At 41.6% G+C, this 71,438-nt stretch overlaps 1 long non-coding RNA gene across 1 annotated transcript; it reads right to left on the reverse strand.

The window, feature by feature from the left end:
• Positions 1 to 18,687: 18,687 nt before the first annotated feature.
• On the reverse strand, positions 18,688 to 60,396 carry LOC124556523. Its single transcript, XR_006968616.1, has 3 exons — positions 60,052 to 60,396; positions 54,866 to 54,925; positions 18,688 to 18,768 (listed from the first exon to the last, which is right to left on the reverse strand). It is a non-coding gene; the product is annotated as an uncharacterized LOC124556523 (long non-coding RNA).
• Positions 60,397 to 71,438: the final 11,042 nt, after the last annotated feature.

A 71,438-nucleotide genomic window follows, 5' to 3' on the forward strand; every position in this document is an offset into this window, starting at 1 on the left:
CTGTAATACTCTAGCTCACCTGAATTACTTCACACTCTTACATTCCGATCTCTCTCTCTCTCTCTCTCTCTCTCTCTCTCTCTCTCTCTCTCTCTCTCTCAACCAAAATAATCAAATTATTCCCGACTTCAGCCTGGTTTAACCATTCTATCATTTCCCTTTGTATTGCCTTCCTCTTGTTTGAACCTAATAATGAAACAACAATTGACAGTCAGTCACTGTTCACCTAACACATCCTCTCCAACACTGTTTTCTATGCCAACAGTCTACAGACTGAACTTTTTAAATAAATTCAACTCATGCTGAAATAATCCAAATAGTTAAGAGTTTCACAGTACTTGATGTTTTTCAGTTTTTTGGCTGATTTAATGCAAAACACGCACTTAGAAACAGGCATATGCAAGGTCTGCTTGCGAAAAACCAAAGGCAGCTTAAAATATGAACTATGTGTTTTTCTTTTTGCACAGCATCCACATGTCTCTCATGGGGAAAAAAGAATTGAAAACAACTGTTATACAGGCAGTTCCATCTCTATTTTTGTTCACCATGAGCTGTAGTGAAACCATATTGCAAAATTATTAAATGTAATCATTTTGCATATGGCTGTTAAGAATACACTGGTGTGCAAAACTTAAGAGACAAATGCAGCTTTCGCATGATATGTCACTGCTCAATGAAATTTGGACCGCACGCAGAAGGAACTGCTACAGGTGGAAACTGAATGAAATACACAATGAGATGAAAAGAAATAACACTTATTCACAGACAACAATTACTCTGAAGTCACCGTAATTTACAGGTGGGACAGTGTTCTTAATATGGTGTGTGAAAACCATGGATGGCAATGCATGGTCTGCAATGTGCTCCCAGCTGGCCACCATGTTGCAGTTCTTGTGGTACGGCATTTCACTCCACCACCAGTATGGTTGACAAATGCCTCCACCAGTATGGTTGACAACTGTTGGATGGTCGTTGGTGCATATAATGTCTACCCAACACATCCTACACATGCTCAATGGGAATTACCCCAGGGAAATGGGCATACAAGTTGATTTGCTGAATATCCTCTTGTTCGAAGACCACCTCCATCTGCACTGTTCAATGCAGTCAGGCTTTGTCATCCATAAAAATGAAGTCAGGACTGAGTGAAACCATAAAATGGTGTACATGGGGAAGGAGTACAGTGTCACAATAATGTTGATGGGTGACTGTAGCATGTTCAAAGATTTGGAGGTCAATAGGCTCATGAAAAATTATGCTCTCCACACCATAACAGTTAGACCTCCAAAATGATTTTCGACAATGTTCCTGGGAGCATTATATATCCTTGGTGTATTACATATTCTCATATAGTGAGAGGTGGGAACACACAATAAATTCAAGAAAAAAAATCCTGTAGCAGAGGAGCAACAAATATACACAATTTATCAAATTTATTTGGTAAAGACCAAACAATCCAGTGGCAAAGCAGATAGGAAGAACAATCTGGTAGTGTTCTGGCTGTAATATCTTTACTTGCCAGAATGCTTCAGACCGTTTTGTACGTGGAACACACATGAAGTTGTTCACATACAAAATTCTCTGGACTGATGACAAAAAGTCTTAAGTGACTGATTTTTCAGAACTGAAAATTTCCGAGTGTTTGGGTGGCAAATTGTTAATAGTGAATTTTTCATATAGTGTCGACATTTAGCAGTGAATTTGAACAGTTCTGGTTTCACCAGTTTATTTTACATGCACTACAATTCACCATGGCTCCATGGTAAAAGTGTGGAGTGAAACAAACGAAAGTGGGCTTTGTAAATGGTACCAACCAAGTTTTGCAATATGATACAACTAATGGTGATAAACTGTGCAAAATTATTGTAAATTCAGATAGATGTAAATATAAACTTTTAATGGTTGGACAAGCACAACATACACTTATAATTGCAGTCAAAAGCTTTACAATGTTGTCCACCTACAACTATGACACACTTTTGTTTAATATGACTTTTACAAACAGTGTAATCACAAATACCTGCTCTACCACAGTAGCAGACTTACAGAAATAAATGGAAGGTGGGTAGATGACAATTTAATGTCTGTTGATGATGTGGACATTAGAGATGGAGTACAAACTCGAATCTGAGAAGGATATCTGCCTGTCCTTTCCAAAGGAACCATCCCAGCATTATTCTTAAATGATTTAAGGAAATATGAGAAGACTTAGCAACCAATGGAATTTAACGTATAAGTATACAGAAATTATGGCACAAGCAGACTGCATTTACTTAAGTGACCAATTGCCTGCTTGAACCAAAGTTTGTAGTGGTAAATATTTTGTCAAATCATGTTGAAAACTTGAGGACAAGAAGGCTCTAACCTCAGCTTCCATGGATGAACAGTCCATTCACATGACTACTCCATCAATAGTTCTGTGTTAAATGGATTCCTGTGATTACAGAACAGGAAAGCAACAATAAAAGCACACAGGAACACTACACAACTTCTCCTCATTAGAAACTGTGTACAAAACAGCTTCCTGAAGTTGGGTTACAAGGTGTCAGTGTAGTCAAGCACACACGTAATTCGTCTCCTCAGTCACACACATACAACGTTTGATAAAAGGAAAAAGGGTTAATTTATTGGGAGCATTTAACCCAAATGACATAAATATAAAAATCTTTATTTCTGAGAATTTATGAAATAAAAATACAGTAACAAATATACCACATACCTCAGATCTGTATACATTATAAATATTTTGTACATATCAACAAAATTGACATTATCTTGATGTAAGACTGCAGTGAATTATAATATATACACATTAATGTCTTAAATGTCCAATTATTCACTGCAGTCCAAATGGTGGAATTGTGTTGTCCATCAGCCAACGTTCCACTGAAAGAGGAAGTGTAATTAATACCATTGAAACAAAAACACAAAAATGCAATCAGTATAATTTTTCAGTGTTGCAAAGTATCTTCTGGTATTGTGAAAATTAATACTGCCCTATGAGACTTAAAAGGGAAAGGTAAATTAGCATTTAAACATCCCAACAACAAGGTCATTGCAAATGTCACAAGCACAGACTAAACAAGAATGTGGAAAAAAATCAGTGTCCTTTTCAAAACAAGCAGTCTCCCCCCCCCCCTCCCCCCCCCCCCCAGTTTATTTATGGACCTAACGGAAACCTACAATAAAATGACTGGAGATGGGTTTTTCACCACATTCCTCTTAAAAGAGTTAAGAGTTCAGTACCCTAATACCAGTGTCACATCACACAGTGACTGACCGGGTGGCGGCTGTAAATCCTACTGTGTCCTGCTCTCTTCAAATACAACATATCTGTAAATCAATTACAGATTCTAGCAGTCAGATAAGATACACATTATTTCTACACAGTGTGGCTGACAGAGGAAATGTACTTCTGTACACACAGAAGCTTGCACCAGTATCACGCACATAGTGGCAATGCTACCATTACCGTGTATTTTGTTCACACACAGTGACAAATATCAAGACAAATAAGAAAGGACACTGCAGCGTCAAAATACAGATGAAAACAATTTAAAGCATTCCTTTAATATGGAAGAGAGAAAAACACACAGCACACAGCATTATGAGAAAAAAACGCAAGATTAATTGGGTCACTGACAACAAATTAGAAGTTGGACCAGAGAATTTTAGAATTTCTGTATGTGTCACTATTACACCTAAACAATAATGACCAGGATGTATGTAATAATAAGGGCAATAATGTAATAAGCATGTAAAATATGTAGATGTATAGTTTATGGGGCGTTTGTATATACTAAACATGTCATTAGCAAAAAAGATAATGCAAATTAATATCACAAGGGGTAGGATTATTTCAACAGCTCACAAAATTCATTATCACACTACATAAATTATTATAGCAAGGAAAAAGTAAAGGTGAACAGTAAATCATGAAAACAATGTAGTGGTTTGAACAAAAACTTGTTCTGTTATTGCAGTAGCGGTATCTAGAATACACAGTATAGAAAACCTCAAAACCACTTAACTACCAGAGGGTGGAATATATGCACTACACACAGAAGGCCATGAACAACAGCACACAAAATAATACATGAAACATGTTCTTGGAAAATATCAACGAGCAAAATGAGTTTCATAGATAAGCTACTTAACATCCCATGGCAGAATATACAGAGTAACAAATGGCTTCTTTGGCACATGCAGTACACAGTTGCTTGGAGACACTAGGCGGTTGTAATGTACTCTAGTAGGTTGTTGCACTACGTGTGTGCCAAATTTGACGGAACAGTAAAATTATACTTTTGATGTGCCAACTAACCGAAATAAGGCCCTGCTTTGTTTAACTGAATCTACTGTTCAGAGGATGCACAAAAACTGTTGGCCTTTACTGTTGCTGTCATCATTGGCTTCTTCGCATTCTTCTTCATTCCCAAGACTGGTTTGATGCCACTCTCCATGCTACTCTACCCTGTGCAAGTCTCACTATCTCCAAATAACTACTCCAAGCCACGTCCATTTCAATCTGATTACTGTATTCATCTCCTGGGTTCCCTCTACACCCCCCCCCCCCCACACACACACACACACACACAAACAAACATTCTTCCAGCATTAAACTTATGATCCATTGATGTCACACAATGAACATAGTGAGTGCAAGGTCGCACAAGGCCCATTACATTTATGGTATTCGACACCCCACATATTTTCTACCATGCAACTTCAACTTCAATGCTGGCACAGCTCATGGCAACAGGAGGAGGGACTGGAGGTATCCAATGGTGAGCACAGCATTAGGCTACAGAGCGTCATTGAACCGTTTAGTCGACATGTAGTTCACAACAGCGCTAGAGTGTTAGTGGTATCGATACAAAGCAACAATGATAATCAAAGCAAACATTGCATTATACCTACAACAACAGTTGCGAAAGGTGAAATTTCGTCAGAAAGGAACCCTAGGAGTCTCGCAGAGTCAGAAAGAAGTGACAGATGAGACATTAGCGTTTCTGCAAGATGAGTCAGTGGAATGTGTGGTGTCGTATATGCTCAACTGTGCAGACAACGTACACGAGTGCAATGATCATCATACATGCTTAACAAGTGAGAGCGATATTGAAACAGGTGTTGAGTCATTTAGTTCATCATCCTCATTTCTACAGGGAGCCATAAACCCAGTCTCCAACGAAACGTAGTCAAGCACAATCATTATACAAGGAGCTGGTACTAAACACAATTATGTACATGGAAATCATTCATTCACAGCATAGCAAAACTAACCTTCATGAACAGATTTCAAGCAAGTCCACAACAATATGACTGTGTAGCGAGTAATAAAAACTACGGTTATTCAACAGAGGACAAGGCATACTTATTATAGAAACTACTGTTTCTGCGTTTAAAGGGTGCCTGATACAATTTACAGGATGTGCATGGTAGTGACCTACTACATTATGCACATCAAATTATGTGCGACATACATTACGGTGATTTCAATGGCAGCAGTGGATGGTTGCATTACTTCAAACAGTGCTACAGAGTTGGAAGATGTACGACAACAAAATTTCAAACAAAGCATCAATTTTACAATGCATGGCAAACTGCAGAATCGGCCCAACAATTTGTAGATGACAAACTTATCGTTCAGTAAGGCATTTGTTTTCAACTCAGACCAATTTGGATTTGACGAGGTAATACATATGAAAGGAACCCTGGAAATCAGAGATACCAAGAGAGTTGTATGGAGATTAACTAACATAAATGCCTTAATGCATTCATATACAATTATGCCGACTATTAACTGGATGGTAAATTCAGTGGAAAATCATTTATTGTGCTGCAAGAAATTGGAAGTACTCTGCCCCCTGCAATTCTCTCTTGTGTGTGGTCTTCCAAGGGCAGTAGGAAATATTTATGTCACAACAAGCAATAGTGGGTTGGGGTTGTTTTGAGGGAGGAGACCAGACAGTGAGGTCATCAGTGTCATCTGATTAGGGAAGGACGGGGAAGGAAGTCAGCCGTGACCTTTCAAAGGAACCATCCCGGCATTTGCCTGGAGCGACTTAGGGAAATCACAGAAAACCTAAATCAGGATAGCCAGACATGGGCTTGAACAGTCTTCCTCCCAAATGAGAGTACAGTGTGCCAATCACTGCGCCACCTCGTTTGGCGCAACAGTGGGAAAATGGGTGTATGAACTACAATTATGGTATGAACATTGCTTTGGGCCAACAGCTGATCAACATAACTTGCTTCTACTTGGTCTGCATATAAAAATCACACACTTTTAGAGCAAACTATCCTCCTGAAACTTGTGTGACATTGCAATTCATACAACCCAGAATCACTGCACAAATTTAGCCTCTGGATGTTTGTTTTTTCTATGCCTATAAAACCTATGATCACACTATATGCAGCTATGCCTTAAAGGACAGCCAGTTTCACGATACCCTCTACAGCAGACTTTTTTGCATTCAGTTGTGTACCATACATTCGATCATTTCTCATTATCATATGCATCTATATGCATTCTGTAAGAGTGGATACCTGGCTGAATGTCCTGCATGGCTTGTAGCTGCAAAGGAGTTCGCCTTCGGTCTTGATGGTGGAAACCTTTGTGATCACCATGGTATGCCATTTTTCATGGTGCAAGTTAATGGTTTGTTTTGAAGATTCCTTGAATGCTGGCAATATCTATTTTGTGATCTATACATCTCCTGGACACTGATTTTCTGTTGCCCTCATGATGCACATGATGTGTAATTAGCAGCTAATATTGTTCCTGTTGTAATTGTGAACACAACAGTTTCAAATAATCTTTACTAAAATTGAACTTGTGACTTACACTCAAGGAGTTCCTTGTCAGAATGTGCTCTACCAACTGGTTCCTCCTTTTAGTCGAGCTGTTCCACAAATTTCTTTTCTCCCCATTTCTATTCAGTACCTTCTTGTTAGAATAGCTTAGGTTAGAATAATACTTGTTCCATAGATCTTGAACATAACAGTTTAACAAAAGTTTCTTTGTATGTGATAATTCAACATGGTTTCGGTTTTTCTTAATAATTATCTGATTACCAATTTATATCTAAAAATTCATCTTTTGACTAGAAGGAGCTGCTGTTTAGAAATTCCTTCAATTTGTATTTAAATGCTGGGTGGCTATCTGTCACACTTTGGTTCCGTTCGTAAATGACCAAAGACTTTTGTGGAGCAGACTTCATTCCTTTCTGTGCCGAAGTTGGATTTAACCCAGAGTAGTGAAGATCAGCTTTTCTTCTAGTGTTGTAGCTATGCACACTGCTATTGCTTTAGCATTGGGATGCATTATTAGTAACAAATTTCATGAAGCTACTGTGAATATCCCTAGTTCCTTAAATACAGTCTGCAAGTGGGCTCGAGCTGTTATTCTGATTACTTGTTTCTGTGCAATGCATCTTTGTTTCCTTGATGATGAATTACCACAGAGTATAACACCACACAAAAGCACTGAATGAAAATGGCCTAGTAAACTAATTTACTAATACATTATTCACGAAAATTAGCAATAGCCCCAACAGCAGAAGTAGCTGAACTCCAAACTTTCAGGATATCATCAATGTGTTTCTTCCAATACAATACAATCAATGCACATACCCAAGAATTTGGCATATTCTGTCTTAGCTACACTCTTCTGTTCAAACTTTATATTTATTAATGGTATTATGTCATTTACTGTGCAGATCTGTATAGGCTGTGTTTTATTAAAATTTAATGCGAGTTCATTTGCAGAGAACCAATAAATAATTTTCTGAAAAATATTATTTACAATTCCCTCAGTTAATTCTTGTTGGTGGGTGTGATTACTATAATTGTATCATCAGCACAAAAAAGTGGGACCTCATTCTTGATACCTTCCGAGTCTGAGGAATCTGCAGATTTTTCCCCATTATGTGAACTGTTTATTTCAATGTTCCACACTATTTCAGTTAAATATGAATTACATCATTTGTGCACTGTCCCACTCATACCACATCTCTTTAAAGAGATCACAAAAAATCTCAATGGGTGATGTTACGTTATTTAGAGCATTTAATATTTGATCAGTGAAAGCTTATGTAGCATTTTCTGTTGAAAAGCCTTTCTGAAAACCATTCTGGCATTTTGTTGGTGCTTTATTTTTACAAATACGTGAAGCTACCCTTGAATTCATTACTTTTTCACGAATTTTGGTTAAAGCTATCAGAAGAGAGATTGGGCAGTAGTTGCTGGCATCAAACCTAATCGGCTTTTTATGCGTTGGTTTAACAATAGTATATTTCAGTCTACCAGAAAAAAAGCCATGTTTCAGTGAGCTATTAAGTGGTTGAGGATTCTACTTATCTGTTGGCAACAAGATTGTAGTATCTGCTGGAAATGCCATCAATTCCATGCCAGATTTTAGTTTTGAGTGAGTTTATTATTTTCCTGATTCCAAAATGACAGGTGGGTAGAATTTCAGTTTTATCAAATTTCATAGGTACTGCATCTTCCGTATATGACTTTTGCCTTTTCTAATGAACGTCATGATCTTATTTTCTCCAAAACATCTAAAAAAAGATTATTAACAATATTTCTAACTACTAATTTTTTGTTAATAAACTTTTTATTCAGTTTGATGATAATTCAGTCTTCCTGTACACACTGGTTGCCCTGTTTCTCTTTCAACAATATTCCAAATAGTTTCACTTTTATCATCAGATGTGCTAAGCTCAGACATAATAAACATGCTTCTGGACTTTTTAATAACTTCCATTAATACAGTACAGTAGTTTTTATAATATTTGACTGTTTCCAGGTCATCACTCTTTCTTGCTATAAAATAGGTTTTCCTTTTCCAGTGAAAGATATTTTTATCCTGTTAGTAAGTCACTGTTTTTTTACTTGGTTCTTTTATAATTACATTTCACTCTTTCCTTAGAGAAACTATTTTCAAATATGTTTGTGAGTATATCATGAAATAAGTTATATTTTAAATTAGCGCCAGATACCAACTAAACCTCATTCCAATCTACCTGCTGCAAGCTTTCCCTAAAATATGCATTTGTTAAATCGTTAACTGAAAATACCATTCTGGAGGACTTTTTTGCTTTATTGTATGAAGCTATGTCATACTGTAACTAGCTGTGCATCATAATTAGAAACACCATTCTTAACACCATGAAATGAGCACATTTTCCTTATTTGAATGTAGTTGCACTTACTGGTGTCTGATGCTGATGAAACTTGGCAGACATGATTTTATGATATTCTAATATTCTTGAAGGATGTGACATCTCTCTTAACACATACCTTCATGTAACAGTACTTCACAAAACTGGCAGTAACATCTCGTTTCACTTCTTTTACGATGCACTGCACAAACTCTGCAAGGCTGTGCTGGACATTTCTCTTTTCCACTTCCCATGACAATCGACCAGGTGGATCCTTATTAGGTGCTCATTCTGTAGATCAGACTGCTTCAGTTTCCTCCACAATTGCTGCGCCATCTTGTTGATCACTTGTCCAGGCTCTTGCAACTTCTTTTAGGAACATTTTATACTTTTTTGTATATCTGGATTTAAGTTTCTGTACATCTTGTATGCATTAAACAAAGCACAATTCACTAGAAACAAAACTACTTTGTCAATTTATTGGTTTTTCTGATTATTCCACAATATGAAAGATATTGATCAGCTCTGTCCACACCTTTCATAAATTTACTGTATGTCACAACACATTTTAGGTTCTGTATAATTTCCCCTTGTGTTTTTTACCTGTCACAACCATGGACTCATCATGAACTGTTATTCTCACCTCCCTTTTGTCTTTCCATACCTGCAGCAAAATGTCACCTTTCTTTACAGGTTTGGCTTTTGTTTGTAGACACTGAGCGAGACCTCTATTGATTCATGTTGTACCACAAAGCATTTTTTTTTTCCTTTCCAGAAGTGCTTTGGCAACAGCTGTACTATTGTCACAATTGTCTTGATAAATGTAGTGCCATATTCCAAACTGAGGTGAAAGCACAGACAGAATAGTGTCGTGAAGCTTTTTTTCCTTCCCTAGTGTATATTTGTAGGTAAGAGATATACCCACTTATGCTTTCACAAACCATACGAACATGCAAACTCCAGGATGACCTGTCTGGAAATGAAGATGCCCTCCTCTCCATGGTATCATTGCTTCATGAAGTGAAAGCTCCTGTTCAGATTTGTATATGGTCTGAAATTCATCTAGGAGGTACTTTAGCACAGGTTCATATCTGCTGAAATTAATATCTGCTCATTAGCTTGCCAAAAATCTGTTGACCAATAGTCCATCAAATAATCATGGCCAGAATTTTTTTTCAGTTCAGCAGCAGTGATTTTACAAATTAAGGAGACCTGGGAGATTCTTTATAAAGGTTTTTGCTTTGTTTGTAATAAAAGTTAGTTTGTGTCACCATCTGACCAAACAATTCATCCTCTAGAAATAATTCCGCAGTGCTTATAATGCTATTGATATAACTCAGAAGAGTTTTTACATCTGGAATTCCTCTAAATGTTTCTAAAACAATTATCTTGACCCCCTTCAGCCAACTTTCACTGTCAAAAGCTTAGTCATCTAAATTGTTCACAATTATCTCACTTGGCTGATTATAGACATGTTGATTTCTTCTTCACTTCCACTACCAGTATCAGTATCATCTCAAATCACTTGGAACACAGAACAATTGTCTACAAACAGTTCAGCAAGAATCTCTGTTTCTGTCAACTGTTTCCGCACCATACTGCACAAGGCAATAACTAACGTACCGACTATTTTGCAGTACTGATTGTTGGCAGAATAACGAAATATAAAAATATGTTCATACTGTTGTTCACTGCACTCAGCCCTCAAATTTGTATATAACCTTTTGTTAAATTGAAATTGTTACTGGCATGAGCAACAGGTCTCAGAAAACGTGTGGAACGAAAAACGTAAATTTATGTGAGCCGTACACAATGTGTTAACAGGATAAATGTTTATTTGCTTAAATTTATCTTGGCCTATGAAAATAATAGCTATCAGTGTGCTGCTTTCCTATACTACCCAAGTAGGTACATCAAAAACTGATGACAAACTAGAAGAACCGATAATACTTAAAGGTCATTCTTCCTAACAGACTCTTTCAAAAATCTACACTGAAATTCCCACAAATAATAATTTGCTTCCCTCTGTCCGACAGATAGCAGAACAAAGAATCCAAGTTTTTTTAGTAACAGCTGAAAATTTCCCAATGGGGACCTATATGCAGTTACAATTACAGAAGTACCACAACTTATTTTAAGCTCACAGGAACATGGTTCTATACTTTGCTCTTCGCAAAAAATTTTTGATTTTAAATTTTTCACACTATGATGTCTCTACTTAAATGTGCTGAAAGGTTATATCTGCTTACATTTTCTTTTATCAAATCTATGATTATATTACGTTCAGACAGGCATGGCACTTCTATTATATCCTGAGTTTCCAAATCTTCCAAACAAGAAGCTCATCTAGTTTGTTTTTAATCTACTGATATTCTGATACAATATAGTAACAATATTTTCAACTTTACTTTTATGAGAATCTTGTGATATTTTGACATTTTTAGTACCTGCCTCTCTCAGCTTCTAATTAAGCTTAATTCCTTTTAATGCTGAATCAATGGACACTGAACTTAGCCTATAAAAAAATGTACCCCTTGAGTTTCAGTGCCATCCCCCTTGAAGGATTTTGCTATCAACCCAGCCAACATATCTTTCTCTTTCCTACTGACATGCAGGCCATGCCTCGTGACATCCCTCCTTCCAACAGCATCAACAGGAACCAAATCCATGTCTCACCCAGTAGCCACCCAAAGCAGCCAATCTATGTCGATCCTCCTTACAGAGCTGTTCAACTGGGCCAATCATATTGCATGAAAGCGGTCACCAATCCTACATTTGTATGGTTCAATGTATAAGATATTTTTACTGGGTCACTCTCAATATTGTGGCCTTAGTCCCTATCAATACTGTTTCATGCTCCGCACACTATCACAACATGATCCTGCTTTGTAAAGCCCTTTCACAAGGCTCTTAACATCATCTACCACATACACTGGGCTGTGATCTAGTATGTGTCACCTAACTTTTCCAGCAAAACCTGGCCCACACCTCTTCCACAATTACTTCCTAGCAACAAAACTATCCTCCTACTTCCTACCTCTTTTAACTGCTGGTTTCCTGATCGAAGTTTGTTGGGTATTAACTACACGTACATCTACTTGAGCCTCTCCCTTGCTTAACTGAGGTAGCAAAGCAAATTGATTTTTTCTGCCAATGATGAAACTGATACTGTTCTCTTTCTGTGGCCCCTGTGTTCCTTGCTACCACTTCCCACTTATCTTTACCCATCTCCCTCTTAGCCTCATCAGTTCCTTCCTAGCACTATCCAGCTCAGCCTTACGGGCTCTGATCTCTCCTTGTTTAGGTATTTTCCTGTCTCTTGAACATACTTTGCAATACCATAGAAAAGTCTTATTTACTTCCTCAATTCCCATGCCACTACATCTCCCCTCTAAAAGAAATAAAACACGGAATATCAAATCTTTAGTTCTCCAATTAGATAACACTCTGCTACATATATGTGAAATGAAAACAAACAAAATTCTGCAAGTAACAGTTATACAGACTCGTTCAGTTTGTGTAAACCTACATCTGGAACATGCAAAAACTGATCCTTAAGAAATTTTTTCTTTTCTTGAAAAACATGTTTGAAATAATGAAATCTTCAACAATTAAGTTAGAACAGATGCTAATTAACTTCTTTACAATATAATCTTAAATTAATTAACAGCTATTAACAGTTAACAACTTATCTTTATGAGCTCAATATTCCAGTCTCTGCCATTTGGGTCAGGGCTGCCCACCTTACACGAGCTACTGTCTAATCTTTAGAATTCTTCTGTAGCACCACATTTCATTTCAAAAGCTTGTATTCTCTTCCTGTCTGACCTGTTTACGATCTACATTTCACTTCTGTACAAGGCTGCACTCTAGACAAATACCTTCATAAAAGACTTCCTAGGACTTAAATCTTTATTTGATGTTAACAAGTGTGTCTTATTTAGAAATGCTTTTTTTGCCATTATCAGCCTCCATTTTATATTCTCCCTTCCTAAGCTATCATCAGTTAGTTTACTGCCCAAATAGTGAAAGTCATCTACTACTTCTAATGTCTCATTTCCTAATATATGAGGGTTGCCCAGAAAGTAATACAAAGCATTTTTTTCCAACAATTCTATATTGAACATACTGAGAATTACACACACGAAAGAATGGTGTTTTATCTACACATTCTATTTTTCTATGATCTCCATCCCGTCATTTGGCCTTCCCACAGTGCGAAACAAGGACATGTATGCCCTGTAGGTACCAATCCTTGTCCTGGTAGTGGAGCCAGTGCTTCACAATCTGAATCACCTCCTCATCGTCCTCAAAATGTATCCCATGAATGTCATCCTTTAATGGCACAAACAAGTGGAAGCCCGAAGTGGGTAGGTCAGGGCTGTCAAGTGTGACAGTCGTGGATGATCTCCCTGAGCACCGCAAATTGTGGAACTCTACCGAATCTTCTTTTGATGACCTCACCCTTCCTGGCCAGGGACTAACTGTACTTCTGTCAACAGCAGATACTCCACAGACTTTGCACAAGCTTCTGTGAATATTCCCACGGTTTCTTTCTCTGCAGTGAGAAATTCAATGATGACAGGTTGCTTGTAAAGTACATCCCCTACAGACACCATTTTGAAACTGTCCTCCAGCTACGCTACCTGTCAGGAGTGACGGAAACTTGGCACGCTTTCTCAGATTTCAAATAATACATATGTAACATTTTGCATTTGTAGCATTGTTTTTGACTGAGAAAAAAAAGTGGTGAATTACTTTCAGGGCAACCCTTGCAATTCCCTCAATGTTCCCTGATTTAGCTCACACCTATGTTCTATTATCCTTGTTCTGCTTTGCTGATGTTCATCTTATATCTTACTTTCAGGACTCTTGCCTATTCTGTTCAATTGCTCTTTGAAGTCCTTTGCTGTCTCTGGCACAGTTACAATGTCATCCATAACCTCCAAGTATTTGTTTCTTCTCCCTGATCTGTAATTCCTTCTGCAAATTTTTCTCTGGTTTCCTTTACTGCTTGCTCAATGCACACACTGAATAACATTGTTGATAAGCTACAACCATGTCACTCACACTCCTCAACCAGTGTCACCCTTTCATGTACCTCTACTCTTACAACTGCCATCTGGCTTCTGCAGAAGTTGTAAATAACCTGTTGCTCCCTGTATTTTACTCCTGCTACCTTTAGAATTTCAAAAAGAGTATTCAATTCATCTTGTATCAAGTCAAAAGATTTCTGTAAGTCTACAATTGCTATAAATGCAGGTTTGTCTTTCCTTAACCTATGTTATAAGACAGGGCCGTTCATGGTACCATTTTACGGAGCAGCATGATTCTGTTCTTTGCTCTGGCTCTGTCAGTACACTGCAAGTGGGAGCACAGAGCACTTGACTGTTCATTTGGCAGTGGCAGCCAAGTGGCACTGCACAAAGCTGGCTTATTATTCTTTTGTTCAATACTGTTGTGTCGTAAACAGAAGATAGCAATTGGAATTATTTAGTCACGAGTAAATCAATACTCTGGTGAGCAATTGGGGATATGCTTACTAAAGGAACTGTAAAACGAAACGGCAATTCTGACTAAACATTTTGAACATTTCATGAAGACACGAATTACAATAGTCTTAATGCCAAACAGATTGCCAGTAAATAATGAAGGGCAAAAATGAATGTAATTACATAGTAAGTACAACATTTAATGGATGATGGCAAACTGTAAGGCAAAACTAGGAAACTAAATAACAAAGAAAATACAAAAAATTAATCCACCTCAGTTTTCTATTGCTGATTTCTACATTTATTTATGTTTCTTTGTGTATGAGCTTCAATGCTGGGACTGATTCAGCACAGTTCAGTCTCAAAAGACATTTCAGATGATAATCTGATATGGAACAGCTCAGTCATGTTTTACACAGTTTCATTAGTGAAAAGAACTTTTCACAATTGTGCATTGATCTGGACAGACTAAGCATCCATGCTGCATGTCTATGAAGTTTCGGGTAATGCTTCTGTGACAAATGTTTGTAAAAGTCACTTGAAGTCCACAAAGTATGGAGTATCAAAGGTTCCTAAATCTGTTTACAAGTTCGAAATACCAGTTAATCTTGTTTCAAATAAAGTACGTAATTTTCTTAAAAGATCTGCATACTCTTCAAAATCTGCAGCAATGGTAACATTTGTTAATGCTGACCATTTTGGACAGTAACAGATGTTTATAGCCACCAGCTGCCAGCTGCCTTGCCCAGAGTAGTAGTTTCATCTTGAATGCCTTTATTTCGGCACAGAAATGGACAATGAGAATATCCTTCCCTTGAAGCAACAAAAACAAGACACGAAGACGTTCTGTAGCAACAGTTAAAAAGGTTAAATTACATTATCCAGCAATCATCCGACGGTTCAGGTACACTTTCTCCCTTCAATTCCATGAACAACAATATTTATTCGTGCCACTACATGAAGCATTCCAGAACTTTAGCATGACTGTGCCAGCAAACCTAACAGTGATGGGATAAATCTCCATATTCACAGTCAACATCATACAGAAACGCTCTGCACAAGAGATTATTGAATCCTTTTGCTTCAAGAGACTTAGTGATTTTCACAACCAAGCTCATTAGATTATTCAGTTTTATGCTGTTGCAATACAAATGATGTTGATGAATCAAGCAATGTTTGGGGATAACCGGAAGATCATGAATCCTGATTTTTCTCTGGAAGCAGCCTTCTAAACCACTGATTTTGCCAGCCATAGCTGAACCAACGTCTGTTGATACGGAAGTTAGTAATTCCCACAGCAGACCAAACTTCTACATAATCTTTTAAGTGCATTGGACATGTCTTTATCTGTTGTTGTGTCCTTCAATGGGATGAGATCTAACATCTCCTCATGAACTTCCTGCATTTTGTTTATGGTCCTGATGAAAATTACCAGCTACGCTGTGTCTGACAAGTCATGAGAGTCATAAAGAAAACAACACTGTCATTAATATTCATTTTCAGGTGAGCCTCCACATCTTCTGCTAATTCTTCAATTCGGCCTGTATTACAGTGCCTCACTATTACAAAGCATTCTTAATAAATTCACCTTCAGCAAATGGCTTCAAGTTCACAGCTATCTGATGAGAAATTCTGTAGCTTATTTTCACAGAAGAGTCTCTTCCAAGATGATCAACACCCTACAAATAATACAAAATATTTTTATCAAATAATATCTGTAGCATGAGCTCTCAAAACTGGCAGGGTGATTGTTGAAACAAAGCAATTTTGTTTTATTTCTTCCACTGTCACCATATTACAACAGAAATTTATTAAGAGGTGACTTACTTTGTTTGAAAACCTGGCTTTCAGTCCAAGGATTATTGTGTTTCGTTTGCTGTCGATATATTTGTCATATCTGCCACATGATGTACTGCATAATGACATCACAAATTGAATTTCCTGATGTGGTTTAATACTGTGTGACACACTACATTTTACACAGTCATCATATCCAGTAAAAAGATATAGATCATCTCATGCAGGATTAAAAGAAGGTGGTTCTGAGGGCCTGCTGTTGGGAGCTGCTTCCTGCTTCTGCCACATCTAACTGTTCACAACTCGAACTGGCGGCCAACGAGGCTCACACTCTTTCAGTTGCTCTTGCCTGTTGCTCTGTTTATTTCCAGAGGCTACATGATCCTGACCAGCACTGCTGAATGGTCTTGTTCTAAGCGATGATTTAAGGTCAGTATTGCCTCATGTGTTCCTACATTTCTCGGAAGTCCACACTAATCTCGCCAAGGTAGGCTCTTACCAATTTCTCCTTTTTCTGGAAATAATTCATGTCAATATTTTTCAATTACGACTTATTAGACTCATAGTTCAGTGATATCCACACCTGTCTGCAACTGCTTTCTTTGGAATTGGTATTATTACATTCTTCTTGAAGCATGAGATTATTTCACCTATCTCATACATCTTACACACCAGATGGAAAAGTTTTGTCATGGCTGGCTCTCCCAATCAGTAGTTCTAACTGAATGTTGTCTTCTCCAGGGGCCTTGTTTCCAGTCAGATCTTTGAGTGTTCTATCAAATTATTCTTGCAGTGTCATGTCTCCCATCTTGCCTTCTTGTATGTCATCTCCCCTATCAATAATAGTGCCTCCTAGTTCATTTCCCTTGCACAGCCTCTCTATACACTCCCACCTGTGAGCTTTCTCTTGTTTGAACCCTTTATAATTCATACAGCTGCTTCTATTTTCCCCAAAGAATGCTTTAATTTTTCTATAGGCTGTGTCTATCCTTCCACTAGTTGTATATGCTTTTATAGCCTTGCATCTGCCCTCTAAGCCATTTCTCCTTAACCATTCTGCACTTACAGTCAATCTCATTTCTGGGGAGTCTATATTCCTTCTTGCCTGCTTCATATGCTCTACTTCCCCCCCCCCCCCCCCCCCCCCTCTCCTTTCATCAATAAAATTCAGTATTGTCTGTGATATCCAAGGATTTCTGAAAGGCTTTGTTTGTTTACCTATTTGATCATTTGCTGCCTTCACTATTTCATCTTTCAGGTTACCCATTAATTATCTTCTGTATTTTTGTGGTAAGTTCCTATGGGACCAAGCCTTCTGTATTACTTTCTTGTTTCTACCCATTCATTATCTTCTGTATTCCTTTCTTGTTTCTACCCATTCACTGTCTTCTGTATTGCCTAACGCTGCCTCCTGAACTCTCAAACAATTTCTGGTTTGTTCAACTTACCTGGGTCCCATATACTTAATTTTCTATCTTTTTGCAATTTTTTCAGTTTTACTCTACAGCTTGTAACTCATAAATTATGGTCAGAGTGAACATCTGCACCTGGAGGAGGAGGAGGAGGAGGAGGAGGAGGAGGAGGAGGAGTAGATGATTAGTGTTTGACGTCCCTTTCGACAATGGGGTCATTAGAAATGGAGCACAAGCTCCGATTGTGGAAGAATGGGCACGAAAGTCGGCTGTGCCTTTTCAAAGGACCCATCCCAGCAGTTGCCTGAAGTGATTTAGGGAAATCACAAAGGACCTAAATCTGGATAGCTGTACACGGGTTTGAACCGTCGGCCTCCCGAAGATCTGTCCCTGGAAATGTCTTACAGATTAAAATCTGCTTCCTAAATCTGTATCTTACCATTATATATAAGCAATCTGAAACCACCCTGTGTCTCTGAGCATCTTCCATGTATACAACCTTCTTTCACGATTCTTATGTTCTGTGTAAAATTCTACCAGGCAGCTTCCTCTTTTATTCTATTTCCCAAGTCCACAGCCTACTATTTTTACTTCTCTTCCTTGTCCTACTATTTAATTCCAGTCCCTCATCACAATTAAATTTTCCCCTTTCTTCACTACCTGAATATCTGTCCCTTACCATAAAATCTGAAGTTGGAATAACCACAGTGCAACAAAACCATTAAAATATTAGTAATATGACTTTATTCTCTTTACCTTCAGAACTGCATTAGAATTTTCAGGTAATTCTGCTGCTGGCATTTTTTTCCGTGGCTGTTGAGGATTTTTCACTCCCCTTGACTCCTGCTCCTTTTGTCGCCTTTCTGCTGCCTCAGCCATCTGTTTCCGTTTTGTTTCCTGAAATTAAAAACAAAGAAAGGTTCGATGGTTGCTATACATTATCACCAATGTACAAAGTGTGTTAAAAAAATAGGATTTTTGTAATATCATGAGCTGTATTAGTGCAGTTGGCACAATTTTGATTTGTTGTGTTGGTAAACATGTCTGAAACATGTCTGCACACTGGTAGCCACATTGGACATTTGGTTTATCATCAGTTGTCATGAAGGTTACGTCTCTCGGCTTACAACTGAAGATTACTGATTTGTTTTAAAAATGCATCGGAGAATTTGCAATAATTTTGCTATAAATATGGAATAAAATTTAAGAGAGTTTTAGAAATGTTTACTACTGCTTTTGGTGAAACGTCTATGAGTAAAACTGGGATTTATGAGAGGTATAAGCATTTCCAGGATGGCTGTGAAGAGGCTGAAGATGACCAACATTCTTGATGCCCCAGAACAATAACCACCAAAGAAAAGTCGGTAAAAGTTAGAGAAATGATTATGAACCATCACTGACTCACTATCAGAGAAGTTGCTGATGGTGTTGGTATATCAATCAGCTCCTGCCTTGAAATTCTTTCTGATGTTTTGGGTATGACACACGTAACAGTAAAATCTGTGCTGGAGGTGTCAAATTGCGAGCAAATCCAGTTGTGAATGGAAATTGCTAGGGAGTTACCAAATGACGTCAACAACGCAAAACTACTGAAACGTGTCTCAAAAGGTAACGAAACATGAGTGTATGGGTATGACATCAAAACTAAGGCTCAATGGTCTGAGTGGAGGCATCTGGCAAGTGTGGTCGAATGTCAAGACTATGCTCACCGTTTTCTTCAATTTTAACAGCATAGTGCATCACAAGTTGTTGCCAAAAGGTTAAATCATCGACAACAAGTACTATCTACAAGGTCAGTGGCATTTGTGGGAAGCAATCGGAAAAAAAGGAACCCAGATTTTTGGCAAAAAAAATTGTGGCTTTTGCACCACAATAATGCATTTGCTCACACTTCATTGCTTGTTCACGAATTTTTTGTGGAAACCGACACCATAATGATGCCCTAGCCTCCCTATTTGCCAGATATTTTTCTGTATCCAAAAACAAAGAGAACTTTCCAAGATTAGACAAGATTAAAAGCACATCGCTGAACGAGCTAAGTGCTAACCCAAAGATCAAATTCCAGAAGTGTTTTGGGGATTGGAAGAAATGCTGGCCCAAGTATATAATATCTAACTGAGTCTACTTTGGAGGAGATAGCATTAATATAAATAAAAAAATATACTTATTTCTGGAAAACGAAAATTCCCAAGATTTTTTTAACATTCCTCGTATAAACTGAATTTTGCAGGAAAGTCTGCACAGTGCAACTTGCAAACCATAAAAAGGATTAATAGTCAATCAGCACAATGTAGCTGTACACATGAAAGAAGGGGGGGTGGGGGGCACTGGGGCAACCGGGGGGGAGGGAGGGGGGGCGAGAACTGGGTGGCGGGGTCTGTGGGGCAAGACCAGGTGGAGGGTGGGTGGGGGGGACAGTGGGTTAGGCTGGTGAGGAGGTGGTAGGGAGAGAGGGGGACAGAGAAGGGGAAGAGAGGTGTTGGTTGGTTGGATTAAAAGAGGGGGAAACGGACCAAATTATACAGTCATCAGTCCATTGTTCCAAATAAAACAATGCAACAAGTGTGAGAATAAAACAAACGAGACTGACAACACAAAACAGAATGAAAGGAAAAATCCCAAGAGCGATGAAGGGCAACAAACATGTAAGTGGACAAAATGGAACAAGAAAAACACAGGAACGCAAGAAATGGGATGAAGAGATTAAAATAACAAAGCAGATTACCATGGCTGGCTGACCATGAGAATAAAAAAGTAGAAGCCAGCCACTCTGCAACACATTAAAACATCCACCCTAGAAGCACTAGGGTGACGGACAAAGAACACGTGCTAAAACTTAGGTCAAATGACAAAACTCACCCTCACGAATAAAACGTAAAACTATATCAGCCAATGAGGCGTTGTCAGATAAAATCAGCGGCAATGAGTCCGGTAACACAAGAATTTGTCGTTGGGCAGTAAAAGTGGGACAGAGCACCAGAATATGGGCCACTGTCAACCAGGCACTGTACCAACACTCAGGTGGGTCTTCACAGCGCAGGAGGTAAACGTGGGTCACCCAAGTGTGGCCAATGCGGGGCCAGTAGATGACAACTGATTCCCTCCGAGAGGCCCTCATGGAAGTCCTCCACACATTCATAGTCTCCTTAATGACACATAGTTTGTTGTGTGTACTGTTATGCCATTCCATCTCCCAAAGCCGAAAAACCCTGCAGGGTAAGACAGAACGCAGGTCAGGCTCAGAGATGCCTATCTCCAGAAGCGATTTCCACATAGTCTGTTTCGCCAGCCTGTCGGCAAGTTCATTGCCTGGGATGCCGACGTTTCCTGGGGTCCACACAAACACCACTGAACGACGGGACCGATCCAGGACATAGATGGACTCTTGGAGGGACACTACCAAAGGATGGCAAGGGTAGCACTGGTCAATAGCTTGTAGGCTGCTCAAGGAGTCAGTACACAGAAGAAACAATTCCCCGGGGCATGAACGGATATACTGAAGTGCATGAGAGAGGGTCACCAGCTCTGCAGCGAATACACTGCAGCCATCAGGCAAGGAATGCTGTCCAAAAAGTCCTCTGGGGATGTAGGTGAAGCCAACATGACCATCAGCCATTCAGCCGACAGTGTAAACCACTTCAGAGGCCCAGAAAACGTCAAGAATCGAGAGGAAGTGGCAGTGGAGAGTGGCAGGAGTAACCGAGTTCTTAGGGTCATGCGAAAGATCCAGATGAATCTGTGACCCAGGTGTACACCATGGAGGTGTATGCGGACAGACCCTTTAGGGGAGGATCCCAGTTCAGACAGAAGGGATCACAAACGAACCACAATCATTAGCCCTGACCTGGGACGCCGATGCGGGAGATGAACTGCCATGGTTGGGAAAAGAAGATGGTAATTCAGATGTGCAGGAGAACTACGAATGAATGCAACATATCTGGCAAGCAGTTGTGCACCTCGGATCTGCAACTTAGGGACTCCAGCCTCCACCACGAACTGGTCACTGGATTTGTTCTAAAAGCTCCTGTCACTAGGCGAACACCACAGTGGTGCACTGGGTCAAGTACATGCAATGCTGAGGGTGCTGCCAAACCGTAAACCAGACTCCCATAGTCAAGGCGGGATTGAACGAGGTCTTTGTAAAGCTGCAGCAGAGTAGAGCGATCAGCACTCCAGTTGGTGCTGCTCAGGCAGCGGAGGGCATTGAGGTGCTGCCAGCACTTCTGCTTAAGCTGACGAAAGTGATGTAGCCAAGTCAACGGGGCGTTGAAAACCAGTCATAAGAATCGATATGTCTCCACTATAGTGAGTGGATCGTCATTAAGGTAAAGTTCTGGTTCTGGATTAATGTTGCGACGCCGACAGAAATGCATGACACACGACTTTGCGGCTGAAAACTGGAAGCCGTGGGCTAGAGCCCATGACTGCGCCTAGGGAATGGCTCCCTGTAGGTGCCACTCAGCAACACCAGTACTGGAGGAGCAGTACATAATACAGAATTCGTCTGCATACAGATAGGGTGAGACAGACAGCCCTACAGCTGCTGCTAGACCATTAAAGGCCCCTAAAAATAGAGAGAGACTCAATACGAATGACATTCTCATTAGTAGGGGGGAGAGGGGGTGGGGTGGAGACTATGGGAGGCACGGATTTGGCCACGGAAAGTATGGAGAAACATGAAGATTTGGATAAAAATCGGGAGCAGGCCTTGGAGACCCCACTCGTACAATGTGGCGAGGATATGATGTCGCCAGGTCATGTCGTATGCTTTATGCAAGTCAAGAAAGACGGCAACCAGATGTTGGCGTCTGGAGAACACTATTCGGATGGCAGATTCGAGAGACACAAGATTATTAGTGGTAGAGTGCCCCTGGCGGATGCTGCCCTGACATGCAGGCAGTAAACCACATGACTCCAGGACTCAACCCAACCGCTGACACACCATATATTCCAGCAGCTTACAAACAACATTGGCAAGGCTGATGGGCCGATAGCTATCCACATCAAGCAGGTTTTTACCTTGTTTGAGCACCAGAATGATTTTGCTCTCCTGCCATTGCAATCTAAAGACACCATTGCACCAGATCCAGTTGAAGATGACGAGGAGATGTCACTTGTGGTCAGAGGAGAGATGTTTAATCATCTGGCTGTGCATCCGATCTGGCCCAGGAGCTGTGTTGCAGCAATGTGCAGGTGCACTGAGGAGCCCCCACTCCGTAAATGGGGCGATACTGGGTTCACTGTGGTGTGTAGTGAACGAGAGGACTTTACATCTGCCATTTGAGGGTGCGAAAGGCTGGGGGTAGTTCTCCGATGCAGAGGCTCGAGCATAGTGCTCAAGCCAAGTGCTCAGCAATCGTGTTTGCATCGGTACATAGCACGCCATTGATGGTAACACCAGGGACACCTGTAGGGGTCTGGTACCCAAAAAGACGTCTGATCTTCATCTAGACATGGGAAGGTGATGTATGGCACCCATTGGTCAAGACGTTTCTCGACCAACACTCCTGCTTCCGTCGTTTGATAAGTTGGCGAATGTGGGCACAGAGCAACTTAAAAGCTATCAGTTGCTCTAGGGAAGGGTGCTGTTTATGTCACTGTAGAGCTCACCGACACTCTGCAATTGCTTCAGCGACTTCCAGCAACCACCAACAGACTGTCTTTCGCCGGGGGCACCCTAAAGAGCAAGGGATCGCATTATCTGCTGCAGAAACAATTGTGGTAGTGACCTGCTCAACCATCAAATCGATGTTGCCATGTGGGGGAGAGTCAAAGGTGACATCAGAGGTGGAAGTTTCCCAGTCTGCCTTGTTTAAAGCCTATCTGGGCAGGCATCTGTGGGCCTGACACCAGGGCAGTGACAGGAAGAGGGGGGGAAGTGGTCACCACCACACAGGTCATCATGCTCTGTCCAGTGGATTGATGGGAGAAGTTCTGGGCTGCAAATTGATGAATCAACGGCTAAGTAACTCCCTCAAGCCACACAGAAATATGTGGTGGCCCCAGTATTTAAGAGGCATTAGTCGAACTAATACAGTAAAGTTTTGACATCTCAGCCTCGGTCATTAAGCATGGTGTCACCCCACAAGAGGTTATGCACATTAATATCTCCCCACAGTAGGAACAGTTTAGGGAGTTGATCAATCAGTCCAGCTAATACATTCAGGGGTACTGCACCATCTGGAGGAAGATATACATTGCAGACAGTTATTTCTTGCGTTGTCCGTATTCGACAGCCACAGCTTCAAGAGGGGTTGAAGGGGCACAGTTTCACTACAGACTGAGTTTAGGACATGAACGCAAACTCCACCTGACACTCGATTATAGTCACTACGTTTCCTGTAATATCCCTTACAGCCATGGAGGGCAGGGGTCCGCATTGCCAGGAACCAGGTTTCCTGGAGAGCAATGCAGAGAGCAGGTGTAAAGCTTAACAGTTGCTACAGCTCAGCCAGACAGTGGAAAAAACCGCCGCAATTCCACTGGAGGATGACATCATGGTGAGACTGGTAAGGCATGGAGCATTCAATGAGGCAGTTTACGCCGCAGTGTCACTTGCTGCCACCGACTTTTTGCCTGAGCAACCTATATCCATGGTGTCTAAGGGTCCAGCGAGATCCAGGTCCTCAGTGGACAGCAGAATCTCCACCCCATCTTCAGACACAGAGCTTGTAGGTATGTGGTGGGTATGTGTGGGTACCAACACAAGTTCCTTGTTCTTGAGGGTCTTCTTTTTCAATTTCTCACACTGTTCTTTGGGTTTCCCTGGCGGAGAGGACTTCACTGAAGCAGTCTCCAGGACTGAAGATGAGCATGAAGCCCTACAACCAGCTGCTTTTGGGCTCTTCAGCCACTGGCTGGTGTCATCTTTCCCACTGGCAGAAACCTGGGAAGGGAGTGACCCAAGGGATCCCTTCCTAGCGAGAAGAGCCAAAGAAGCCTTATGTTTCTCTGGCTCAGAAGTGGGGACTGAAATCCCCAATGGGTGGGAGGGGGGAGGGGACGGAGGTGTTGCTCCCGAAGTAGGTGGTGCAGGAGCAACAGGGAGCAAAGTGACCCCCACCATCAAGCCATCAAGGGGGCAGGTGTAGTCTCCCGGTTCTGAGAGGCGACAAGAATTTGAGGAACTGATGGAGCGACAACTGTTCTCACAGCAGCGGCATGTGAGGAAGTCATACCCACAGGATGTAGGCACTCAAATTTCCTCTTAGCCTCAGTGTAGGTCAGTCAGTCCAAGGTCTTATATTCTATGATTTTCCTCTCTTTCTGTAAAGTCTGGCAAGCAAGGTGAGTGATGCTACCCGCAGTTGACACAGATGGGAGGTGGGGCACATGGGGTATTGGGATGCGATGGATGTCCAGAATCAAGAGGTGGGGCTTGAAGTACAGTGGGAAGACATATGGCCGAACTTCGAACACTTAAAGCACCGCAGGGGGAGGGATATATGGCTTGACATCACAGTGGTAGACCATCACCTTGACCTTCTCAGGCAATGCGTCACCCTCGAAGGCCAAGATGTAGGCACTGGTGGCAACTTGGTTATCCCTCGGACCCCGATGAATGCACCCGACAAAATGAACACCTCGCTGTTCTAAATTGGCACGCAGCACATTGTCAGACTGCAAAAGAAGGTCCCTGTGTAATATAATACCCTGGACCATATAAGGCGTGATGGTAACAGCAATATCCCCCAACTTGCCCCAAGCTCATGACTGGGCAGAGGATGCTGTTTTTATCAAAACTGATCCAGAGTGCATTTTGGACAAACCCTCCACCTCCCCAAACTTGTACTCCAAATGTTCCACAAAAAACTGAGGCTTGATGGACATGAAAGATCCCCATCAACTCTCGTACATATGAGGTACTGGGGCGATTAAGCTTTACTGCCATCCTTAGCCTGGTGTTCCTCCCATGGTGTGGACAGGGAGGGGAATGACTTGGCGTCATATTTCTTAGCACTGAAATTAGACTTTGCCCGCTTAGAGACTGCTGGTGTTTGACCACCAGCAAGAGATGACGTACTACACTTCATGGTTCGTCATCCACCCTGATGCCACCCACTCCGACCAGGGGCCCTCCCCATGGGCACCACCCAGCCGCAGAAAAGGCCACCTAGCAAGATGGCCATTGCCGGGAGTCCCGATGCCCCAGGGTGACGGGCATCTACTCCTTGGCATACATGGGGATTCAAAGGCGCAGGCATCAGCAGGGCGATCCCTGTGTTGTCAGGGGGCTACAACCAACAGGGTACATGGTGGCCCCACCACAACAGACTAGCTACCATACTGGATATGAGGTGCAAAGAAGTCCATGGTCATCGTCAGCACAGAAAGTGACACTGCATAGTGCATGGCGGAAAATTTGTGCAGGAAGGTGTCTTCGCCCAAGAGATGGAGAACGAGCAGGACTGCAATGCAACGACGAGAAAGTGGGCTAAAGATCTCAATGCACAATAGACACGATGCACCATGTAAGGCGTCCTTCCCCAATTGGCTCTGCCTTTAGGAAAATTGACTTCAAACCCTACAGGGGACCACCAGATAAAGGCCGAAATGTGAGAGACTCCTTTTAGTCACCTCTTATGACAGGCAGGCATACCTCGGGCCTATTCTAACCCCCGGACCCGCAGGGGGGTGGTGGGGGGGGGGGGGAGACAAGCGCGCAGAAAACTGTGCGAGCACAAGCGTGCTTGTGTGAGTGTGCCCATGCACACACTAGTTCAAAGAAGTGTGTGTTCACCTTCACTCGTAAAAATGTTCAATCTACTGAACTTCACATTACCATAGGTATAATAGCAAACTTAAATACATTGAAATAATGATGATCAAGTCTATTTTCCACATTAGAAACACATTCACTGTAGTTGCTGTTTAGGAGCTGTTTACGTATCTTCATACTGACTTTTTAAATTAATCCTCATCTCCGATGGATTTCAGCATGAAAATACAGGCACTCTTCCGCACAACATAAAAGCAGCAATTTCTTAGTCTTGTATCAATGCCCATAAGGAACACATACTATGAAAGGGTGAGAGAAATCTAGAACCAAATGCTGAAAGAGAAGATTTAAAAATCTGAGAACTTAGAAGAGCAGAGGGGGATGATCACTACCCAGAGGAACGAGAAGCAATGAGAATGTGTGCAGATCTGCAGTGAGAATGTTTAGCAATAGATAAAATCAAACAAGATACAAACAAAGAGCAAGACAGAAACTAGGAAAGAAAATACACCTGAGGCCACAAAACAAATTCAAAAACCATAGCATCAGTGGAGAAGAGAGGAGTAGTAAAAACCGATAGGGGCAATACAGGTGTAAGAGATGAGTGGTGGGACAAGAGCACCTGTAGTTGAGTGACTTACCCTACTAAGTTCTGAGCAGTAAATGTGATGAAGAGGTCAGGGTTACTTTGTCACAGACCATGCTCTACAGAAGGTATTTCATGACACCACAAACCTAATCTGTGTCCACACATCTTCACTGACAGCTTTGTGTTCACATGTTGATATGAAAGGACAAATAAAAGTTGTACATAATGTGATGTATACCACAGGTTGTCTTTAAAATGGGTATCTTTATGATTGAGCAATTCTTACCAGCGACATAGCAGAAGAAGAATTTAAAGAAGAATTTAGTAAGAGAGTGCACTAGCCCCAGTCTCGTAGCTGAAAACTATGGGACACTCAGAACAGAGCCCTGCAGGACTCCATTCTCTTGGACAGGGGGGGGGGGGGGGGGAGGGAGACTGTGAGAGGCACCAACTAGAACTCTGAGGGAGCAGAGCGACAAAAAGTTGTGTGTAACGGGCCCCAGAGATCCCACTCATGCAATGTAGCAAGGATGTGGTGTTGCCAAGTGATGTCATAGGCTTTTGTCAGGTCTAAGAAGACAGCAATAAGGTGTTGACAGCAGCAGAAGGCTGTTCAGATGGCAGACTCTGGGTATACCAAGTTGTCAGTGGTGGAGCATCCATGGCAAAAACTGCCATGGGACGGAGCCAGAAAGCCCCAAGACTCAAACAGCCAACACAACTGCTGGCTCACCATCCAGTTGAGTAGCTTGCACAGAACATTGGTGAGGCTGATAGGATGATAGCTACCCACATCTAGCAGGTCCTTACCAGGTTTTAGCACTGGAATGACAACACTTTCCCACCACTGCAATGGAAATTCGCCACCGCTCCAGATGCAGTTGAAGACCGCAAGAAGATGGCACTGGTAATCCACCGATAGATGTTTAATCGTTTCCTGATGGATATGGTCTGGTTGAGGGGATGTGTCATGACAATTGACAAGGGCACTGAGAAATTCCCACTCACTGAAGGGAGCATTATATGGCTCAGGGTGATGTGTGGCAGCAGAGGTGCAAGCATAATGCTCAGCAAGACACTCTGCAATTGTGTCTGGGTTGGTATGTACAGCTCAATTTGTGGAAATTCCAGGTATAACGGCAGGGGGCCTGAAATCCGTAAAGGTGTCTGAACTTTTCCACACCTGGGAAGGAGAGCTTCAGGTTCCAATGGTGGAGACATACTGTTCCCAACACTCCTGTTTCTGTCACTTGAAGAGTTGATGAACCCGGGCACAGAGCTATTTTAAGGCAACAAGGTGCCCCAGGTACGAGTGCCGCTTATGACGCTGGAGGGCTTGCCTACCATCTCTATTGGCATCTACAATTTCCGGTGACCATCAAGACACAGTCTTCCGTTGGGGGCAACTTGAGGAACATGGGATTGCCAATTCAGCTTCAGTAACAACGGTAGTAGAAATGGTCTGGATCACCTCACTGATGTCACCACGCAACAGAGATGAAGGTGAAACTCCCTGGCAGATTAAAACTGCATGCCGGACCGAGATTCAAACTCACGACTTTTGCCTTTTGTGGGCAAATACTCTACCATCTGAGCTACCCAAGCATGACTCACGACCCATCCTCACAGCTTCAATTCTGCCAGTACCTGATCTCCTACCTTCCAAGCTTCACAGAAGCTCGGCAAGGGGGGGGGGGGGGGGGGGGGGGGAGAATAGGGAGACTGGAAAATGGTCACTACCACACAAGTCACCATGAGCTCTCCATTGGACAGGCGAGAGAAGGCCAAGACTGAAAATCGAGAGATCAATGGCCAAGAATGTTCCATGTGCAACACTGAAATGAGTGGGGCCACCTACATTTAGGAGGCAAAGGTCGAGTTGAGTTAGTAGATCCTCGACATCTTTACCATGGCCAGTAATCTTTATTCCACCCTAAAGATGGTTATGGGTGTTAAAATCACCCAGAAGTAGAAGAGTTAGGGGGGGGGGGGGGGAGTTCAGAAATAAGGGCAGCCAACACTTGGTGCAGCACTTCACCATCTGAAGGAAGGTAGATGTTACAGATGGTAATTTCCTGCTTTGTCCTCACTGATGACCACAGCTCCTAAAGGTATTTGAATGGGCACAGGCAAGGACATAGGTACAGACTCCACCTGACATCCTGTTACAGTTATTACAGATTTTGTAGTACCTCCAATAGCCACAAAGGGCAAGGGTCCTCATTGCAGGAAACCAGGTTTCTTGAAAGGCAACACAAAAAGGAGGTGTAATGAAACTTTCTGGCAGGTTAGAACTATGTGCTTGACTAAGGCTCGAACTTGGGACCTTTGCCTTTCGTGGGCAACAACTGCTCCACCCACCGAGCTAACCAAGCATGACACACAACCCATCCTCACAGCTCCAATCCTGACAGTACCCCATCTCCTATCTTCCAAGCTCTCCTGCGAAACTAGCACTCCTGGAAGAAAGGATATAGCAAAGACATGGCTTAGCCGCAGCCTGGGGCATGTTTCCAGAATGAAATTTCCACTCTGCAGACAAGTATGCACTGATATGAAACTTCCTGGCAGATTAAAACTGTGTGCCGGACCGAGACTCAAACTCAGAACCTTTGCCTTTCACGGACAAGTGTCCGACCACCATTCTTGAAGCAGGTGTACCGCTAAAGAGTTGACTTAATTCAGCCAGGTGGGAGAAAAAACCGCCCAATTCCACTGGAGGATGACGCTGTCTGTAGTCTGGGATGGCACAAAGGGACCAAGGAGGCAGTTTATGCTTTAGGGCCACCTGCTGCCACAGGTTGAGTGCTGGTATCCAGTATCATTGTGTCTGAAGTGTTGGTGAGACCCAGGTCCTCAGGGGATGCTAGAATCTCCACTTCATCCTTAGATGTGGAACTGTTAAGGAGTGATGGGCACTGGAGTCTCATGTTTCTTAGCCAATTTCTTCTTCATCGGTTTGTCCTCTCGCTGCTCTTTAGGGGCTTGCTGGGAGGACTTAACTGAAGTAGCGACAGTAGAAAAGCACGAATCCCTTTGATCAGCATCACACGACTCCTTCAGCCACTGGCTAGTGTCCATTTTTGCACTTGTGGAGACTTTGTAAGGGAGAGTTCTGAGGGGCTGGTTCCGTGCGAGAGGAGCCAGATAAGCCTGTTGCTTCTGGCTGAGATGTGGGGATCGATGTCCTCGGCATTTGGGGAGACGTTGCCCCCCAAAGTAGAAGCTCTGGGAGCAATGGAAGAAGTGCCCCCAACCACCAAGGAGAGGGGAGGGGTGTAATCGGGAGGCCCTGATGGCCTACTCTACGAGGCAGAGACGAGGAGACTACCATCGTCAGTGAGAGTGATGTCAACACAGCTTCAGCATACAACGATGTCAAGCGAATGGGGTACAACCATTCATATTTCCATTTAAGCACTCAGTACGCCAGCCGATCCAGGATCTTGTACTGGATGCAGTGGGCGTCAACAGTCTCGACATGTGGCACTGCAATTGCACCAGGAGGATATGTGCCCAAATTTTCAGCACTTAAAGCACCACATAGTGGGAAGAATGTATGGTTTTACGTCACATTGGTATACCATCACGTTGACCTTTTCAGATAATGAGTCACCCTCAAAGGCAGAGATGAAGGCACCAGTAGTGACCCTATTCCCTTTTGGATCTCTATAGGTGCACCAGATGAACTGAACATCCCACCATTCTAAACTGCTCATTGTCACCAGAGCCGCTAAAATTTTCTAAGTCAGTTATCGGTGCAGCATTGCAACTGAGTGAGTTACCATTTGACTGACCGTTCACAAGCAGCGCTGCTGCGTTCATGATGCCGTTTCATAGTTACTATAGGCATCGTAGGCATGAGCCTCCTGTTCATAAAGTTCTTGATAGTGACTGCATCATCCGAAGTTGGAGCACAAGTTACTTTGCAGGGACCATCATCGTTTGTCGGCTGTGTGTTTAATTTTACTGTGACAAGGCAGGCAACATGGTAATGGTTGGATAACTGCTGCTATAATGCACTGCTCTGATGCTAATACAGTTCCTGGTCTTGAGTGTTTCAACAGTCATGATGTAATAGCTTATTGGACATTTAAGACTGGAGAGGTATATAACAGATATAGGTCATTCTTATTTTGTTTCTAGAATGCCTTTGGTTTTGAGGACTAGGAATTGTCATAAGCTAAACAAGTCTGAGGAAGTTTCCATTTGGTTTAAAGTCAATTTACATTGTAAAAGCATTAAGATTATTAGTGAGGTAACATTTTATTGCTGTAATTGAATAGTAAAGATCAATAAAATTACACACTGATCTTTCCAAAAGCCGAGAAGCTATTTGTTTTCTTTTGTAGCACCTCTGGGCCCCTGCGTTCTCTGGGTCATAGGATTCTCAATACAGTATCCTGATGAGTGTATCCTTGCCATCGGACTGCAAGAGAAGGTTGTGATGGAGAATAATCCCCTCAACCATGTTGGGGCATTTATGGGGGGTGATGGAAACGGAATATTACCCAGCTGGTGACAGGTGATCAACGCCCGGGACTGGTCTGGGAATGCTGTCTGAATCAGGACTGCCCCATTTCTCATTTTGGACAGTGCAGCCAGTTCCACAAACATATCCTCCAGGTTTTCAACAAAAAAAATAGAGGCTTTGTAGTCAGAAAGAAGTCCCCATCTGTTCTGCTGCACACTAACCACTGAGACAAATAAGGCTCTCTTTTTTCCACCGCCCTACATTCCTCCCATAGTTTAACTAGCAAGTGGAACCATTTGGGATCATACATTGCTGCATTATAGTCCACCTTGCTCTTCTTAGAGACTGCTGGCAACAGTCAGTCACCAACAATAGATGACTTGGTACGCTTCATTGCGGGTCAACTGCCCTGATGCCACACACTCTCATCAGGGGACTCCCTATGGGCACCACCCAGCCACAGGAAAGACTACCTGGCACGATGGCCATTACCGGGAGTCCTGACGCCCAAAGATGACTGGTATCTACTCTTTAGCATACACTGGAGTTAGCTGCTCAGGCATCAGCAATGCGTTTCCTGTGTTGTCAGAGACTACGACCAAGAGGGTACATAACAGCTCCACCACGTTGGACTGGCTACTGGGCTGGATATTGGGTGAAGAGAAATCCAATATTGTCATGGAGGCAAAAAGGCACAATGGACAATGGAAGTAGATGATGTACCCCATAAGGTGTCCTCACCCAAATAGCTTGATTGCTGGTAGCGTTGCAGAGCCATGGCAATAAGAGGTGCAGAAGGTCTAATTGTTTGATGGAAATATGGTGCACCACATAAGGCATCCTTCCCCAAATGGCCCGCACTTTGGAAAATTTGGAAAGATGGAGGTCAAACCCTGAAAGGGGACCATAACTCAGTAAACCGAAAGGTTGGACACTCCTTATAGTTGCCTCTTACGACAGGCAGGAATACCTTGGGCCTAGTCTAACCCCTGAACCCGGTAAGTTATTGAGACTGGTGCTAGACTGTTGCCATTACGTAGCAACACACATTTTAAACTTCTCTTACTTGAGTCAGTGAAGACCATTACGGCTGAAGCTTTGTAGATCACCAAATTCTGCTACCACCTTTGCAAATTAAATTGGGACTAACAAAACAATTTACAAAGACACTGAATAAAAACTGCAATTGTTTTAAACACCTAATGAACATGTTTTCTGTGCTGTCAGAGGCAAAAGCCAAAGAGGATATAGTTGTAGAACCACATATAAGGGAACTAAGTAAAAATATAAGTTTTGAAGCAAGGAAGCATAGATTGGTTTCAAAGAAGTGGTTCAGAAGTTTTTGGGTAATGAGAAAGATTCAAATTAAGTGGAATGCGTGAAAAACATGCTGGAAAAATATAGAGTATTAGGTACACTTCCTTTGTTCGCATTTAGACATGTTTTCAGAAAAAGTTTGGGCAGTGACTGAATATGTGAAAAGTTTCACCAAGACATTAAACAAATGGAAAGGAGGTATCACTAGCAATGGACTGCATCCATGATGGCTGGCTATTGTTGATTGTTGCAACATGATAGTCCTGCACAACAGAAGAGAAAATGTGGCACAAGAAGTGTTTCATCCAAACAATATTTGTACTATTAATTGTTTGCATAAGTGAACAAAAGGATTGAATTTGATGTTTCTCCTTTGAATCTGATATGTTACAGTAAGTCTTAAATTAGTGTGTTTTTACTTTTGTGTACTAAATTTTCTCTTCTATGAAAATAGTGCAACACAATATGAATTTAAATCATGTTTAGTACATTATATTTGTCTGACAGCTCATAAGAAATGCTGAATTGCTGCTTTAAAACACATCTACATCTACATTGATACTCCGCAAGCCACCCAACGGTGTGTGGCGGAGGGCACTTTACGTGCCACTGTCATTACCTCCCTTTCCTGTTCCAGTCGCGTATGGTTCGCGGGAAGAACGACTGTCTGAAAGCCTCCGTGCGCGCTCTAATCTCTCTAATTTTACATTCGTGATCTCCTCGGGAAGTATAAGTAGGGGGAAGCAATATATTCGATACCTCATCCAGAAACGCACCCTCTCGAAACCTGGCGAGCAAGCTACACCGCGATGCAGAGCGCCTCTCTTGCAGAGTCTGCCACTTGAGTTTATTAAACATCTCCGTAACGCTATCACGGTTACCAAATAACCCAGTGACGAAACGCGCCGCTCTTCTTTGGATCTTCTCTATCTCCTCCGTCAACCCGACCTGGTACGGATCCCACACTGATGAGCAATACTCAAGTATAGGTCGAACGAGTGTTTTGTAAGCCACCTCCTTTGTTGATGGACTACATTTTCTAAGCACTCTCCCAATGAATCTCAACCTGGTACCCGCCTTACCAACAATTAATTTTATATGATCATTCCACTTCAAATCGTTCCGTACGCATACTCCCAGATATTTTACAGAAGTAACTGCTACCAGTGTTTGTTCCGCTATCATATAATCATACAATAAAGGATCCTTCTTTCTATGTATTCGCAATACATTACATTTGTCTATGTTAAGGGTCAGTTGCCACTCCCTGCACCAAGTGCCTATCCGCTGCAGATCTTCCTGCATTTCGCTACAATTTTCTAATGCTGCAACTTCTCTGTATACTACAGCATCATCCGCGAAAAGCCGCATGGAACTTCCGACACTATCTACTAAGTCATTTATATATATATTGTGAAAAGCAATGGTCCCATAACATTCCCCTGTGGCACGCCAGAGGTTACTTTAACGTCTGTAGACGTCTCTCCATTGATAACAACATGCTGTGTTCTGTTTGCTAAAAACTCTTCAATCCAGCCACACAGCTGGTCTGATATTCCGTAGGCTCTTACTTTGTTTATCAGGCGACAGTGCGGAACTGTATCGAACGCCTTCCGGAAGTCAAGAAAAATAGCATCTACCTGGGAGCCTGTATCTAATATTTTCTGGGTCTCATGAACAAATAAGGCAAGTTGGGTCTCACACGATCGCTGTTTCCGGAATCCATGTTGATTCCTACATAGTAGATTCTGGGTTTCCAGAAATGACATGATACGCGAGCAAAAAACATGTTCTAAAATTCTACAAGAGATCGACGTAAGAGATATAGGTCTATAGTTTTGCGCATCTGCTCGACGACCCTTCTTGAAGACTGGGACTATCTGTGCTCTTTTCCAATCATTTGGAACCCTCCGTTCCTCTAGAGACTTGCGGTACACGGCTGTTAGAAGGGGGGCAAGTTCTTTCGCGTACTCTGTGTAGAATCGAATTGGTATCCCGTCAGGTCCAGTGGACTTTCCTCTATTGAGTGATTCCAGTTGCTTTTCTATTCCTTGGACACTTATTTCGATTTGTAAGCCTTTGTATTAAGTACAATTTTTGAATCCTGATGCAATACATGAAAACTGATTATGTAAATTGTTCATCTAAAACATATGAAGTAAGTACTTGGATTTCAAAAAGGTCACCAAATTTTTTTGTTGGTTTGTGTTCTTGGCAAGCCAATGCAGGTGCAGCTATTGCCAATGGGCTCCGGATCATGGCTATAATAAGGTGGACATAATTTTGTTGTCAATATGGAAAGGATTTACAAATGACAATAGTGTGGGTTCCATTTAAAATACAAATCATCACAGTAGTAGTGGAACACAACCCACAGCTGGCAAGAGAGATTACAGATTCAATGGCCTGAGAACATACCAAATGAACACTTAATATGCACCTTTCTCCCTCCACTGCAAATATTATTAAGACATTACAGTAAGTACTCTGATGAACGAACACTGAATATTAGTTCCAAATCTGTCACCACAAGCACTGCACAGACACAAGAGACAAAGAGACATAGGAGAATAACAATGATGAAAAAGCTACCTTGTCACCATGCATAATAGTCACTCTTATACGGCAATACTAAAAAGTTAAACACCCTCGCCAGTTTTGAGCTGAAAACCATTCGGGTACACAGTCAATCTTCCTCTCACAGCTAACACCACATTGTGTAGACTGTCAACACAGCCCTAAAGTATTATTTCATCACTTTTGACACATCATTCCATTTTCTTTACGTTATCAATATGATATGAAGCACTACTACAGAAGCAAGCATGACAATATTCTCCACAGGAATACTACAGTTGTTTCAGATAATGGACCCTTATTTACCTCTAGCTACATTTGAACATTTTATAAAGAGAAATGAATCTCTCACCTTAAACCTTAAAGGGAGGAAGGGTATTTGCTTCGGTATCAAGATGTCAGAATGGTCCACTCAGACAACTGTAGACATGAGGGTACTTGCCGCCCCACTTGAAATTGACAGTGTCAGTCCATTTTAGTACACCTGGGACTCTGCCATGCTGACTGCAAACACTTTTGAGCCAGGCTCTTACAAACCTGTGCCTTGTATGATGATACATAGTCACTAGTCGCCAAGGAATTGTGACTGTAATTGTCATTATCATTGTTCCATTCACAAGCTAGTTATTACGCACAGCTATAAAAGTGACAACTCTTCTGTAATTAATAAATTTACCACACAATTCATTGTTTTTGGGGAGGTAGTAGCTTAAGTATACAATTATACCTTGTACTTCAATTTAAAAAAAAACTATTTTTGAGAGAAACTTGATTTCTAAAATTGGAATTTATTCTGCTGGTGCCTGATGACACATGCACTTCATCATTGGAATTTAAAAACATATATTTTGACTTTACAAAAATAAAATGAAGGGTCCATTACACAAAAGAAGTGCACCCAACACTAAATGTTGGAGCATATTCATAGTGATTCCTTAGGCAAAAATCACAAACTTTAAACATATTACATATTCAGGAAACAAGTTACCTGTTTAACCTTTGAAAATCTTTAAATACATCACAGAAAACTCTGACTGGTGATACATCATTTAAATATTTTCTTATTTAATTGTAAGTACTGTGTTCTGTTCAGAATCTCCTGGAATCCAAATTGTGATTTACTCATAATTGTATTTTTGCTGGAATGCTGAGCCATTAAAGTGTATATTTCCTTTAATGTTGTGTTAAAGGAAATTATCAGTAAAGAAGTTTGTCAATAAAATGGCTATGCAAATAGGAGTTAATAATCTCATTGCACTTTATTCACTCCACCTCATGAATGGCTACATCTACACATGGTAGTATAACCAAGTCAATGATACACTAATAGAACAACATGGCTTGGATTCCATGTTACACTGCAAGTCCCCTTTCTGTCATTGGATAACTAGTTGGGACATGCAAGACGCCTAAGAGATATCCAATTAATCGAAATCATTTCAGAAAACCGCACAGCAAAGATACATATAAATTCAAAACTGGTGGTTTTCTATTCTTTATGAGTAAAATAAAACTTTTCCGAAAATCTACTTCAGCATGGGATACAGCGTTGCTTCATTTATTTGAAGAAAGTTTTGCAGCAGCATGGCAAATGACTCAACTTTAAGCTTTCTGCTTTCCTTGAGTCAAACACAGATGTGAACTAATCATCTTGTGGTGTTGCAGTTCTTTCTGTGTCCATGCTTTCTACGAAATAGGTAGAGAAATTCCGCGTTATGCACGACACCTTTTTTCTGTTTTCTTTCACCCAGACATGTTTCAGTACTTTTTGTGCTATCTTCAGTGGGTTACTTTTTAATTTTCTAACTGTAAAATTGTTGTTACATATTAATATTTTTGCAAAACTTTTGGTACATAATATTGACAACTATGAATGAATAATTATTGTAAAATATTATACATCATATGCTAACAGCTGAGATGTGTGTTAACGACCTGATGCACTGTGTGTTGTTTATAACATTATGTCAAAGTTCTTAATTGGCAAAAAGATTGGATGTATGAACAGTGAAAGTACTGTACTGTGAAACGCAAATGTGCACTTGTCAGCTACATCATTTAAAGTAGTCAGTGTTGTACTTGCACAACCATTTTTCAGCCAGTGTAACAACGCACTACATTGACACCAAGGACAATCAACAAAGAAACCAAAGGTGCACCATCACACCATGAGCATCATTTCTAAGGTATTCTCCTCAGAATATGCTAAAATGGCTTATTTTGGTAACTTCAAGTCCATTCAAACTTCGGAATAGTTTCTCTAACATACAGAATAGTCCTTTAGGGTACAAATATAGTCAATTAAATGGGTTTTTTTACACTGCACGAAAGGGATATTTTAATCTTGTCACATAGCTCCACAAGGGCTCTTGCGAGTCCCTATTTAAAAAGTTTGTGTATTTACTGTACCCTCTCTATAATATACAAATGTGTGTTGATGAGCTAATCCTGCAGATCTAAAAACTAATAGTTATTACCATAGCTATTAACACAACTGTGGGTCCCTCTACGTAGAGTTAAACATAACTCACACACAAATATCTGTGAGCCACTTTAGTGTCATCCTTTATAATATACTGCCACCTTACATAAAGAAGATGAAGAAGGAAGCAGCTTTCAGAGCAGAGTTGAACTCATTTCTTGTTGAAAAGCATCTCTATACTGTAAATTAATGTGTTAGCTTACACATACACTAGACCTTTCTCTATTGCTGAGTGCTTTTTAATCTATTAACAGAGACACCGCCATATCTGTATAAGAATGTTTCTGCAATTGATTGTTTTCACTGTTTCAGATACAATGAAACAGATCTCCTCAGAGAAGTGATCAGTTGCAAGAATTGTTGTGATGGATACAGTGTTGACAGGTGTTTCCACGTTTTACTTTTTAATAAGTGTTATGTAATGCAGTCATGTTTTACATTTCTTGTATATGTAATATAACAAAATGCTGGGTCCTATTTAGTTATATCACTGAGTATATTTCTTGGTAATGTTGTAACATCCTTTAAAAATAGGTATATTGATTTCTCTCCAAATCATACCATGAGAGGTGCTAAGACAATGTTAATGTACTTAGTCAAGAGGAGTGCAGATCATACAGCATTCTTCAATCCTGATTTAGGAGTAAGGCAGACCACTCACCAAACAGCACAAGCATTGGGTCATGCATGCTTGCAAGTGCACACACCCCTTTAAGGCCCTACACTGTGCCATCTAGCACAATGCCAAGAATGCAGTTTGGCAAGTGGATTACGGTGGAGTGAGGGTTGTGTCGGGTGAGTTGGGGAGAGGAAGAAAGAGGCAGGAAGAGTGGTTGGGTATGGGTATGGGTATGGGGTATGGGTATGGGTATGGGTATGGGTATGGGTATGTAGCAGCTTGGAGGGAGGCAGCAAGTGCACTGGCTAGGAATGTGAGAGGGAGAAGTGGCAGGTGCATGGGCTAAACATGTGACACACAAGTGCTGGAACCGATGAGGTGTGGCGTACAATGAAGTGACATGGATGCATGGGTTGGGACAGGGGTGAAAAGAGGGGAAGGGTGAAAAGAGGGGAAGGGTGAAAAGAGGGGAAGGGTGAAAAGAGGGGAAGGGTGAAAAGAGGGGAAGGGTGAAAAGAGGGGAAGGGTGAAAAGAGGGGAAGGGTGAAAAGAGGGGAAGGGTGAAAAGAGGGGAAGGGTGAAAAGAGGGGAAGGGTGAAAAGAGGGGAAGGGTGAAACTTTGCATAGAGTGTGAGAGACAGTGGGTTCCTGGAGAGTATTACGGGAACAAAGAATGTGTTGCAAGAATAACACCCATATATATATCACCCCCCCATGTGGCTGCTGCAATAGGCTAATTAATTATTTTTGTTTGTTTAATATATTTTCTTTGGTAAGGATAAGGTAAAGGGAAGATTTTATTTAATTTCTATAATAATGAGTGAGATCACCAACAAGTTTAATTTTCTTACAGTTAACACATTTAACCCACACTGACACGGATTCAGATTCATTTATTTTACGATGATTCTTGGTCCTGAGAACAAAAGGCATGGTCGACAGGTAACATGATTTACCCATCTCTCTCTTGTAGACCTCTGCAATGTCAAATGTCCAATAAGTGATGACGTCCCGGCTGTTAAAACTTTCTAGCCCTGGAACTTTGTCAACTTTAGGCCCACGGACGAGGGCTACGGTTAACCAGCCGTTACCATGCTGCAACATATCACTGTTGCTAATAGTAAAGTTCGGAACTCCACCACAGAACACTGATGGACCATGCAGGACGACTTGTGCACCTACATAGTTCTCAGTATTAATAACAATATTGCCTATTGCTTTATAAACTGTAAGGTGCGTACACCTTCTTCTCCTATAATATCATGGCATCTTCTGTGTGAGCGGTCCAATGCTGTTGCTCGTGTGGCTGCACGAAGAGTGACACCTTCTTACCAGATTCATTACTTATATAGCATTCTTGAGCCCCTGGTTCTCAAAGTACGTTCACCAGTTCTTGGCTGACGCTACTTTTTAGAAATTTTCTAAGTGCGAGAAGTGGCTGATGGAAGGAAGGATCCAAATGGCATGAATTGTGAATGAGCCACTAAACAACTCTAGCATCTTATGCTCATCCAAATGTTGTGCCAATGAGTGGTCAACTTCATTCTTGGTCACAGTTTGGTAATCACCATTATCATGGCAACATAAAAGGCTGTGTTGTGATCATAGCAAAGTTAGTATAGGACAGGGCTGCTTTCACAGGTGGCCCTGCCACTGATGGGATACAAACTGTCGGCAGGACTGGAGTAGGAAGTGCTGGGTGAGTGAATCAAGCAGGTCTTGTGCCTGTGCCTTCCCTATGGCAAGGAGTTCAGAGCGACATCAGGACAGACCAGGATTTTGTGTAGGTTGGATGGGTGACAATACCACTTTCATAGGTGTGGGAAAGCTCTTGCATAGGATGAACATCATTCATGGGCGTAATGACAGATAAAGCTCTGACAAAGGATTTGGTTCAGTTCGAGTCCAGGCCAGTATTGGGTTATGAAAGGCGAAAAGGGCACTCCTTCCTAGCCGATTCTTGACGGGTGGGGGGGGGGGGGGGGGGAGGGGGGGGGGCGTGGGTCGAGAGTATGAAGGTATAGCAGTGGATATCTGTTTGTGGGGTAGGTTTCGTTCGGAGGTACTACCTGTCTGTCATAGCTCTTCTGAAACAGTAGGCATACAGGACAAGGGAATTCTGGTCACTACAGATACGCCTTACAAGGGTGGCCATGCTGTATGGAAGAATTTTTTATTTATTTACATCTACATATATACTCCACTATAGCCAGCAAGCGGTGTGTAGTGGAGGGCACTATTTGCACCAAAGTCATATTTCTCCCTCTCTGTTCCACTCGCAGATCGCATGAGGGAAAAATGACTGATCGCCTCAGAACGAGCTCTAATTTCACTTATTTTTGAATGGTGATCACTGCGCGATCTGAAAGTTGGTGGTAATAATATATGCTCTACATCACTGGCGAAGATCAGATTTTGGAATTTAGTGAGCAGCCCCTTCCGTTTAACGGGTCATCTATCTCCAAGTGCGTCCCACTCCAAACTTTCTATGAGATCTGTAACACTCCTGCGATGGCTAAACGTACCAGTCACGAATCCTTCCGCTCTTCTTTGAACCTGTCAATCTCTTGAATCAGATCCAACTGGTAAGGGTCCCATACAAATGAACAATACTCTAAGAGTGGATGAACTAAAGTATTGTAAGCAACTTCCTTTGTTGAAGGACTGCATCCCTTCAGTATTCTACCAATAAACCGCAATCTAGAGTTCGCCTTACCCAATACTTGTTTAATCTGATCGTTCCACTTGAGATCATTTCAAATAGTCACACCCAGATGCTTGACAGATGTTATCACTTCTAAAGACTAGGCATTTATTTTGTACTCTTACATTAAGTGGGTTTTTCACTTTGTTATACACAGTAGATTACACTTACTAACATTGAGAGATAACTGCCAGTCATTACACCATGCATTAATTTTCTGCAAATCCTCATTGATTTGTTCACAACTTTCGTGTGATACTACTTTCCTGTAGACTACAGCATTACTGGCAAACAGTCTAATGCCACTGTCAATACCATCAACCAGATCATTTACGTAAATCATAAAAAGCAGCGGACCTATTACGCTGCCCTGTGGCACACCTGATGTTTCTGTTGAAGTCTCCCATTCAGGACGACATACTGCTCTCTGTGTATTAGAAAGCTTTCTATCCAACCGCATATATCATCAGATAGACCATGTAAGAGCGCACTTTTTGGAGCAAGCGACATTGCAGAACTGAGTCGAATGCCTTTTGAAAGTCGAGGAATATGGCATCAACCTGAGAGCCAGTATCTAGTGCCTGTTGTTTATCATGCACAAAGAGGGCCAGTTGTGTCTCGCATGACTGCTGTTTCCTAAAACTGTGCTGGTTTCTGCAGATGAGCTTCTCAAAATCTAGAAAGGTCATTATGTCTGAACAAAAAATATGTTCCATGATTCTACAACAAATCAATGTCAGTGAAATTGGCCAGTATTTAGGTGCATCTGATTTTACACCCTTTTAATAGACTGCTATGACCTGGGCCTACTTCCAGTCCCGTGGAACTTTCCGCTGTCCCAATGAATCTATGATAGATTATGGATAAGAATGGTACTATATTTGTAGCATAGTCAACATAAAATCTTATGGGGATAGCATCTGGGCCAGATGCCTTGGTGGCATCTAAGTATCTGAACTATTACAATCCCAAATACACTAACCACTATGTCAGCCATCCTTGACTTTGTTCAATAATTGAAAGGGGAAATGGTGCTGCAGACCTCTACCGTAAATGAGTTTTTGAAAGTTAGGTTATAATTTCGGCCTTCTGTTTATCGTCATCCGTTACAATACCTGTACTGTTAGCATGGGAAGGTATTGAATTTTCTGTAGCGTTAATAGTTTTTATGTATGATCGAAATATTTTGCTTTTTTTTTTAAATCTGCAGATACAATATTGCTTTCAAATTTGTGAAAAGAATCTCTCACTGACCTTTTGACAGCTGCTTTCATTTTGCATAATTTCTGTTTGTCAGTGGGGCAGTGACTACATTTAAAATGACTGTGCAAAATTCTCTGCTTTCTCAGCAACTTCCTACCATGTTTGTTGAACCAAGCTGGATCCTTTCACTCTCCTATATTTTTGCTAGGCATGTATTTCTCCAACATGTGGTGGACAATACCTTTAAATTCCAACCAAAGATGATCAGCATCTTTGTATCCCATGGTGAATGCTTGGAGCTGACTATGAAGATATTCATTAACGACACTTTTGTTTGTTTTCCCAAACAAGAAAACTCTATGCTGTTTCTTTGGTTTTTTTGCAACTTCCACTGCCATAGAAGCCACGACGACATTGTTGTTGTTGTCTTCAGTCCAGGGGCTGGTTTGATGCAACTCTCCATGCTACACTATCCTGCGCAAGCTTCTTCATCTCCCAGTACCTACTGCAACCTACATCCTTCTTAATCTGTTTAGCGTACATTATGGTCACTAATATCTTCTTCTAGATTAACTTCCTCAAAAAGATCAGGTGTGTTTGTCACCAAGATATCTAATATGTTCCCATCTCGTGTTGGTTTTCTAACCAATTACTCAAGGTTTATGTTGAGAGTGCTCCTAGAATAACTTCACACGAGTTTTTGCTTCTGCCTCCCGTGATAAACGTGTAATTCTCCCACCTCAATGGATGCCAAACTGAAGTCTCCACCTATAACTAATGGATAATATGGATATTTATTTCCTATGTACTCAAGACTTTCCATGAAACATTCTGCGACATTTGTTCTTGATGCTAGTGGTCTATAAAAACATCCTAATACAATGATCACTCCTTGGCTGATTGACAGCTTTATCCAGACTATTTTACAATCCGACCCAGTATCAATCTCAACTATGTTTACACAGTTTTTAACTGCAATGAACACACCACCTCCCATAGTATCAGTCTTATCCTTCCTAAACATTGTCCAATCCGAGTTGGAAATTTCACTGCTATTTATATCTGGTTTCGACCAGCATTTAGTACCTGATACAATATTGGCATTACTATTGTTTATTTTGGACAGTAACTCAGGGATCTTGCTACAGACACTTCGACAATTTATTAACATGAGATTTAGTACATTTAAATCTGTTTGAATGACCTGTTTAGACGAACTAATAATTTTTACAGTTGGTACACCCACATCAGTGTCATTAACTGGTAATTTTTCAGGCCAACAGTTTGTTTCCTGTGGGCAGGAACCGAATCTAAAAAACCTCTATGTGCATGGCACAAGTACTGTGCTACCCATGTAGGCTGCTTCCTGTGTGTAGTGCACCCATGATCTATCGAGGGGCATCCTACAACCTTCCATCCCATAGCGTAGGTTGAGGAATCTACAACCATTTTCGTCACAGAGTCGACGTAGCCTCTGGTTTAGATTCTCCACTCGACACCCTGGATACGATGCTGCAAATCGTCAGCTTGACTTCCACTCCTTGAGAGATGGAGGCCGCCTTCACCAATTTAGCCAGCCGTCGAAAGGACCCAAGGATTTCCTCGGAACCCTGACGAGTGGCATCATTGGTGCCGACATGTGCAACAATCTGTAGCTGGCTGCATGCTCGATAGCCGCCAGAAGAGCCCCTTCCAAATCCCGGACGAGGACCCCCCCCCCCCCCTCCCCGGAAACACAGTGAGTGAACATTCGACTACTTCCCTGTCCTAGCTGTTATGATCCTGAGGGGCTCCATGACCCGCCTAACATTGGAGCTCCCAATAACTAACAAACCCCTATCCCCATGTGCCTGTTCGGACCTTGCTGATGGAGCAGCCACTATCCTGACAGAAGGCGCATTTTAATCCGGCTCATCCCTCCCCCCCCCCTCCCCCCCCCCCCTGCAAGAATCAGATAGCACACTGAATCTATTAGCAAAGGGTGTGAGATTTGGCAGTAGCCTGCGTCCCCCATGCAGCTTTCACTTTGAGGTTCGAGACCTCAACACAGTCCGCCACCCACACTGAGGTTAGAGTGGGTCAGCCAGCTCAGTCACACCTGAGGTCGGTTCAGTGACAGAGAGCTGTGGCATCCCCCCCTGCACATCTAGCACAGCAGAGGCTGCCCCAGGCACCCGATCCCCACCGCACCTCAAGGTGGCACTATGGAGCCTGTTGACTGGTCAATAAAGCTTCCAGCTGCGTTTGGACTGTGGGCAACTCCTCCTGCATCCACACACAATAGACACAGTCCCTATCTATTTAGGTAATATGTGATTTAATGTAAGAAACTTAAGGAAACCTACTGCCACACAAGGTTAACAGCTACACTCAACAATGAAAAACAATAAAAATGTATGGTAGAAGCTAGTTCTGGTGCGTATTTTCCTGCTAGGGGCTATCTAGTGAATATTATTAAAGAATTCAACAGTAACCTACGATAAGCTACACCTGCTGATTATCCCTCGTATTTACAATGTAAACAAACATTTATGTACACGCTTAAATTACCTAATAAAACTAAAAACTGCTACCTTCGATGTATAGTGTCTAAATGACACTAATAAACATAAATACTGAGTACTGTACACTGACAGATGCAGGTACAAAACAAAACCTTTAGCTAAGAATAAGAATTCAGAATGTAAAGCACAAATACTAACTCTACTTTATAGGAGCTGATGGGCTTACAGTAAATGATGTGGGCCGGGTACATTCACAGTGGGAGGGAACTTATAAAATGGGAATATTGCCGGGAATATTTCTTTGGCCCAGGAAGATTCCCAAAAATTGGGAATTAATGAAAATTTTTAGATTTTGAATGTTGTAACACATATTAACAGTTAAAGAGCCTTAAAACTAGGGTAACTAAGTAAATTTATACATTTTAATCGAAGATTTATCATTCCATGCACTAACTTCCGTGCTTATGCCAGGCAAAACATCATTTACCATAAGTCTGGCAGAAAAAATAATTAAAATATTCGCTAGGCCTACTGTTTTTAGGCAAGTTGAAACCCCACACTTCTCCGAACGAAACCTAAACTTACAAAATATTTCTCTGGATACGTAATTCTCAACGGGCCGTTATCTGTAGTATTTTTAAATTTTTCCAAACACCGATTTACTCAGGTACTGTAGTCTACATCTACATCTACATGATTATCCTGCAATTCACATTTAAGTGCTTGGCAGAGGGTTCATCGAACCACAATCATACTATCTCTCTACCATTCCACTCCCGAACAGCGCGCGGGAAAAACAAACACCTAAACCTTTCTGTTCGAGCTCTGATTTCTCTTATTTTATTTTGATGACCATTCCTACCTATGAAGGTTGGGCTCAACAAAGTATTTTCGCATTCGGAAGAGAAAGTTGGTGACTGAAATTTCGTAAACATATCTCGCCGCGACGAAAAAGTCTTTGCTTTAATGACTTCCATCCCAACTCGCGTATCATATCTGCCACACTCTCTCCCCTATTACGTGATAATACATAACGAGCTTTGTAACACTAATTTACCACGTATTTTACATTTGCTTAACTGTTAACGCTCGCAGGTTGCGCTAGTCAAACGTACAAAAGTGAGGTTAGAATTCACTGTCAGTATCCCTTTCCCTAATAAAACGTTGAAAACTGCTACCTCAATGTATCAAGTCTAAACGACACTAATAAAAGTAAATACCAAATATTGTACACTGTGGAAGGGGTTATGGTTGCCAAAATTCGTTCTGTTCGTGGTTTTGAGGGTTTAATACAGACATAGCTGCAAATGGAGCCATCAGAGAGGTGAAGTTCAATGTCAAAGACGGTGGCACTTTGGGATGAGGAGGATTAAGTGAAGCAGAGGGGAGAGAAGGTATTTGTGGAGGAATGAGGATATGGTGTCTTGGCCCTGGTGCATATCATGAAGATATCATCAATGAACCTGAACCAGACAAAAGGTTTGATGCAGTGGAAGGCTAGGAAGTTTTCCTCCATATCAGCCATAAAAACTTTGGCAGAGGAACATTTCCCATGGGTACCCCTGGCTGGGCTGTGCTGTGGATAGTAGTAAGCCAAAAACAAAGAGGAAGCTGAAATGAAATGAGAAACTTGGGTGCAAAAAACAGTATAAGGGACAAAACATAAATCTGAGATACTATGGGCTTCTCTTGAGATAAAATATGGGATAGTTCCAATGAGAAATACCCAGTTGACTAACAACACGTAAATGTGGTTCAGGAGCGCCCGGTCCGTGACTTAGGAAACAGCAAAAAGCCGAAATTGAAAACCAGCAGCAATGGGAACGAAAGTCATAAAATTGGAGAAACTAAAAGCAGAAGGAAGGCTTAAAAATCCACTACAGAAAGGGGTTGGTTGTCCCCAAAAAAAGCTTCAAATGACTGACGTCATTTCACTGGCACTAATAAACTTGAGAACGCGGTCGGCTGAGCGCATGTCATCTGCTAAAATCGACGATATATCAGGCGATAGCTGTAGACGGGAGCGTAACGGATTAAAATAGGGGCACTCAATTAAAAGGTGTCTTACCGTCCACAGCTGAGAGCAGTGGGGACAGAGTGGGGGAGGATCGCCGCTTAAAAGATGTCGATGGCTAAAAAGACAGTGCCCTATCCGGAGTCTAGTTAAAATTACCTCCTCCCGACGACGCGTTCGGGAGGAAGAGGTCCAAGCACAAGGAAGAGCTTTCACGTCCCGCAATTTATTATGGGTAAGTGTCGACCAATGCGTGTGCCATAAATGAACAACACATCGACATAGAACGCTCCGTAGATCGGCGAAGGGAATCGATTGAATAGCTGGCCAAAGAAGAGAGACTGCAGCCTTGGCTGCAATATCGGCCGCCTCATTTCCACTGATACCAACGTGTCCCGGGAGCCAGAGGAACGCCACCGAGACGCCCCCCAGGTGGGGCAAGCGCAGACAGTCCTGAATCCGGTGTACCAGAGGGTGCACAGGATAAAGAGCTTGGAGACTGAGGAGAGAGCTGAGAGAATCTGAGAAGATAACGTACTGTATCCGCTGATGGCGGCGGATGTAGTGGACAGCCTGGAGAACAGCGTAAAGCTCCGCAGTATAAACCGAACACTGGTCGGGAAGCCGAAAGTGATTTGGGGTGTCGCCAACAATATAGGCACTCCCTACATCTAACGATGTTTTCGAGCCGTCGGTGTAAATAAATGTGGCGTCAGTCATTTGTGCACATAGAGCAGCAAATGCCCGACGATAAACAAATGAAGGGGTACCATACTTGGGAAACTGACAAAGGTCACGGAGCAGGCAGATCCGGGGACAGAGCCAAGGCGGTGCTGTACCCCAAGTTGTCAATAAGGTTTTAGGAAAGCGGAAGGAAAGAGAATGGAGCAGTTGACAGAAGCGGACTCCCGGTGGTAGTAGGGAGGAGGGGCGGCCTTGCATACCCTACATCAAAGGAGGCGTCGAAAAAAATGGGCTGGATTAGCAGGCATGGAAGACAGATGGCTAGCATAACGACTCAGAAGGACTGCTCGCCGATTGGACAGCGGAGGTTCAGCAGTCTCAGCATAAAGGCTTTCCACAGGGCTGGTGTAAAAAGCTCCAGACACTAAACGTAATCCACGATGGTGGATAGAGTCGAGACGCCGAAGAACAGACGGCCGAGCAGAGGAGTAGACTATGCTTCCATAGTACAATTTCGAGCGCACTAAGGTGCGATAGAGGCGGAGAAGGACCACTCGGTCCGCTCCCCAGGAGGTACCATTCAGGACACGGAGGGTGTTGAGGGATCGCAGACAGCGAGCCGAAAGATAGGAAACGTGGGAGGACCAGCACAGTTTTCTGTCAAACATAAGACCCAAGAATTTAGCGACGTCTGAAAACGGAAGGTTGACAGGACCTAGATGTAAGGAGGGTGGAAGAAACTCCTTACGTCGCCAAAAATTAACACAAACGGTCTTACTGGGAGAAAAACGGAAGCCGGTTTCGATGCTCCAAGAGTGGAGGCGATCGAGACATCCTTGAAGACGTCGTTCAAGAAGGCTGGTCCGTTGAGAGCTGTAGTAGATCGCAAAATCGTCCACAAAGAGGGAGCCCGAGACATCAGGAAGGAGACAATCCATAATTGGATTGATGGCAATGGCGAACAGTACAACACTCAGCACTGAGCCCTGGGGTACCCCGTTTTCTTGGGAGAAAGTACGGGAGAGAGTAGTGTTCACCCGCACCCTAAATGTGCGCTCTGCCATAAATTCGCGAAGAAAAAGGGGCAGCCAACCTCGAAGGGCAGTCGACCTCGAAAGCCCCAAGAGAACAGTGTGCGGAGGATGCCTGTCCTCCAACAGGTATCGTATGCTCTCTCCAGATCAAAAAATATTGCTACTGTTTGGCGTTTCCGGAGAAAATTGTTCATGATATAAGTGGAGAGAGCAACAAGATGGTCAACTGCAGAACAATGCTATCGGAATCCGCATTGGGCAGGTGTTAAAAGACTGCGGGATTCCAGCCACCACGCTAAACTGTAATTCACCATACGCTCCAAAACCTTACAGACACTACTCGTGAGAGAAATGGGGCGATAGCTAGAGGGGAGATGTTTGTCCTTTCCAGGTTTCGGAACAGGAACGACGATAGCTTCCCGCCATCATCTGGGAAAAGTACTGTCGGTCCAAATTCGATTATAAAGGCAAAGGAGGTAACGCAGACTATGGGTTGATAAATGTAGCAACATTTGGACGTGGATACCATCCGGTCCTGGGGCGGAGGAGCGAGAAGAAGAGAGTGCATGTTGGAGTTCCCGCAAGGAGAAAACAGTATTGTAGCTTTCGCGATTTTGAGAGGAGAAAGCAAGAGGTCGCACTTCCGCTGCACGTTTCTTCGGGAGAAACGCTGGCGGGTAATTTGAAGAGCTCGAAATCTCAGCAAAGTGCTGACCCAAAGAGTTAGAAATTGCGACGGTGTCCACTAATGTGTCATGCGCGACAGTGAGCCCTGAGACCGGGGAGAAACTAGGCGCGCCTGAGAACCGTCGAAGCCTACTCCAAATTTCCGAGGAGGGAGTGAAGGTGTTAAATGAGCTAATAAAGAATTTCCAGCTTGCCTTCTTGCTATCGAGGATGACACGATGGCATCGCACTCGGAACTGCTTATAGCGGATACAATTGGCCAAAGTAGGATGATGGCGGAAAACGCGGAGAGCACGTCGCCGCTCACGTATTGCATCACGGCATGCCTCGTTCCACCAAGGAACTGGGGGGCGCCGGGGCAATTTGGAGGTGCGTGGTATTGAATGTTCCGCAGCTGTAAGAATAACGTCGGTAATATGTGTGACCTCATCGTCGACGCTGGGAAAGTGACGGTCATCGAAAGTCGCTAGAGACGAAAAAAGTGTCCAATCGGCTTGGGCAAACTTCCAGTGTCGCGGGCGCATGTAGGGCAGTTGAGGCTGCAGTCTAAGGACACATGGAAAGTGGTCACTCGAGTGTGTATCATCAAGGGCGAACCATTCGAAGCGCCGAGCTAGCAGAACAGTACCGACCACAAGGTCCAAATGAGATAAATTTGTCGTGAAGGCAGACAAAAATGTAGGGACCCCAGTGTTGAGGCAAACTAGATCTGCTTGGTGGAAGACGTCTAGCAATAGTGAGCCACGTGGACAAGGATGTGGAGATCCCCAAAGCGGGTGGTAGGCATTGAAGTCCCCAACCAGCAAATATGGGGGTGGAAGCTGACCAAGAAGATGAAGGAGATCAGCTCGTGCCATTGGTGTGGACAATGGAATGTATACAGTACAAAGAGAGAACGTGTATCCGGAAAGGGAAAGACGGACGGCGACAGCTTGGAAGGAACTGTTTAAATGGATTGGGTGATAATGGAGAGTTTCATGGAGAAGAATCATGAGTCCTCCATGTGCTGGAGTGCCTTCAACAGAGGGGAGATCATATCGGATGGACTGAAAATGAGGGAGAACAAAGCGGTCATGGGGGCGCAGCTTTGTTTCCTGAAGACAGAAGATGACCGGCGAGTAGGATCGTATGAGGACCGACAATTCATCTCGATTGGCTCGAATGCCGCGGATATTCCAGTGGATAATGGACATAGGGTGAACAGAAAATGGAGAAATGTGACCAAGGTCGCTGTCAACTCAACGACTGCTCAGAGCTTGCGACCGACAGCATGGAATGGCATTCAGCCGAAGGCAGAAGATCCTGATCCATAGGTTGGTCAGGAGCAGTTCCTGCCACCAGCAATCGGCCGGTTGAGCGGCCGCCAGCAGTGCGCCTCGGCGACACAGAGGACAGCCGAGGGCGATTTCAGCCAGGTGGTGCTGTAGATGGGACACGCCTTGGCGGAGAAGGAGAGGAACTGGGTTTCTTTGTAGCCTTCTTGGAAGTATGATGTTTAGAGGAAGGAGGAACCGATGGTTGTGAAGTTGGGGTACGTAAAAACTCTTCACGAGTATGCTCTTTTTTCGAAGTCTTGGTGTCTGACTTTTGGGCTCGAGATTTAGCAGAACTCGACGAAGGGTGAGCCAGAGAGTGGGCAGGCGAAAGTGGTGAGGTTGAACGGGCGATCTTTGCGCTGGCCGATCTGACGACCATGGCACTAAAGGTGAGGTCGCAAGTCTGCGTGGCCGCCTCCTTTGTTGGCCGAGGAGAAGCAAGGACAGTGCTGTATTTTCCTTTCTGAGGCACGGTGGGCTGTCGACTGGCGAATAATTTTCGAGCAGCAAAGGTCGACACCTTTTCCTTTACTCTAATTTCCTGGATGAGCTTTTCGTCCTTAAAAACGGGACAATCTCGAGAGGAAGAAGCGTGGTCACCCATACAGTTGATGCAGCGAGGGGATGGAGGTGGACAAGCACCCTCATGGGCATCCTTGCCACATGTAACACATTTGGCCAGATTGGAACAGGACTGGCTGGTGTGATTGAACCGCTGACACCGATAGCAACGCGTAGGGTTTGGGACGTAAGGGCGAACGGAAATTATCTCATAGCCTGCTTTGATTTTCGATAGGAGTTGAACTTTGTCAAATGTCAAGAAGACAGTGCGAGTTGGAATGATGTTTGTGTCAACCCTTTTCATAACCCTATGAACAGCCGTTACGCCCTGGTCAGACAGGTAGTGCTGAATTTCTTCGTCAGACAATCCATCGAGGGAGCGTGTATAAACGACTCCGCGCAAGGGATTCAAAGTACGGTGCGGTTCCACCCGGACAGGGAAGGTGTGTAGTAGTGAGGTACGCAGCAATTTTTGTGCCTGGAGGGCAATGACTGTTTCTAACAACAGGGTGCCATTCCATAATCTGGAACAAGACTTTACAGGACCTGCAATTGCGTCGACACCTTTCTGAATAATGAAAGGGTTGACCGTGGAGAAGTCGTGACCTTCGTCAGACCGAGAAACAACAAGGAATTGTGGCAACGATGGAAGGACTGTCTGTGGCTGAGACTCATTGAACTTACGCTTGTGAGCAGACATAGTAGAAGATGAGGAGACCATTGTGGAAGTATCCCCCATGATTATCAGCGTCTCCTATGGCGCGCTCCTTCCTTGTGGGGGCCCTCTCTGAGGGCACTCCCGCCTTAGGTGATTGTTCACACATCAGGTCACACCTCCCGAGAAACGGACGGAGGGACCAATCGGCACTTTCGGAAGGTATCAGCTCGCGTAATCACCCCTCCCTGGGCCTGGCCGTTACCAGGGGGTACGTATGTGTCCTACCTGTCTACCCGGGGCGGGGAATTACGCGTTACCCCATCACCGGCTACGCATGGAAGTGCGTGGGTCGGCCTTCAGACACGCACAGGGAGGAAGAAAGAGAAAGGGAAAGGAAAGAAGAGAGGTCTCAAACGCCGCAGCGGAGAAAAGGGTAAAGAGAAGAGGTAAGGAAAAGAGAAGGACAAAGGAAGGATGAAGACATACAAGCAAGGAAGGCGAAGAATGCGGTACATTTACAAGCGTCCGTCTCCGGACGTAGGCACAAACCATACTCCCAGAGGGGGAGAAAGGGAAGGAAAGAGCCAGAGGTGGGGGGGCGAAGATGGGGGATGGGGAAGGATGCGGAAAGGGAAGGTATGCAGCCCGGAAAGGAAGGAAGGCCACATTAGCTCGGGGTCTCGTGCTCGCTACGCACGTATCCACAAAAGAGTTGTGGATCCCCTGGGGGGAGGAAAGAAGCTATTGCACCCTAACCCCACACAACCCTCTATAGAAGAACTGTTAAAATCAAACTCATTTTTAATCAGAAACATAAATAATGGTTTTTCCATAACAATAATGTCAACTGCTCAAATATAAAATTTAAGAAATATGGAACTGTTGTCACAGACAAATCAGTGGGTAGGTTCCAGCAAACGTCTGGGTAGCTTTTCTTTCTCTCAACAAACTGAGCACCATTCATTTATTATTTATGATATGGTAACTGTATCTACAATGAAGAGCCATAGAAACTGGTACACCTGCCTAATATTGTGTAGGGGCCCCCGCGAGCACGCAGAAGTGCCGCAACATAAGGTGGCATGGACTCTACTAATGTCTGAAATAGTGCTGGAGGGAATTGACACCATGAATCCTGCAGGGCTCTCCATACATCCATAAGAGTACCAGGGGGTGGAGATCTCTTCTGAAGTGCATGTTGCAAGGCATCCCAGATATGCTCAACAGTGTTCATATCTGTAGAGTTTGGTGGGCAGCGAAACAGTTTAAACTTGGAGGAGTTTTCCTGGAGCCACTCTGTAGCAATTCTGTGTGTGTGGGGTGTGAATGGATGCAGTGATCAGACGTGATACTTACATACGTGTCACCTGTCAGTCGTATCTAGACGTATCCAGGATCCCATATTACTTCAACTCCACACGCCGCACACCATTATAAAGCCACCACCAGCTTGAACAGTCCCCTGCTAACATGTAGGGTCCATGGATTCATATCCGTACACATCAATCCGCTCTATACAATTTGAAATGAGACTTGTCCAACCAGGCCACATTTCCTGTCAACAGTTCAATGTTTGTGTTGACGGGCCCAGGCAAGGCGTAAAGCTTTGTGTCATGCAGTCATCAAGGGTACATGAGGGGGCCTTCGGCTCTGAAAGCCCATATCAATGATGTTTTGTAGAATGGTTCACAGGCCGACACTTTCTGATGGCCCAGTATTGAAATCCACTGCAATTTGTGGAACGGTTTCACTTCTGTCACGTTGAATGATTATCTTCAGATGTAGTTGGTTCTATTCTTGCAGGATCTTTTTCTGGCCGCAGTAATGTCGGAGATTTGGTGTTTTACCGGATTCCTGATATCCACAGTACACTCATGAAATGGTCTTATGGCGAAATCCCCACCTCATCGCTACCGTAGAGATGCTGTGTCCCATCGCTTGTGCGCCGCCTATAACACCACATTCAAACTCGCTCAAATGTTCATGATCTGCCATTGTGCCAGCCATAGCTGATCTAACAACTGTGGCACACACTTCTTGTCTTACATAGGCGTTGCCGACTGCAGCGCCATATTCTGCCACTTTACATCTTTCTGTATTTGAATATGCATGCCTCTACCAGTTTCTTTGGCACTTCCGTGTATTTCAAACAACGGACTGGTGAATACATACAGACCATCAGACACATTCAAATCTTTGCACGTAACAGCCGCCCACAGTCTGGTGATTATAAATGGTATGCAATCACAATTACTGTATTTTTGCCAAATCATGGTGATTAAATCTTCTTCCACAGCCAAGAATAAATTTTGTTAACTGTTAGTGCTGGGCAACCACCTAGTCATTAGTTATTTTCATTACATATTAATTGTTATACCATAGTGTAGATATCACTAAAACTGTATGTCTGTCTATAACCAATTAGGTCAAAGAAAACCTACGGCTTACAACCTCCATCAGAATAATGTTAGTAAACCTCTTCAGTAACAAAATAAATACTCGCGTTAATCATGGCAGTGAAGCACATTTTCCTGTTTCTCCTCTATTAGATACTCATGCAAACTGCTGACATACAGCCATACAACAATGGGCAACTGTTACTTCAGAGAATCAGTTTTCACACTGCACATTTCAAAATGTGATTTATTATCATGCACATGATTAAGAGAAATCATAATCAAATAACTACTTTTCCATATGCTTTCATATGACTAGCTTTTGGTAGCTACCTCAGTATCACACAGCAAAAACATGAGAAACAAATTTTGTCTTCATCATTGGGGACAAAATTAAATTCTATAATTGCAGGTGTTAAAAAAGGTTACTACGGGTCTCCAGATAGACAAACTCACCAGCCAACAAAATTTTCAATAATTCTTCAAAGACTGACAGTCTATGTTGCAGGATACATTCTGTAACAAGCAGCGAGTAAAAACAAGACTACAGTTAGTACTAAAGTTCTCAGATGTAACACTTAAAGACAGATCCCTCTGCAATTCAAGTCTTCCAAACGACATCCGTAAGGGCACTATTTTTACTGAGGAGCTACACCCACTGGATTCTTATTTAGCAACATACAATGAATACTGATAGCAAGAAAGGAAAGAAAAAGTTGAAATACCACATCTAAAAACATAAAGGCAAAGTAGGAGCACACAGCTTACAGACTGTAAGATTCACCAATTTCTACCTAATGTGAGGCAAAGATTTAGCATGAACTAATATGTTTTTTAATTTGCGTTCATTAATTATATGTTTGTAAGTGACCTGTGTACAACATATTTTAACATAAAATACATTACCAAAACAGAAAGGATGGTGTGTGATAAGTAGGTGGAGAGAACCAAAATTCTTTGGAGTTCATGAGAAATACACTTATACAGTTCAAATCAGAATATATAAAAAAGGAGAAATTTTAATGGCTCTTCTAAGATCCAACTATCTTCAAAATACTGAACTACCGACTGCGTCAAAATTTAGTACAATTATATTATAGTACGCATAAATATAGACACAAAATATCCACAGCACTAGAGACTGAATATATCAATGAAACAGTGTCAGAGGAAGGGATATAAAGCCATTCTAGGGAAGAACTTTCATAAAAGAAATAATCCACACAGAACAATCTACAGATATATGGAAATAAAGGAACTGTAGGCTGAATGCTTCCCATCAGTATGGCCTGCACAGCAACAAGCAGGATGATGTTTTCTTTGTTTTAATGAAGTTGCTGATACCCACCCATAAAATTATTCCATCACCATTTTTCCAATCTTTTCCCATTATGCTGTGTGGATTATAGCAAGTTTTCTGTTTTATTATGACAAGTATGCATTGCAAATCAGTAGATTGCAAATCATAGAATAGTTCAGTGCCATCGATTCATGATCCTTCAAGAAAATGCTCTTTCACAGCTTCACTTTACTACTTTGTTTACTCAGAACTAGTATCAAGGTTCAAGCCTCAATATAAGGTGCTCCTACACATAAAAATCTCAGTTTAGTATAAATATAGAAAGTAATCCAACAATAATTAATGGATTTATGTCATCATATAGGACTAACAACTGCAAAGAGCCCATAAAACACAAATAAGTTTAGAGTTACGTCAACAACATGGGAAATTCTATTTGCCAGACACACAGTTATATAATATTTTGGCATCATATGCACTTGAAGTTGTTTAGTTAGCTAGTTCATTACATGTTCCATGGATCAGTTGCATGATGAAGTGTAATAATGTGGAGCATGAAACTTTAAATTCATATCTCAAATTAATTTGTAAATATGGCTACATGCTGAACATTTGTAAGTTCTCTTTATTATTCTTATTGATATACAGATGTGAGTTAGCAATTCCTACCCACCATCTTTTACACATAACAATAACAGAAATTTTTATACAGAACAGCAGGAAATACAGAGTAGGAGGAAACATCAGAGCTTCAGTATTTCTTTTGAATGTCTTTTGGTCAATGAGGTTTAATATTTTCTGTTTCTTTTTTTTTTTTTTTTTTTTTTTTTTTTTTTTTTTTTTTTTTTTTTTTAAATTATAATTAGTATCAGTTTCAATTATCTTCTTAATGTACAGAAAGTTCTGATTGAGAATAATGAATTATTTAGGAATAAAGGAGACAACTCACCTACAGGCAGAAGCACTGCGTCATCAACATATACACATACAGAAGGTATGGAGCTTTACTTTGCCAGCTTTCAGAATGGCGCTGTAAGAGCACACGCACGCGTGCGCTCTCTCTCTCTCTCTCTCTCTCTCTCTCTCTCTCTCTCTCTCTCTCTCTCTCTCTCTCTCTCACACACACACACACACACACACACACACACACACACACACACACACACACACACACAGTCCCCCTACAGTGTAGGAGAAACGTGTATGCACACATGCCTGTCTCCCTGCAATGTAGGGAGCCAGATGCGTGCATGTAATTTTTTCTCCTACAGCTTGAGCCAGGAACCCTATTCCAAAAGCTAGCAAAGTAAAGGTCTGTACCTTTTGTGTGTGTATCTGTTGACGATGCGGCTCTTCTGCCTTTAGTTAAGTTGTCCCCTTTACACCTAAAAAAGTCATTATTTCTCTTAAATATTGGACATGGTGAGGGATCAGTGGATGTTTTATGTGGTTCTGTGTCACTTGCTAATTAGCTGATTGCCACTTGGTACCTCTCATTGGGAGACTAATTCACGTAAATCAACATTTCCATGTCGCACCTTTTATTCTTTGTATATTCCCTTGACTCAGTATTACTCTATAGGTAAGGGATACCTCATTCCTTCGATTACTTTTTAAATTTTTAACAAGCATTTAGTGCTATGTGTACTCTACTGGAGTTGGTTCATGTGTTTCCTATTGTCAATTTTGTGCATTCAAAGTGTAATTGCAACTTTAATTTTATATTTTCTGGGCTGTTTGTGTCTGATAAGGTACTATTATGTCCCAAGTGCTTTCATTTAATCATTTTTTCACAACTTTGTATCATTATGCTAAATTAGAGTTAATTCTATGTCTTCAGTATTAGTAATTTATTCATCTAAGGATCATTTTTACAACGATATACAATCTGTCAGCTTAATACACTGAGAACATAAATCATACAAAGAAACATATAAATCTACATGTGTTTTCAATGAAGGAAGAACACGACAAGTGGTTGGTCCTAACTTTGTTAAAGGAACCACACAAGACTTTGCCTGAAGCGATTTAGCAAAACCAAAGGAAACCTAACTCACAATGGCTGGACTGAGCATGAGCTTCCAACCTCCCAAATCAGAGGCCAGTGTCTTAACCAATGCACCACCTCGTTCTGTAGTACATAATGTACACTTAGGTATACATTGTTCACTGTCTCTTCAAGCTTCAGCCCATAACAGGTGCACTTGTCGGTTAGGCTACTGCCTTGAAACTAGTTCTGACTATAGTATCCATGTAGAGAAGTTAATCCTGAAATATGACCAGTTAAAGGCAAAAATTTTCTTTGAAAAAAATTGTCAAGATTATGAAAGATTCGTGATCTAATATCAAGGTTCCTGTGTCTACATAAATGAATCTGTTGTCATACCAGATTGAGGAGCATGAACATACTACTAGTCATCTGGCAGCATAGAGACTGCCTGTGTGCAGCTGCCAAAGTGTGTGTGTGTGTGTGTGTGTTAATGTGTTGGGCTGTTACTGTGAGCTCTGACACAACTTACTGTGCAGTTATCCTCAGATTCTGTGTTGCTGTTATAAACAGTGGAACAACTGCGAGGAGAAACAGAAGGATAACATGTCAAAAAAGTCATTACTTTTTTTTGGGCACCAAGCATGGCCGAATTCCTGAGACCATGTCTAATCGCCATCCACTCCAGAACTCTGTAATTCAGAAAATCACAAGAGCACCTCAAACCAGTGATACTGCCAAGTTTAAAGTTTACCTTTGGAAGCCATGAACCACTTTCAGGGTAAATGGATATAATTAGTTACGAAGAAAGCTACACCAACAAGAGAACAAGTCAATAACAACCAGGAGGAACTTAAACAGCAAACTGCCTGCTTACCGTAGCTTACATATGAGGTGTTAATGACAGTCGGCTAGATTCTCCACTGAGGGGTAATCAATAATTCTATTATATCAGCAAACTAAGAGACTTCCTGGGTTCCCCTAAACACACCAACAAGCGTCATGCACCAGAAGGTACAAGCTGAGCTGTAATTGTTGACTGGTCTACACTCACAGGGCAGGATGTAGTGTCAATAAACATACTGTGAAGCACAAGTGCAGTAGTATCTGGGACATCAGTAGTTTTATCATATGAGGAAGTCATACTCCCCTTGCCCATACAAAGCATTATTCGGTGAGCTCAAGCTCATATTCAACAAGAAAGTTGGATGAAACTGACTACATTCCTTTCAAAGGAACCATACAGTTTCCAGAATGAATTCCCTATATAGTAGAGAATGCACCAATATGAAACTTCCTAGCAGATTAAAACTGTCCCCTAGAGTGGGACTTTAACTTGGAATCTTTGCCTTTCACAGAACTGTTCGACAAAGTGAGCTATCCAAGCACCATTCACGATGCACCCTCACAGCCTCCGTGCCAGTACCTAATCTCCTACCTTTGAAACTACACAGAAGTTTTTAGCACACTTCTTTCGCACTGTCAGTCCATAGAAAAATATGGAATTTTAACAGCTCGCAAGGCATGACTTGGATTAAAGGCACTAAGCTCTGGCAATGTCAGGATTATGTAGCAACAAGGCAAAGCTGTTGGCAGAAAAATAATACTGGCATTCACATGTACTGATGAACATATTGGGCTCTCAATCCCACTTTCCCAGCATGTAGTATCTTACCGTCATCACCACTCGTCCACGAGATCAATCAGTGGCATTTGCACAACAAACATTTGTAATACCTCTGTTGTCATACTGCGTATGTATACTTTCAGAGACGCCATAGTATCATATATTAAAGCCACATAACAAAAACATTTGAAATAAAAGGAATGGAGATTTCGGGCTGCACTACGGGTCAATTTATCATCACAAAAAATTTATAGAGTGATACAATATTACACAACCCTTTTTATTAACAGTGAAAGCAGACCAGGCCACGGCAGCAAGTATGCATCAGTTTCTAGAAGCCAGTCATAATACAGCTGACCAACACTTAACAACATAAATTGCAGGGCAAAAGTCATAGTTTTCTTTCGAAAGAAATGTTATTGCATGGTACAGTTATGAATACACAGTGAGATTTAGAACTAAGACACCATTGCGAAATGTTGATCTCATTTACACATTTCAAAGGAAGATACTTTGAAGTGCCTTTAAGATTTTCTTTGAACAGACATATTACACGAGTGGAGTATCATTTCCCAAATGGATAATGGTTCAATATGGTTCCAGAAACGTCACTGCGCAGGTATATTATTATCAAATGTCCTCTTACGAAATGACATTAATGAACCACGAATTTTTTCTAAGCTAAGGACCCAATCACCTGTTTATTTAAATCATTTCTACATAATTACCATATCAGGAGTCTCATAGTCCGACGCAGAACCTTTAAAACACGAATAGCAGACGCCCATTTTCCTTCACTACAGCTACCACACAATATACAACAAATATTGAAGCTATTCAAAGGTCTTCATACATGAAGTTCTGTGGGACAAGATTGCATTAAGTCAACTCCTAGCGGCACTAAAAACTTGCACCACATCCACCCTTTCGAATTGTACAAGTCAACTTGACTGTGAAAGTATCCTACAGGTAGAAAGAACGGCCGACAGGCAGTACGAAATGTTTAAAGCCATCGAGATTTATAACTACATGTTCTTTCCGACACCACCACCCCAGGAGTATCTACAACTGCCGACGGATAGTACTAGCGAGAGAAAAAAGCCTCTTTGGTTGCCGAGTGGTGTGCATTAAGAGCTGTCGTAGAGATAAGTGTTTAATTGAGTAATAACAATTAATTAAGGAAATATTATATCATAAATAAGTACATTAATACCTATTGTTGGCTATCAATTGAAGATTTCACATTTTTTGCGTATTTTCCGGGGAAAGCAAACATTTCATAGGCGCGAATTTTTTACTAGGATTTGTTTATGTTATCGTATACTCTAAATTACGTAATTATTTCAATAAAGTACAATTCGAGTTATTGGTGTATTCTTGCAAGCTATCCATTTGGTTCTCTAGCAAGTGGCCGAAGTGAAAAATTCCGAAATATGTGAAAAGTTCGTATAACGTAGAGTCAGCTCTTTGTTTACTTTAGTTTCGTCACATTAACGATGCAGGTTTAATCGTTTTTATTTCTCTAGAAGTTTTGAATTAGTATCGGAACTTTAGGCCTAATCTTTCTAAGAAATTTAATATATTAACTGAGTAGTCGAGGAAGTTATTCTTGTTAGACTAAATCTAAATTTGTTTGCCATAAGTGAGTAGTGCATGACTTGCCATAGGACTGTTAGTTCCGGGGTGTGGTGTGAGAGCTGTTGCAGTTTCTTTCATGTGGGCGACTGTAGCGGTGTGGGAATTGTGGAAATAAACAAGGCTTATTGGTTGTGTAGGATTTTCTGTAGAGAGAGGAAGATAATAGAATAGCAGGAGAAGATTGCTGCCCTTCAGGCGTAACTAGATAAAGCAAAGCAATATCTGTAAAGGTTAAGGTTGGAGAAGGGAAAAGAAATGTGGGAAGTGATGACAGGTTATAGAAGAAATTGGAATAGGACTTTCTCGGACAGTGTTACTGAGAATGTGGAAAACAGGTTTGATCTGTTGTCACATTTGGAAACGGATGAGCCACGAGTACATGCAGGAACAGACAAGACACAACAAATTTTCAAATAGTGTTCGAAGAGTAAGACCCCAGAAAAATTGTGAAGAAGAAGAAAGTTTGTTGTTAGGTGGTTCACATGGTAGAGGTGTTGGCCATCTGTTGCAGGATGAACTAGGGTCCATCTGTTGCAGGATGAACTAGGGTCAGATTATCAGGTCGCAAGTTTTTTTAAACCTAGTGCAAGTCTGGGTTAGGTAGTAGAGGATAGAGGTTCACTTTGCAAACATTTCGCAGAGGAAGAAACCGTGGTAATAGTGGGTGAGGCAGGCAACACATAAACAAGGACCCTAATTATTCAATTGAGGGTGACCAGGTAAAGATAACTTCGGCAACAAGACATACTGGTGTTGAGCTTGTAACTGTCTGAGGTGTCATGACCTGCCTTATTTAAACTCTTCTGTTAGGAGAGTTGATTTAGAGGTGGAAAGGCTGCTTGGATCCGGTTTGGGGCCTCATAATGGTGTGGCTCCTGTGGACTCTATCAGTAAGTGGGACTATACTAGGAATGGTCTTCATGTCAACAGGAAAGGGAAAACTGTCTGGGCTAATAGCAAATAACTTAAGGGAGGACACTAGCACAAGTCATAAAGTATCTGTGGTTACAAGAGACAGAACGGCAGTTCTTCTAGCGTAAGGAGGGCAGAAACAAAAGATGTTCATAGACAGGCTGAAAATGACATTCATATTGATAAAACAGGCAGCCAGAAAGCAAATTTTAGTGTACACAATTCATGCAGACAGCCTCTGGTTGAAACTAGAGATATTCGTAAATTGACAGAAAAATTACGTTCATCCAGCTGTAATTCAGCCAGTGCACAAAATCAGTTATCCTTATTGCACCAGAATATCTGAGGACTAATGGGTACGCTTAATGAGTTGTTTATTTATGTTGAATAATTAGAGTTGGGCAAACCAGTTGATATAATCTGCCTCTGTGATCATCATGTGACCACTGGTATAGATACGTTAAATTTTACAGGATTCGAGTTAGCTTCTTATTTCAATAGAGAAAATATGGAGAAAGGAGGAGTTGCCACATTCGTCAGAAACTGTTTTGATTTCAAGAATATTGATAGTAACAAATTTTGCCCAGACCAGCACTTAGACTCTTGTGCAGCAGAAGTAGTATTTCATAATAGGTCCTTTGTTATAGTAAGTATACACAGAGTACCTTCAGGAAACTGTAACCTCTTCATACAAAAATCGGAAGAGCTGTTGTCCCACCTCACACTAAAAAACAAGGAAATAGGGCTTGCTGGTGATTTTAATGTGGATTTATTGAAAAGCTGTGCCACTGAACAGTTATTGCAATCAGTAAAACTGTCATTCAATTTAATTACTACTGTGAGCTTTACAATTAAAATGCTCTGAGACTGCTATTGATAATATCTTTGTAGACAGACCTAAGAAAAAGGCATATCACATAACCAGTAGCAATTGGTCTATCTGTCCATGACATGCATCAACTTGTGTTACAGGATGAAACTTTTCAGGATAAAAAATGTATTAAATCAGAGAATAGGAGGGTAACAAATCAGTCAAAAATTGAGAATTTTAGGAGACTGCTCAAAGACATGAATTGAATAGATGTTTACAATACTTCTGACACAAATGAAAAATAGAAACATTCGTTAATAAAGTCACTTCCTCTTTTGAACACTGTTTTCGCCTAAAGGTAATCCAAATCAAGCAGAAGTCTAAAAATAAACTATGGATTACACAAGGAATAAAGATGTGATGTGGGACAAAATGGAGACTGTATCTGTTATCTAGGAACAGCTCTGATGTTAGCATTGTAATGCATTACAAAGGATACTACAAAATAGTGAAGCAAGTAATCCAGAAATCAAAGCAGCTTTATTATCAGAAAAAGATAATTACATCAGGCAACAAAACAAAAACTGTATGGGATATAGCGAAGACAGAGACAGGTGGGGCCAGATAGCTCTAAAAATAAATGAGACATCGGTAACAAGTTCAAGTAGTGTTGCAAAGCTCTTAAACAAATACTTTGTTTCTGGTCCTGATAGTTTGCGGTTATTAGGTTCAGTGAACAGTGCAATGAAATATCTGAGACCAGTCTTCAAAAATAACTTCAGTAAAATGAAAATGACACTCACGTCTCTGAAACAAGTAGCATCCATCACAAAATCCTTAAAATCTAAATATTCTGGTGAGTATGATAACATATCAGCAAAGTTAATCAAAGAGTGCTCATGTGAGTTGAGTTCTATCTTTAGTTACTTGTGTGATCAACCTCTTATCAGTAGAACATTTCCAGATTGGTTAAAATATGCTGAAGTTAAGCCTCTTTACAAGAAAGAGGATAAAGAGATACCATCAAACTGTTGAACAATTTCACTTTTGCCAGCTTTTTTAAAAAATATTTGAAAAGTTGAACTCAAGTTTCTCCTTAAGCATCTGACTAAAAATAATATATTGTTCAAGTCACAGTTTGGGTCTTTTAAGGGTTCTGATATAGAGAAAGCTATTTACACATACAGAGAGAATGTGCTTAATTCATTAGATAACAAATTTTGGGCTACTGGCATTCTCTTAGACCTGTCAAAATCCTTTGATTGTGTGAATATCAGCACTCTCTTAAGTAAATTCGAATGTAATGGTGTCACTGGCAGTGCTGCAAAATGGACTCAGTCTTATGTAACAGGAAACAAAGGGTGTCATTGCGAAATACCAGTGCAGTAAGCAGTCTTCATCTGATTGGGATTTAATTACATGTGGTGTTCCTCAAGATTCCATCTTGGATCCTTTGCTTTTTCTTGTATACATTAATTACCTCTTGTCTGTTACAATGCTAGCTGCTAAGTTTGTTTTCTTTGTAGATGATATGAACATTGCAACAAGTAGCAAGTCAAGTACAGATTTAGAAATGATTGCTAATCAAATTTCACTGATGTTAATAAATAGTTTAGAGCTAATTCACTTTCATTAAACTTTGTAGGAGGAGGAGATAAGTGTTTAACGTTCCATCGACAGCGAGGTCATTAGAGACGGAGCACAAACTCGGATTAGGGAAGGACGGGGAAGGAAACCGACTGTGCCCTTCCAAAGGAACCATTCTGGCATTTGCCTGAAACGATTTATGTAAATCACAGAAAACCTAAATCAGGATGGCCGGAGATGGGTTTGACATAACATTGAAAAGAGCCACTATATGCAGTTCAGAACCTGTAAGAAATTTCCTTCCAGCATGTGTATAACATTTGAAGACATGCAGATCAAAGAGGTTGACATCGTTAAATTTCTGTGATTGTAATTTGGCAATGAATTCAGCTGGGAAGGGCATACCACAGAATTGCTGAAGTGCCTAAACATGTCTCTACTTGCAACAAGAATGATGTCAGATAAAAACATTCACATACATTGCATACTTTCACTCTGTTATGTCATACAGGATCATATTCTGGAGTAACTCATCAAACTGAGCAAAAGTTTTTAGCGTGCAAATGTGTGTAATAAGAATCACCAGTTGACACCTGTTCAAGGAACTTTGTATTCTAAGCACTGCTTCTCAGTATATTTATTCCTTAATGAAATTTGTTACGAGTAATACATTTTTATTTCCAACCAATAGCTCAACACATAGTATCAGTACTGGGAATAAGAACAATCTACATAAAAACCTAAAATAACGTACCTTGGTCCAAAAATTTTCAATAAATTTCCAGCAACCATTAAAAACTTGGTTTCAGATAAAGCATGGTTTAAACATATTTTAAGAGATGAAATAGTGAAAGCAGCAGAGGATCAACTAGGAAAAAGACAAGGCATAGAAGAAACCCTTGGGTAACACAAGAGGTGTTGAATTTAACTGATGAGAGGAGAAAATTTAAAAATGCAGCAAATGAAGTAGCCGAAAAGGAATAGAAATGTTTAAAAAATAAAACTGACAGGAAGTGCAAAACTGATAAGCAGGGATGGTTAGAGGACAAATGTAAGGCTATAGAAGCAGATTTCACTAAGGGGAAGATAGGAAAATTAAAGAGGCCTTTGGAGAAAAGAGAATCAGCTGTATCAATGTCAAGAGCTCACATGGAAAACCAGTCCTATACAAAAAGAAAAAGCTGGAAGGTGGAAGGAGTATATAGAGGGTCTATACAAAGGAGATGAATTCCAGTTCCAAAAAAAAAAAAAAAAAAAAAAAAAAAAAAAAAAAAAAAAAAGCAGTTGGTGACAGTTGTGAAAATTACAGAACTATCAGTTTAATAAGTTATGGCTGCAAAATACTAACAACAAGATTCTGAAGAAATTTAGGAACACGCAAGGCAATACTGACCCAACGACTTACCTTGGAAGATAGGTTAAGGAAAGACAAACGTACGTTTATAGCATTTGTAGACTTTTGATGATGTTGGCTGTTGATTGGCGACTCCATAGAGTGCTGTGTGCACAACGACTATATGATAAATAAAATTAGAAGTGGGGTTAGCGTTGGCCATAATTTTGATGATTTATTGATGATTTATTAGTAAATCATCAAAATTACGGTCAACGCTGACCTTCCTTCTAATGTTGACTGTAATACTTTCTTTGAAATTCTGAAGGTGGCAGGGGTTAAAACACAGGGAGAGAGAGACTATTTACAACTTCTATAGAAACCAGACGGCAGTTGTGTGAGTCGAGAGGCATAAAAGGGAAGCAGTGGTCGAGAAGGGAGTGAGACAGGGTTGTAGTCTAGCACCCACCACGGCTGTGGGCCGCTCCACAGCTAGGTGAAGTACCGCGCTAATGCCTGAATAAAAGCGTCAAGTGGCGGCACCCCTTTGATACAGATACCTGAGAAATTCCTGTCTCCGTCCGCCGCCATCTCAAGTGGTCTGTATGTATGAACTAACCAGTCCGACACCAGCGCACGCGAGAGACGCCTTCCTTCCGAAACAAATACCTGACGGGGAATCGATCCAGAAACACTTCTGAAGTTAATAAATAATTAATTTCCGGTCACATGATCGTGATGTAGGGGATAAAAGGCAGATCCAGTAGCTGTTTCACACACGCAAATTGATGATGTCACAAAACTATTAGCAGGCTGATTATAGATACACTTTAAAAAAAGATTGTTGGATACAAAGAGAGAGAACTATAGTTCAAAGAGAGAGAACTATAGTGTGCTTTGCAGATGACATAGGAATTTACATGGGATATTTCATTCCGCCATGGGTTCTAAATTACTCCAGCTTTCTTGGCGCACTTCCTTGTGGTGCATTTGAGGAACTGCTTCAGGTGTTATTAAATCTGGTGCGGAATATCACATCTTGAAGAATATGTTCCATGAGAAATATTAATTAGATCGTTAATATAGCGTTTAAACAATTTGCTACACACAGTTGAAAAATACTCTAAATAAAAAAGAACAACAGTGCACAATAGTGTGGGTACATAAATAACAGTGTTACGTTTTTGACGAGAAATTTTATTAAATAATCAAAACCTGTTATTATTTCATGTCATGATTGGAAGCTGTGATGTATGGAATGATAGCTGGAATTTCAAATTTCGACTTGAATTTATTAAGTCACAGTTACAGAGTTCCCGACCACTACAGGTCTGCTAAGTGTATTTTCTTTTTCAAAACGCTATAGAATTCCTAACATGACTGGTTATTTCCACTATGCCAGGATGGGAGTGATGGACTAGTAGCAGCAGCAACAACAAATATCTATGCAAGACAAAGTCCACTGTGATGTACTGAGAACCACTGAACACAACACACTTAAACCACAATCCAGTCCATCATCATAAGTTGTCATGGCTAGATGACAGAGATCGCTATAAACCCGGAATTCGGCGTTGCGGCCAGGTTTTTAAATCATTAACGAAGATTATTTACATCATAACGGAAATGTATGAAGACTATGAATGTCAAGCACTACGTAATGGAGAACTAACAGAGCCTTTTCAAGTTAACTTGGAAGTACGACAAGGTTGTATTCTTTCGCCAACACTATTTCTTTTGGTGTTGGACCCTGTGATGAAGAGAGTGATGGGGGGACGGAAGAAAGGTGTGTAATGGGGGATGCGGGATAGGCTCGAAGATCTAGATTTCGCAGACGAGATCCGCTTAATGGCATAACGATATCGAGACATCGAAGAGAAACTGGTCAGGTTACAGAGAGAGGCAGAAGTTGCAGGCCTCAAGATAAATGTTCGCAGAACCAAAGAAATGCGGATAAATTCGACCATCACGAATAGGCGGGCCATTAATGGAGAGAACGTAGAACAGGTACAATCTTTCCTCTATCTCGGAAGTATAGCCATGACTACAGGAGGGGTTGAGGAGGACGTCCGTAATCGCATCCGCAAAGCAAATGGTGCGTTTGTACAAGTGTACCCTGTTTGGAGAAATAGGAACATCTCAAAGAAGACCAAACTCCGACTTTTCAATAGCAATGTGAAGGCTGTTCTCTTGTATGGTTGTGAAACTTGGAAGGTGACTAACCACATCAAAAACCAGCTGCAAGTTTTTGTCAGCCACTGCCTCCGGCGTATTTTAAATTTGAGATGGTCACATATAATGACAAATGAAGATGTTTGGAGGGAGACAAATCAGCAACCAATCAATATACAAATCAAGAAAAGAAAATGGAACTGAATTGGGCATACATTGAGGAAACAAAGATGAAGTTGTTGAAAGGGTGCCATTGGATTGGAACCCACAAGGAATTAGAAAACGTGGTCGTCCCAAACAGACCTGGAAAAGGACGATAGAGAGAGAAGCTGCAGAGGATGGGAAAACCTGGAGTGAAGTGACGAGCCTTGCTGGAAATCGTACCACGTGGAGGAATTTCATCCTGGCCCTACGTTCCAGACGGACCAACAGGAACTAAGTCAGGAAGTCATAGAATACCCACATTTGTTCTCTCCATTACATTCGGCACAAGGAAAGCTGTGCTGTGTGATAGGATAAAGACAACAGCAAATACCACTGCAAGACAGATTCCACTGGGATGTATTGAGAAGTACTGAACACGACAACTTAAACCATGATCCAGTCCATAGTAGTAGTTACCATGGGTAGATGTCAGAGACTGCTGAAAACACTCGCACATCCTGTGCACTTGTCCCGAGTTACATACGCAGTGCGCCCGTCCCCTTGTACACCGACGTTCAGAGGTCGGTGAAAATTACCACTGCGATCACAGCCGCTGTCGTGGACGCCTGTCTATGACACAGTAAACCACCCCGGCCAGGGAGGGCGTCTGGGGTTGATTGGAGTGGTACGAGTTCGGATATTATCAATATATTCAGCACAAACACCAATTACTTTGAATCTTCTCTCAAGCAACACAGACACGTCCGCTTCTGTCGCGCTCACCCAGCTAGAGCACGTCAAAACGCTGCTCAGTCTCGCTCGCTTCTCGCTGAGTACGCGGCTCATTATCGCTGGCACAGGCGCTGAGGTGGGGATGACTGACGTCACGCTACGAAACTGAGCTGAGACGAGGGTTGTCGAATAGGACACGTGCCGGCCCGAGACTGCGAGAGCGCGAGCTGGCCGAGAGACTCGCATTATCATAACGTAGCGATAGGCTGTAAACTGTCACGGGACTAAACTCAGCATGAGTGGTTCCGGAACCGGGACCAGTGCAATGACTACCATCACAAAAGATGTTGTGTTGAAGAAACTTGCTGATGGGACGTACATTCTGATAAATAAAGTGGGAGTAAGGAATGGCAGTTCCAGTTGGGAAAAATTTAAGGTAAGCCCTTCAATTATTACTAAATAATTACAGAATAGAGCTTCCGAATTCGATACGTGATAGTATTTGATTAATCGAATCGTTTCGTTTGTCTAGCATTTTTAATGAATTGATACGTTTCTTCTGTCCGTAAACGAAAAAAAATTGTCTTCGTGAAACATACATGAAGGTGTTTATTACGACTGTTTCAGGTGGTTGTTGAAAGAGATACACACCTTCCAGTTGGTTACGTTCAGTGCCAAAGTGGAAATTGTGGAGCATTGCTTGCTTACAAAGGAAGCACAACTGGAATGAACAGACATAAATGTAAGGATAATCGATACTTGTCAAGCGTTGAAGCTGCCAGTGCTGATAAAATATCTATTAGGGACAAATGTGTTTTAATGTGTGCAACGGACCTCCGACCATTTAATATGGTAAGTGGTGAAGAATTCATAAGCTTAGCTCAAGAACTGATAAATACAGGAGCAAAATATGGACAAATCACCGCCCAAGGCGTGCTACCTTGCCCGAGGACTGTAGCACGACATATTAAGGAATTGGCTGATGAAGTCAGGAGTGAACTTATTCCAGTAGTAAAAGACGCAATTGGTAAAAACCAGTGTTCAATGACGTGCGATCTGTGGACAGACAGTTATCGTAAGACCCATTACCTGACTGTCACATCCAGCTATATTGATGAGTCGACGGAGAAATGGATACTAAAAAACAGTGTACTCTTAACTACGAGGTATCCAGATGTTGCCAAGACTGGTGAGCATATCATTACGGAAATATATGAACAAATGGCAGAGTTGCAGATAACTTCCTCGGAACTAAGACAGGTTACTTTCGTTACAGATCAAGGAGCTAACATCAAGAAAGCACTAGAAGCACACAAACGACTCCCATGTGTGATGCACTGTATTAATACAGCACTGAGGCACACATTCATGGATGAGATTCCAGCAGTGTATGACTCCATCCTGACTGTACGTAAACTAGTAGGCTTTATGAAGCGATCTGGCTTAGTCACGAGAGTAGATAAAACCTTACACCATGATGTAGAAACCAGGTGGAACAGTGTGTACACAGAGAGACCAAATAGAGACGGTTTTGCGTGATTCAAACAAACACGAGATGATGAAGTCGAATCAGAATGCGACTGTGGAAAGCGTTATTCAATTTCTGAAGGTTTTCAAAGAGGCCACGGACGATTTGGAAGGAGACAATGAGCCAACACTACCATTTGTAGTGCCGTGGATTTTGAATCTGATAGGTCTCTGCGAAACTGGAACCGACGATGTGACAATGTGTAAGCTAAAGAAAAGGGCAGAACTGTTTATAAAACAGAAAGTTCTAAATGAACTATATGACATTCATTACGTGGCAACGTTCTTGCATCCCTGTTTCAAGGAACTATTAGTTTTTCCCGAAGAAAGAAGAGAAAAAATTCATCAAGATGTGCGAAAAATGTTAAATAACGTTGTTGATACGAACGTTACCAAAGAAGTCATGCCTTCTCCCACAAAAAGATTTCAAAATTGGCGAACATTCACCTCAAAATCGAAAGATGAGATTGAGAAATATATGAACATGGAGAGTCCAAACGATGAGTTCACAGACCTTCTTTCATGGTCGAAAACAAATTCGCGTACCCTGTCGAAACTCAGCAAACTCAGCAAAGAGGTTTTCTGTATACCTGCCAGTAGTGCCCCAAGTGAAAGAAATTTTAGTAAGGCAGGGTTGGTACTGACTCAGAAAAGAAGTTGTCTAGATTCCGATCGCGTTAATGATATTCTCATCATCCATAACAATAAGAGAACCAAATAACCTAAATTTGAATCACAGAAGCAAAGGCAACTGACAACTGGTCTTCTGAGATGTGTACGTAATCAAATATAATACTGAGAAGTGATAAGTAATGACTGCACAATTACGCAGTGAATATTGCATACTTAATACTATGTAAAGTAAATTGTTGTATAACTATGGTACTAACAAGAGAACAGACTCAACTGCAGTGCAATATCTTCAGAAATGGGACTGCTGAATTAAGGTTTCAGATTTATTTTTCGAAACTACATTCTACATTATTCGTTTTGAATATGTACAATTTCTTTTAATAAAATGAATTTATTATTGTGTACTACGGTCGTTTACATCGGTTGAGTAGAAGAAAATTGGTTGTGTATAAGACGGTACTTCCTCACTAAATAACAGATTTATTCCAACGTACTGTTTAGCAGGTGGATCGGTTCCTCAGCTGCTGCTTTAAGTCGTTTTTCTTTTGGGTGCTATTGTACGACTGCCGGTACAACAGTCTTTGGTTGGTCAGTTAGTAAAATTTTCGATAGATCATTTGAATGAT

The sequence above is a fragment of the Schistocerca americana genome, chromosome X, assembly GCF_021461395.2.
Source record: "Schistocerca americana isolate TAMUIC-IGC-003095 chromosome X, iqSchAmer2.1, whole genome shotgun sequence".
Classification (NCBI taxonomy): domain Eukaryota; kingdom Metazoa; phylum Arthropoda; class Insecta; order Orthoptera; family Acrididae; genus Schistocerca; species Schistocerca americana.